The 72,089-nt window shown below is 34.8% G+C and overlaps 1 non-coding gene and 2 pseudogenes across 1 annotated transcript; 2 read left to right on the top strand and 1 right to left on the bottom strand.

The window, feature by feature from the left end:
* Nucleotides 1–888: 888 nt before the first annotated feature.
* Nucleotides 889–25,137, bottom strand: LOC119058413 (tubulin-folding cofactor B-like; annotated as a pseudogene).
* Nucleotides 25,138–39,951: 14,814 nt separating this feature from the next.
* Nucleotides 39,952–40,077, top strand: LOC119058415 (U6atac minor spliceosomal RNA). The gene has a single exon (XR_005084251.1). It is a non-coding gene; the product is annotated as a U6atac minor spliceosomal RNA (small nuclear RNA).
* Nucleotides 40,078–42,730: 2,653 nt separating this feature from the next.
* LOC119058412 (60S ribosomal protein L12-like) lies at nt 42,731–43,311 on the top strand (annotated as a pseudogene).
* Nucleotides 43,312–72,089: the final 28,778 nt, after the last annotated feature.

Consider the following 72,089-nt stretch of genomic DNA (forward strand, 5'->3'; position numbering starts at 1 on the left):
GAAATTACAGCTATAATAAATTCTGTTATAACATCATGATATCTTAAACTACAATAACCTACAAAAGGAGGAATCAAATTAATATCTTTTAACAGGGAATTATTCCTGTGTTGACTGGACTGATATTTAAATAAAAAATGTATGTGAATTGGGTGAAGGAAAATTGGTAAAATATAGTGTAATTAAAAAGGCCTTCTTGCAATGGCTCACGTGACTCAATGGATTGAGTGCTAGCCTGCAAAACCAAATGGTCGTTGGTTTGATTCCCAGTCAGGGCACATGCCTGGGTTGTGGGCCAGGTCTCCAGTAGGGGGGTAAGTGAGAGGCAAGCACACATTAATGTTTCTCTCCCTCTCTTTCTCCCTCCCTTCCTCTCTGTCTAAAAATAAGTAAATAAAATCTTAAAAAAAAATCCTTCTATACCACAGAAATAGAGTTTCTTTACATAGATTAAGCTAAAATTTATAGATTGATCACTAATATAATATTTTATATTGCTGTCTTTATCTTTTAAACTTTAATAACAAATTATACTTCTGATTTAGATATAAAATATAAATACTGGTACCAAAGTTTATAAATAGCAGAAGCAAAAGCAATGAACCACTGAAAGAGTAATTAGTAAAATTTTGTTGCGCACACACAAAAAAGATTGCTTCATAAACCAAGAACACACACAGCAAAATATTAAATGAGGCTCAGGGGTATATTTTTATAGAACAGCTTGAATAGTGAGAGAACTGTGATCGTTTATTCTTTATAGTGATTGGTTATAATATTACTTATAAAGGGGGTCTTTTGGGGGACTACTCAGCTTAGGTGAGAGTCAGGACCACATGGCTTTGGAAGTGCTCCCTTTTGCCACCTGGATGGTGCCGGGAGCCTGAATCACGGACTTCTACTTCCTTCCTGAGATGTAGTTCTCCAGACTGAGCAGCGGGAGAAGGAAGCACTGTGTGTTTTTGGCTTATTACAGTGGATATCAATCCAGGGGCAAGGCGTGAAATCTGTGAGTCCTCCATACATGACCATGCCCCAGTGCGGGGGCTGCCCAGGTGCCCGGACCTCACAGTGGCTCCCCACAGGGATGGCACTGGTATGTTCCTGCTCCTCCCTGAGGTGCTAGGTGGTCTCAGCCTCTCACTGGGCCTGCTCCTCTTTGTTGTCTTTGCCCAGCTTGCTACGCTTCAGGAAGGAGCGGACAGTCTTGCCTCTGGTCGTAGGCTTCTTGTGAGATCCTGTATTTCTCCACCATGGACACATCCTCATACTCCCCAAGGCAAGCACCCCTGTCTGTGGTCAGTGACATGCTGTGGCAGCTGTTATCTATGGGGCACAAGCCCAGTGGAGCATCCTCCTGACCCAGTTTGCAGCAGAACTTCTCATCAGCTCCATATAGCTCTAGTTCCACGCAAGACACAGGGCTGCCCACCTCCAGCTCTAGCTTGCACTTGAATTCAGGTATTGTGAGGCTGCGACAGTACCCCTTCTCAAAGCAAAAGTTATTAAGGGAGTTGCTGATGAAAACGGTCACTGTGGGTACAAATAACCCTGTCAGCTCCCTCTTGCCACTCCCTGCTGGGGTGCTGCCAGGTCAGGCGTCCGACAACCACCGCCATTGCCTCTGGGTTATCCTGCCTATAGCTTACTGTCCTCCTGCCTATGCCGATGCTCCTCAGCTTCGATGGCCCCACCCCTAGCCCCAGGCCCTGGGCCCTCCGGAGTCACCTAGTCTGGGTTTCACGGCCTTGGGAACTTACTCTTCATTCTTTCTAGTGCCTCTGAGTGCTTATTTAGCACTGAGAATAAAAGTGTGAATGAGAGAAAAAAATAATAGAGAATTGGTTAGTGGTTACCATGTATCAATTATGGAGGACAATTTAAGTTTTGCTTTCGATTTCTAGAGGGATAGCAAGAAGCGACCCAGACAATTTAGTCTCACTTGTCTTACCTGGTTTTATATGGTCAGGGAATTTTCATGGCTGCTATCAGTGTTTGATTTTAACAAATAAATTGTCTCCATGGAAATAAAGATATTAAATAATATAAATATCAATCTTTGTATTTAAGATAATTACTTAAACTTACTTTTAAATGCCTGGTTTATTCAATATCACTTTTAAAGGAATAAAACAATTAATCTATGTAATTTTTAATCACATAAATCAGTTATGTAATATATGACATAATGTAATATATTTTGTATGATTGTTTTTAATTACATTTATTATAAAATAAATAATTCATTATAGAAACAAATATTTTAAATGTAATATAATCATAATTTTATGTCAATATATATTATTCATCAGGAATGAAACTAATCATAAATACTCATAATTGGATTTTAGTCAATTAGAATTAAAATTTTTAGAAACAAATTTTTATTTTATAAAGAATCTGATCCTCATAAAAAAAGCATTTATCTTTTAAAAGGAATGTAAGACAATGACACGATTGTCCTCAGAAAATAGAATTTAATAACAGAAACACTTTTAAATAATTGAGATTATAAAAGACATTTAAAAATAAGATGCCTAAACAGAGTACATAACTAGAAACTATATTATACATTTAATTATTCTAAATTATTTATTTAACAAAAGTGTCAAAGTAGAGCAATTTGATAGCTCTACTTCACTAAAATCATTTTATGAATCTAATATGTGATTAAAACATAGAAGAAAAATATTATAATTGCTACAGGAGACGAAGCAGCTAAATATTCTGATCTTTTAAGGATCCTTGGGGGTAGAAAACCATCAGAGGCACCTAGAAAATGCAGTGTCAGTAAGACATAATAGAGTCCCCGGGGAATCTGAGATGACTGAAAAAAATTAGTAGGTAATAACAGTATAGAGTAATAATTAAAGACCAAGACAGTATCTTAAAAAGAGCATAATAATGCTTATAAGAAGAAGACATTAAAAGGATGGAACTATTTTTATTAATAGTTCCACGGGGAACTGTTAATTCCCCATGTGGCATGGAGAATGTAGCCCAGCCCCTGATTTGGAAAATCCAGTAAGAAGTGAGTGGGCACACAGAACCGAAACCCACGAATCGGTTCTCCTGGGGGGAATCAGGTCAGCATTGTAACTAGGCTGCTATAAGGCGTGCTTTTGCTAAAACTCCCTCACCCTGAACTGAGGTAGAAAATGTTTACTTCATATCTTTAAAGTAACTTCCTAAAATCTATGCTGAAACTCCCAAGGAGGAGTGTAACCGGTTCAACCACTTTTTCCTTTGCATTTGCAAATATCTTTTTTCTGTATAGTAATTAGCAACTTTCTCTCCTTTGTTATCTATAAAAGGTAACCACCTAAAGCCAACCTGTGCATAGTAAATAAGACCCATCCTCGATGTAATGTGCCCCAAAAAGCAATAAAAGCTTGTCCAGGCAGGGGTCGGGGCCCTCTCTCACTCAGAGAGTGGCCATGCCGTCCCTTTTTCTTCACAGGACTTCTGTAGTCTGTGTGAATTTGTTTGTCACATCCACAACACAGGGACCCCATGGGCTGGGGTCTGCATCTGTTTATTATTTTCTATAAATCAATATGCTTAATTGAAAAGAGACACTAACACCCAAATGTATAATTAAATTAAAAATAATTGAGCAATAGAGCCAACTTGCTACTACAGAAAGTACTCACAATTTATTTCATAAATGATTTTAAGGTCAAAGAGGTATTACACAGAGAAACTTTATACTGTCACAGCATTTATATATTTCCCTTTCCCAGGATATTCACAGAGCAACAAAATCCGATTTGGTTCCATTCATGCTTATGCTACTAATCTGCATTGCTCCTGGAAATAGTCTCTGGTATTCTTTGAGATTCATGGTCTTTTTTTTTATTATATGGAGTAAAATTTACACAGCAAGATCTGCAACTGCCTTTTATGAATCTAAAATTTTATGATATAACTTGTCATCAAACACCTTTATGTTTGACTTTGAAATATATTTATTAGAAAGTCTTACAATATAAACTTTTTCAAAACAAGTAGATTACTCTTGAAATACATATTAAATTTTAAGGAATATTATATCCAGATTTATTACTATTTGTCATAATAACAGAATACTGAAGACATCTGACAATTTAACAATTATAATTTAGTTGATTCTATTATGTAAATGTGGACCTTTAGTCTTTCATATAATTAAGAATAAGTGAAGTTAGAAATATTTATGTTACTAAATATCTGATTTACTTTGACCAAGCATACTCTAAATTTTAATAGTATTGTTTTAAAATATATGAACTCATTTTAAAACTAATAAATTGTTTTATTGTCACTTCTGTTAAAAAGCGTATAACTTTATATAAAATAGGAAGTTTGGGGGAAAGACTGTTTAAGTTTTGTTAAACATAGTATTTAGTAAAAGGTGGAAACTTCATAAATGCTGGTTCTACAAATACATGAAGAAAGGAACAAAGAAAGGAAGAGAGTGAAGGATGCAATGCATTACTAAATGAAACACAGTGGCGAGTTCCTTTGTTCGACTGAAAGTAAACTACATGCCTGTGTTACCCCTTTAGAAGGAAACCTAGGAAAGAAGTTCATATGTGCTATATATTAAAGATTTGTTGGTGAGATTTTACTATTCTTCTTTAATCTACTTGAGTAGAAAACACACAAATTTATTACCTGCTGGAGAGATGGCTCAAAATATACTTCATAAATAATAATTCTTTTCATTATGCTCAATTATATTATAATGAATATTGTGATTTTTCTTACTGTGGACTATGATAATAGACTACAATAAATAACTTTGCTCTGAATTTTCTTTAACTGGGTATATACACATAATCACCATACCCTGTTGCCCAGTTTCAAAATTTGAAAGAAATAAACTGATGTTTATAATACCAGATGATTTTTATTTAAGGATAATTTTGACTGAGTTCATTAATAAAGAAGTTGTGTTCTATTCTCCATACCAGGTATTGGAATTCTAAGTGACATAATGTGAGGAGGTAAAAAAAAAATTCTTCAAAAGAGTTGGTTTAGAGAAAGAATAGATTTAATGTAAATGGTTCACACATTGTAATAGACAAATGTGTCTGATGCATTTGAATACAAAAATTCTAAGAATGATATTAGAAGAGAAAAAAATAGAAAAAATGAATCCAAAGCAAGTTTCTGAAGGAAATAAGCCTTGCAAATAAATGCTATTTACTCGTAGTGTGTTTTTGCTCTTAGGATCAATACTTTTTCATTTGAATAGCTAATGCTGCAAAGGTAACAATTTGAGTGATGGGATATATATAAGCATTTTACTTGAAGAAAACTTACATTTCGGAAAATTTTTATTCAAATTTACACTGTTTTATTTATCATATCTAACTTATGAAATTAAAAACAGCCCTGGCCATGTAGCTGGGTTGGTTAAAGCATCATCCTGAAACGCCAAGTTTGTGGGTTCCATCAAAGGAACCTATGCTCCCCAATGTTCATAACAGCATGATTTACAATAGCCAAGTGCTGGGAAGCAACCTAGGCATCCATCGGTAAATGAGTGGATCAAAAACCTGTGGTACATTTACACAATGAAATGTTATTCAGCAAAGAAAGAAGGAGCTCCTACCCTTCACAACAGCATGGATGCATCTGGAGAGCCTTATGCTAAGTAAAATAAACCAGGCTGTGAAAGACAAATACTATACGATCTCACCTATAAGTGAAACCTTATCAACAAGGCAAACAAGCAGGCAAATTATAACCAGAGGCAGTGAAATTAAGAACAAACTGACAGTAACCAGAGGGGAGATGGGAGGAGATAATTAGGGGAAAAGGGGGAGGGGATTGTCAAAGGACATGTGTAAAGGACACATGGACAAAGCCAAAGGGGGATAGGATCGAGGGTGGGAGGCAGGGATGGCTGGGGTGGCGGGGAGTGATGGGAGGAAAATGGAGACAATTGTACTTGAACAATAATAAAAAATTGGTTAAAGAAACAAGAAGAGACCAATGAATTCATAAATAGGTGGAACAACACATCAACGTTTTTCTCTGTCTTGCTCTTTCATTCCCTTCCTTTTCTCTCTCAAATCAATCAATAAATTTAAAAAATATGTACTAAAATTTAGGTATACCCAGTAAAATAGAAGATTTAATAGAATCATCCTGAAGCAATTTCTGTTTAGGTTTTTTTTTGTATAGTTAAGGACCACCTTAATTAAAAGAGCTTGCAGTGAAAATATCTAATTACTTTTATATCAACTCAAAAATTCCAAAAGTGTTGTTAGTTCTGAGTATTTACACTCAGCAATGAAGCAATTCTGTGCTGTTAGAAAAATAATTTGAAACCAATAAATGCTTCCTTTGGTAAGAAATTAGTTCTAATATTTTCAGTTAATAGTGAGATATTTTCAGATTCAGGAGAAATGTAATTAATTGTCAGCATTTCTTTGTCAATACCTAGGGAGATAAGACAGATACATCCACGTCAGGAGAACAGACTGAAACTGAAGAATAACTGAAATTTCAAGCACAAAGACTTATCTTTAAGTGTGTTAGACAATAACACAGGGGAAATATATTAAGTTCAAGAGAAAGTGAACACCTTAAAAGGATATTAAACATATTAAACATGTTCTATCTCATTAATAAAATTGGCGATAAAGTGATCCTTTAATTACTGTAATTTATTATCTAAGAAACTGAGATATGTTTAATTTGTTAATTTACTAGTGGGGTTATTATAATACTTTGGATTGGATTTAAAAAGCAATACAAGAATCTGTGAACTACTAGGAGGGAAATGAAGACTGAGATTTTATTTAACCTTTTGATGCCTTAGGGCATCAAGACTTTAGTGCCTTAGGACAAACATTTCTTTTGCAGCATAATTCAAGTGATACAATGCCTGCCTTTACAGATAAAAGTAAACCTTCTATTACAGATATATATTATTTTTACAAATACATATTGCTTGTGCCAAATCCATGATGAAACAAGACATTTTAAAATGTATTATTATGCAAGTTAATATTATTTTCTAGATGCAATAAGTGCTAAAGAAATTGCTATTAATGACTATATATTTGGCAGCATTTTTTGTTGTTCTTGTTAGAAAGCAATCATTTTGCCACTCTTACTTATCAAATTCATATGTGTGTAGTTGTCCAAACCATATGGATTTAAAGAATGTCTGATTTTTCTCAGGTAACTTAATATAAGTGAGATAGTCACTTCCAGTAGATTTATTTAAAGAAATAAAGTATGTCCAAGTACTTCACCTGACACAGCTTTCAAAGGAAGTATCCACTCAATTAATATCTCAAGCTGTAGAATTTGCTCCATGGCATTTACATTCATATTAGCTAATTTCTTCTCAAATGCATTTTAAAAGGCTTATTTATTTGAGTCTATTCATTTCAAGGACACTGTATGTGAATGAGCTGATGATTTTACTGATACCCATAAGGACCAGTATATCAATAATTATCCAGAGTAATATGTTTAATTAAATTCTGTGAAAGCCTTTATGTTTTAAGTGTGAAAGAACAGTTTTGGTTTAATTGAGAGTAGCAGCTGATGAAAAACTGGCAGGATTAAGTCCCTTAATTGAACCACTTATGTGAAAATAATTACAATTAAAAGTCTTACTGACAGTAGCCGGAGGGGAGGGTGAGAGTGATAATGGGGGAAAGAAGGGGAAGGGTCTAGTCCAGGCACATGTATGAAGGACCCGTGGTAATAGACAACAGAACGGGGACTGACCAAGGAAGCGGGGGGGGGGGGGGGGGGGGTGTGGGGGGCAGGGAAGAACAAAGAGGGAAAATTGGGACAACTGTAATGGGACAATAATAAAATAAACTTTTTGAACAAAAAATTCAAAAGTCTTTTTTGAAAATGTATCTTTTACATCATAATCCACAAAGTAATAAGTTCTGTGAAAAAGATGAGTGCTGTATAATGTAGAATACTTTGAGACATTCATTATTTCTCAAACAAATATCCAGTGTTTTAACTTATTCAAAGTATTCTTTTATCAATTATAATTCTATTGCTTTTAATAGCTATTTATAGCTAGCACAAAATTATCTTTGTGAAAACCATGTTATACTTGCTTAATTTTTTTCACCATCCTGTACTTGATCAATCAATCAAACATGAAAATAAACACACATCTGATTTTTCATTCTTTAGAATTCTTTGAATCTTTTGTTAGGAAAAGTTCAATTGTAAAGGTCACCATTGAGGGAGATAAAGAAAAATTATACTCTATGTCTTTGCTCTTCACTGAAGCAAAAAAACAACTTTTATTTTGGGCCACATCACAAAAAACTGCCGGCTGAGAATTACTGTGTGCAGAAGAAAAATAAAAAATAAGAAATCCGTGATTTTAGCTCTGTGATTAACTATTTGCTTTTAAAAAAATTATTTAGTCAGAATGTGCCTCATCTCTATTTCAGAATATTCTATTTGTTCATATAATCAAGTGTAGGAATGCACATATGTGGACAAAGAGCTCTGGGCCAATCCTAATCAATGAAAGTTGTTATGTGTAAGAAGTGTGTGCGTGGGTGATGAGAGAGAGAGAGGGAGAGAGATTGAGAGAGAACAATGAGTTATCCTGCATAAAATGGTGGCAGGAGAAACAAATATTTTAAAGGATAACCAATTTGATTTATTCTGCTAACCTAAAATCTCAGTATTATTATTTCTTAAATTATCAGGATGTTTGTAAAATGTGGGGGAAGATCTAGTTAGTGGCAGTGTATAATAATCTCCGCTGTACTTCGTGACTTTGCAAGTGGAACTGCTGCCCCGAGTGAGAGAAAAACTGAATTCCAAATTCCAAAATGCTAATCTTTTGCAAAAAAAAAGTTTGATTGTAAGGTAGCCAAAGAGACAAAAGACAAAACTCAAATTAGTCTCCTTGAACAAAGGAGATGAGACAATTTTTAAAATATGAGGGTAAGAAGCAGTTATATACATATTCATATGTTTCTACTTGGAAAGGCTTTTATTGGACAATTTTGAAAATTAGCCATACAGAGTAAGCAATATGAGAAAAACAAAAGAAAGAGCAAAGGAATTCCAATGTGAGAAAGTTTGATTGGTCAGTTCCATATTTGTCCACATTTGGTTCATCCACCGGATAGTTCTTATTGAAAGACTCATATGCTCAGTGCTGTTTCTGTGATAATAGCTCAAGTTCTGCATTAGGAGTCAAACCAGTCTGATCTGTGAAAGACACAAAATTACTTTATTAGCACCCAGTTTTATACCTTGTCATCTTCCTCTTTGTGTTTATAGATAGTGTTAAGTAGAGAAATAACAAAGGGTCTAAATCCATTTTAGACCACAAGTATTTATGGTGAACAGCAATAGGCTATTTTCCTTGACAGCATTTCTGGATAAGCAGTCAATATTGACCAAGGAGTCTGTTTTAATGACAGACCCTGTTATATTCAGATAAAAAAATTTCCCTGGCTGATGTAGTTCAGTGGATTGAGCATGAGCCTATGAAGCAAAGGGTCGCCAGTTCGATTCCCAGTCAGGGCACATGCCTGGGTTGCAGGTCAGGTCCCCAGTAGGGGACACATGAGAGGCAACCACATACTAATGTTTCTCTCTCACTTTTCTCCTTCCCTTCCCCTCTCTCTAAAAATGAATAAATAAAATATTGAAAAAAGAAGTTATCTTGATCAGGGTATTGATTTAGAGTCATTGGGTCATGAAATACAGTTCAATAACAGAAAATCCTGAAGATAAAGAAATTTTGATGAATTTCAAAGAGTCCATTCAGGCTATTCTTTTGTTTTTACTTATGCTTAATTTTTTTAATTGTTGTTCAAGTACAGTTGTCTCCATTTCCCCCCCATCATTCCCCCCCACCCCACTCATCCCCACCTCCCACCCTTAATCCTACCCCACTTTGGCTTTGTCCATGTGTCCTTTGTACATGACATGTTCTTCCACAACCCTTCCCCCTTTTCCCCCATTATTCCCTCCAACCTCCCCTCTGCTTATTCTTACATACTGTTTTTTGAATAAGGTATATTGATTTTCTCTTATAACAAATAAAATTTTGATAAAAAATATAAGCATTCACTTAAACGATATATTGTTCAAATTGTTTGGAACATATATAAATAGAAAAATATCAATAAAAATAATCTGTAGAACATAAAATACCTCAAGAAAATGAGCCCAAGGCCTAATCCATTTCAGCACGGCATAACACATCTTTGATATTTATTTATTTATTAAAAAGAAGATTTTATTTATTTATTTTTGGAAAGGGGAAAGGGGGGAGTGAAACATCAGTGTGTGGTTGCCTCTCACGTAACCCCCACTGGGTACTTGGTCTGCAACCCAGGCATGTGCCCTGACTGGGAATTGAACTGGCAACTCTTTGATTCTCAGTCTGCTCTCAGTCCACTGAACTACACCAGCCAAAGCCACATCTTTGGTATTTAATGGAAATGAAACTCTATGCTCAAAAAGAAATACTTAAAATAAGGTAATTTTGATTCCTAAGGTGTTTTAAAAATAGTATTACTTTGATGAAAAAAATAATTACCAAATTTATAGATAAGTTTCTTCATAAAGTTTTGAAAGTTACTTCTGGTATTGAGGATGTTTGTTTTTTGTTTGACAATTACTTGAAGATATTTTAGGAATTAAATATATTTTTATCTAATATTTTCTCTACTTGACTTTAAAAAGTGATGTGGTATTGCATATATTAAAACAATTTCCTGTAAAAGATTAAAATAAAACTATTGATTTTTTCTTTCTTTCTTAGTTTTCAGTTGTTGAAAATAAGCACTTTATAATTCTACTGATTACTTACTGACAGTCAGCCAAAATATTAAAGCAACAGTTATTATGGACTTTGGAATTATAATTAAAGCAAACACTTTTAACCTTTTACTTTTATCCTCACCCAAGGACATGGTTATTGATTTTAGAGAGACAAGAAGGGAGGAAAAAGGAGAAAGAGAAACATCAGTTACCTCTTGAATGCACCCCCAGCGAGGACTAAACCCACATCCTAGGCATGTGCCCTGACCAGGAATAGAACTAGCTGTCTTTTGGTTTATGGAACAACACTCCAATGGAGACACACCAGCCACGGCTTGACAAATCTTAAACTGGGAACGAAAATACAGAACTAATACAAAATAATTGATCTAGCAATTATTTTCAGTGAACATAGAGGCTATCTTTGCTCTTCAAATTTAAGGAAAATTAGATAGCCTTGTTAGGAAAGATATGTATATGTAGTTAATGACCCTTGACTAAATATTTATTATATACTCATAATAAAATATTAGCTAAGACCTATTATTTCCCTATGCTGTGTGGCTATAACAGTGACATATAAAGTCCTTGTCATCACAGATATATGATTGTAATGAAGGAAGACTAGGATAAGCAAATAAGCAAATACATATGTAATATTAAGAAAGATAAGGGAATAAATTTATGAAAAATTATTTAAAAAATGGAGCACACGGACAAGAGAATTAAATTTTACATGCAGTTTCCAATGAAGGCCTCTTGAACTGATGAATATTTGAGCTAGATGGAGTCCCAAGGAAGCGAATGAGTGATAAGTCACTAGGTTACGTGTGCTCAGAGTATGCGAGGATAAAAGGAGCAGGAAATGACAAGAACAGAGGCAGAGTTCAGCTTGTTCTGGAAGAAATTGGGGTTAGAGATTGAGTTTGGGGCCAAATATTTGATAAGTTTAAGATATTAAAGTATGTTTTTAATGACCCTGTGATTTCATCAGCCTGATAATTTAAAATTCCTATTTAGATAGGTCAGATAGTGACGGACATCTAACAAATGTAGATTTTGTATCTGTACCCTTCATGGGCATTTCTTTTGCATGTTCGGCTTCTATGTGAGTCTCTGGCACAGAGTGGATGCTACAAGAACTGAACTTGTTAGTTATAAAATGACAAAGCCTGAGGTGTTCACACAGAAAACTATTATTTACTTACAAGCTTTAATATACTTTTCAATTTTTTTCCAACTAAAAAGAGTGAAATGGAGTGGTTTTCCTCAATTAGGTGTCTGATTTTCATGAGAAAGTAACTACAGAAATTTGCCTGCATATATTGAGAAGGTAATACAACTTGTGGCTAAAGTGAGACTCTTTCAATAAAAATTTCTATGATTAAGTAAGTAAAGTCTAAATATTCTCCTAACTTCAAAAACTAGCCACAATCTCCCAAAGTCCTGTGAGTGGAATATAAGAAAGATATAATATATGCAGATTTTGCACATTTTATGGTGCTACCAAAATTTCCAATAAACCCTAAAAACTGTGATCCAAAGATGCATGACTCTTAAAGATTATCATCCATCATTATAAATAATTATATATCAATTCCTAGAGCTGATTCCAGATCTACTGAATCAGAGCATCTAGGACTGAAACTAGAATTGTACTTTGTGAAGGTTTATTACTGATCTTATGGCTTTAGTAGTTGTTGCTCTGTTTTAAATTAATTTTAATTTTAAAATTATACCTGATATCAAATATTACATTGGTTTCAGGTGTACAGCATCATAGAAAGATATTTATATAATTTACAAACTGATCCATATGATAAGTTGAGTACCCACCTGGCACCATACATAGTTATGTACAATATTATCATCTATATTCCCTAGTTGTACTTTACATCCCTATAACAATTTTATAACTGCCAATTTAAACTTCTTTTTTTGAAAATATATTTTATTGATTATGTTATTACAGTTGTCCCATTTCTTGCCTTTATTCCCCTCTGTCTGCACACCCCCTCCCACCTGCATCCCCCCACCTTTTAGTTCATGTCCATGGGTTGTATATATAAGTTATTTGGCTTCTCCATTTCCTATACTATTCTTAACCTCCCCCTGTCTATTTTCTACCTACCATTTATACTACTTATTCCCTGTACCTTTTCCCCCATTCCCCCCTACCCTTTTCTGCTGATAACCCTCATGTGATCTCCATTTCTGTGATTCTGTTCCTGTTCTATTTGTTTGCTCAGTTTTTTTTTTAGATTCAATAGTTGATAGTTGTGAATTTGCTGTCATTTTACTGTTCATATTTTTTATCTTCTTCTTTTTCTTAGATAGTCCCTTTAACATCTCCTGCAATAAGGACTTGGTGATGATGAACTCCTTTAACTTGACCTTATCTGGGCAGCTCTTTCTCTGCCCTTCCATTCTAAATAATAGCTTTGCTGGATAGAATAATCTTGGATGGAGGTTCTGGTCTTCCACAACTTTGAATTCTTCTTTCCAGGCTCTTCTTGCCTGTAAAATCAGCTGATAGTTTTATGGGAACTCCTTTGTAGTTAACTGTCTCCTTTTCTCTTGTTGCTCTTAGGTTTCTTTCCTTATCTTTCCTCTTGGCTAATGTAATTATGATGTGCCTCACTGTGTGCTTCCTTGGGTCCAACTTCTTTGGGATTCTCTGATCTTCTTAGACTTTCCAGAAGTCTATTTCCTTTGCCAGATTAAGGAAGTTCTCCTTCATTATGTTTTCAAATAAGTTTTCAATTTCTTGCTTCTCTTCTTCTCCTTCCTATACCCCTAAGATCCAGATGTTGGAACGTTTAAAGTTTTCTTGGAGGTCCTAAGCCTCTCTTTATTTTCTTGAATTGTTGTTTTTTTCATTCTGTTCTGGTTGAATGTTTATTTCTTCCTTGTGTTCCAAGTTGTTGATTTGAGTCCTGGTTGCCTTCCTTTCACTGATGATTCCCTGTACATTTTCCTTTGTTTCACTTTTCATAGCCTTCACTTTTTCCTTTATTTTGTGACCATACACAACCATTTCTGTGAGCATCCCAGTGTCTTGAACTGTGCATCTGACAGGTTGGCTACCTCTTCATTACTAGTTGTATTTTTTCTGGAGCTTTGATCTGTTCTTTCATTTGGCCATATTTTTTTTTGTTCTTTCATTTTGCACCTGTTACATAGTAAGGAGTGTATCTTTAGGTATTTGCTAAGGCGGGCTACCCAATTGCTTTTGTGGTGCCGTATATGGGGAAGAGGTATGAGAGGGAACGATGCCACTTGTTCAGTCTGGCTGGCTTTCAATCACTTCCTCTGCTACCCACAAACAAATTGGGCCCTTCTCGTGCTGATTCCTGGGTCGGTGGGTTTGTGTATGTTCTAGGACCTGTGGGTCTCTCCAAAGGACTCTCCTGTAAGGCTGGGAGTTTCTCCAGCCACCTCAACCCCTATAGATTTTTTTCAGTCAGAGGTTTTGAGACTTTATTTCCCCACACTGGTTCCCTGGGTGGCACAGCTGTCTCATTTCCCAGTTGTTCCTCCCTATTTATCCCACACAAATTTGGAGCCATCTGTTCCTCCAGCCACAGCTTTGCTCACCTTGGTCCTCCAGTTACCGCCCTGCCACAAATCCTTTCCTCCTGGCTGCCCTACCAATTTGGATGAATATTTCTTCTTTAACACCGTGGTTGTCAGGTTTACATACAGTTTGATTTTATGTTAGTTCTGGTTGTTTCTTGTTTATTAAATTTGTTGTCCTTCTTTTTGTTGTGTGAGGAGGCACAGTGTATCTTAATGCCTTCAATTTTTTACCCTGCCTCCTTCAGTACCCCTCCCATTTGGCAGCTATCAGCTTGTTTTCTCTATCTCTGAGTCTGTTTCGGTTTTGTTCATTTATTTTATCTTTTACATGGCACATATAAGTAAAATTATATGGTATTTGTCTTTCTCTGTCTGACATCTTATTTACCATAATACGCTCTAGGTAAAAAAGTTAAGATTTCATTCTTTTTCTTTGCCGAGTAATATCCAGAGTTATATATGTGTACCACCTTTTTCTATCCAATCCTGTATTGATAGGCAGTTAGGTTGCTTCTGTACTGTGGCTATTGTAAATAATGTTGCATTTAACATGGGGATACATAAATCATTTTGAATTAGTGTTTTAATTTTTTGGATAGATACCCACAAGTGGGATTGGTGGGTTATATGGTAGTTCTATTTTTAATTCGGGGGGAAACTTCCATACTGTTTCTATAGAGGCTGTACCATTTTGCAATCTCACCAACATGGTGCCTTTGGTTTTTAAATTGGGGCATGCAAACTACATGCAAGGACACAATGCATTCCAATATGTATATATTCCATTAAGCTTCATATATGTGAAATGAATCTTGCTAAGCACTGGTGTACTGACATAAAACCTTGAAGAAGATATACATCATTTGGGTGTGTTAGTCAAAGTTGTCTGGACTTCACTAACATAGAGTCTCAAAATTGTTGTAGTTTAGTCAATTAAAATTTATTTTTCTCTCACATAGTATTTTAAATGGCTGTTCAGATCAGAGGAACATATATATCTCCTTCCCAGTCATTCAGGGACCCATAACTGGAGTTTTGTATCCCAGTTATGTGGAAAGGACAAGAAACATAGAAACATATGTATCAGAGGTATTAATAAGCCAGGTCCAAAACTGGTAAGTAGTAGTTTTGCTCATTTCCTAATGAAGATGATTTGTTTACCTGCTCATACCTAATTATAAGGAAGCATGGTAGAGGTAATCTCACTAAAAGCTCAGAAAAAGGAAGGTTAGATTTCATTGGGTAGCTGGTAGTTTTGACAACACTGTTTTAACATACAGTTTAATGATGAGTACTGGTCACTAACACAAGAAATAATGATTTAAAAATCCTTTCAAAATCAATGCCTGCTTCTGCATTATGAGATGGCTACAGAGGGAAGAATGTATGTATAGTATCAATTTACTGGGGCATGGTCTTGCATGGCAAGCAAAAATTTAAGCTAGGTGGGATGGAATAATTTGAAACAAAATGTGAGGTACATTGTTGTACTTTTTTTTAGTTGTTTGGAGAGGGGCAATTTTTGTGAGATATATCACTTGATAAAAAGGAGAAAACATTCACTTGAGGTAGGTTAGATTCCTTACCAGAAATAGTGATTCTGATATTCAAGTTTTAGGGTTTTTGTTGTTTTTAATTGTGTGCCATTATGTCTCTAAGATAGCTATATATTCTGTTATGGGAAACAATCTTTGTTTCTTGTCCCTTAATGAATGAACAAGTAGAAATACTAAGTTAGTATGTTGGAGAGAAGTAGACAAAGGAGAGTTGAAACAAAGTAGTGTTTTTGATCAAATGAAAATAGGAAAAGAGCATAAGTAATCATTAGCTCTCTAGTTCTATGTGTCTGCTTTTGTTTTATTTGTTTATATTATTTTTTGTTTCCACAGATACATGAAATCATATGCTATTTGTCTGTCTTTGCCTGACTTATTGTACTTAGCATAACCTCTAGATCCATCCATGTTGTTGTCATAGATGGTAAAATTTCATTCTTTTTATGGGTAATTCATCCAGTCATCTTTATCCAGTCTCCTACTGACACACACTTAGGTTGCTTCCATATTTTGGCTATTGTAAATAATGCTGCAATGAACATCTTTTTGAATTAGTGTTTTTGATTTCTCTGGATAAATACTGAGAAGTGAAATTGCTGAGTCATGAGGTAGTTGTAGTTTGAATTTTTTGAGAAACTTCTGTACTGTTTTACATAGTTGCTGAATGGGAGGGGGACTAGGGGTTGGGTGAAGATAATAGGTACAATTGTTAGGTGCAAACTAGACACAAAGATGTAATGTACAGCATGAGGAATATAGTCAATAATATTGTAACGTGTGGGTGGTGCCAGGTGAATACTAGACTTATCAAGGGGAATTACTTAGTAAATTATGTAAATGCCTAGCCACAATACAAAATAAAACTAATACAAAATAATACTGAAGGTCAACTGTGACTGAAAAATAAATAAATAAAGATTTTAAAATTTATTTAAAAAAGAAGTTATCATCAGCAAGCAATCTTAGGAAAAGCACTAGCTTTTCAATAATTATGGGGGAATAAATGTTGTGTTTTTAAAAGTTTTTTTAGTATTAAAAGAAGACTACCTCCTAGTAGAAAGTTTATAAGGTATCCAATATGCTTTCAAGTACAATTCAGTGGGATAGGTTATATGAAAATGGGGTTCTAATGAAGGCAAATACAAGGATTACTTCATCTAGATGAGGATATGGAAGGTTATTTCAAGAAATGACCTCTTAGATGAGATATGGCAGATGAGTAGAAGTTATCCATGAAAGAAGTAAATGAAAGTGTTTCAGAAAAAGAGAATAGTATGCATAAATAGTTCAGGTAGCCCAGGTCTAGAAAAAGCATGTAGTATTACAGATATTAAATTTGTATATTTATATTATTTATATTTATATTTATATTTATATTTATATTTATATTTATATTTATATTTATATTTATATTTATATTTATATTTATATTTATATTTATATTTATATTATTTGACTGGGGATAGGGAAGACAAATGTACTTATAATGGAAGAAATAGACAGGAGTAAGATGTAATAAAAAGAGAGAGCTAGGCAGAAGGTAAATTAAACTAGGCTTTGTGGGCTATGAAATTTAATAGCAGCAATTACTGAATGCCAACTACATTGGGAGTATTACAGGATCAGTTTTGTCCCAATCTATTGAATAATCTAATTATAGTTTGTTAGAGTAAAACAAGACTGGTAAAATGACATAAGATTTCTAAAAATAAAAGTATATGAAAAAGTTAGAGTAAATTTGAAGGAGGGCCTATTGTGTAAGAAGCAAAGGTAAAGTCAACAGAAATGACATAAGCTTCTAATAAATATGATACACAAAGGTAATATAGAAGATAAACTTCTTTCTTCTCTTTTTCTATTCATTGTTCTTTTCTTCTCTCACTTAATTGTTCTCTCCTTTTTTTTCATTAGAATGGAAAAACTAGTAGAAAAATGTTATTCTTAAACTAAGAAAAAATAAACTCTGGGTGACAAAAGTGAAGAAATATATCAACATTGGAGTGGAAAATAGGGTCAAAATGCTTGTAAATGCGACAGAACTTGGTAAAACTCCTCATGTCTGGAAGTTAGAACTTAGCCCTTGTACTAGAAAGCATATTATGATAACAGTTTCTTTCTTGTAAGGAGCCAGACTAGGCAAGATAAATTAAGCAAGAGGTCTCGAAATTGTCTACTGTTTGAGATATAGAAACAAGACAAACTTTATCTCCTATTCCAGGAGGCAACAAGGAAATTGGCTATCCATCTTGGCTGTGAGGAGTATAATAATAGCCTCTAATAAATCATAATCATAGAATTACATGGCAAATAAGTATGAGGTTGCACTACAATGATGTGTTTGGACATAATTGAAATATCAACATGAAAACTTTTTTGGCAAGAGTAAAACCATAAGTTTTGAAGAGGGAAAACCTCAAAACAACATTATAACAGCACACTCAGCTTCTAGGTCACATGCTTTCTCAAGGATAACATCTACTGAAAATATACTCAAATTAGGAATTACTATAAACCGTGTGTATAAATAAAGCACCTTGAAGGATAAGTAACAAGAAAAAAATAAATGGGACAATATGCAGTTCAGTAAACAGAAGATAATAATAATCAAAAGGATATTTCATAATGAGACTGAACAAAATCATCATAAATATAAGCAATAAATGTAAAATATGAGACAATAATGATATTAAAAAGTTACAGACACATTAAAATAATAAAAATTGTAATTGTGGAATTAAAAGTGTAATTGCTAAATATAATCTCACTACATGAATAGGAAAGTAAAATAGACTACATGGAAAAAGAACTGGTCATTTTTACTAGATATGTTAAAAAAGAAAATTTAGATTAAACATAGAAAACTATGTTACATAGATTTAAAATGGGGATGATAGTATGAGGAAGTCTAAGATAAATCTATCATATGCTAAGCATATGAGTAATATCAAAATAAAAGCTCTTGGTTTATGTATTCACTCTTCAACTTGTATACCTGTGAGAACTGAAATATAAAAGAGGCAGAAGTGAATTGTTTGCATAGATAAAACATTGTTCCAGGTTTAAGGCATTTGTGTATACAACTACAACATGGAATCAAGCACTTTACCTGTGGTAGGGCCATGAGACAAGATGAAATAACTGCCATTGAGACAGCATGGATAGATCTGGAGAATATCATGCTAAGTAAAATGAGTCAAACTGAAAAAGTCAAGAGTCATATGAGTTCACTCATAGGTAGGATATAAAACTGGGAACAACAAATAAACAAACAAGACAGACAAACACAAACTCCTAGACACAAACAATATGGAGTTTACCAAAGGGAAAAGGAGATGGAGAGGTACAAAAAGAGAAAAGGAATCAAATGTATGATGACTGAATATTTGACTTTGGGTGGTTAACAGATAATGCAACATACAGGTAATGTACTATAGAATTGTATATGTGAAACCTATTTAATTTTTTAACAATGTCACACCAGGAAATTCAATATTTTTTAAATAAAAGAGTTTCAGAAATTAGGCAAGAGACAACTTGAAGTAACACATTTGAAGAAACTTCTGTACCTCCAATATAATTAAAGTGTTGTAAAATAGTAATAATATTGATACACGTGCAGCCAAGGGGGGGCCCTCCCCCCCAAAAAAAAAAGATTTGTAATGGTGTCCAGAATTCAAAGTGTATAGGAATATTGGAGAGACATATAAGATGTCCTCACACACCCCACCCAGGGGGAAGGAACAAGTAGAACCAGGGCCATTGAGAGCTGTTTTGCATAGCAAGTTTTGCAACTAACCTCTGGAATGGTCATTTAACATATCTATAACCTTTAACTGGTTTCATAGATATGTTAAATAGCCGTGGCCATGCTTTGAGCCAGGAAGAAGGAGGGGTAGCTTCTACCCAGGATGTAACTAGGGGCTGCGCCCCTGAGTCAGAGAACACCTGTGTGAGAGCTTGGAAAAGATGGGCTCCAGGACATAAGGGGATAACTGCCCAGGTGAAAGAGAAAACCATGCAGCTTTGCCAGAATGGAGAGCCCTGCAGCCAGGTGAAGAAGAAAGCCACATGCTTTTGGTGGAGTGCGAACCCCTGCAGCTTTGGTAGAAGAGGCCCACGCAGCTTCAGGGTGCCCCCTTTGGCCGTGTGGCCTGGAAAGCAGGAGAGACATTGACTGGAACTGGGTACAAAGAACTCTTGCCAGTGGGCCATGAGAGGGTACCACAGTACTTTGGATTAACTAGAGAGAGATCCTGCCTGCACAGTGACACAGCTGACGATTCCAGCAGCCTGAAACACAGACGTGTGCTCTTTTCCTGATTTACGGTACCAGGAGTTGGGACAATGGGAGAAGAAAGAGCTGTGTGGGTGTAGGTATATACCCTAAAGGACTTTGATATTTTAGTGGAAGCATTAAGCCTGAATAACATTAAATAAACATTTTGTTTCCTTTTCACAAATCTCTGGCACTGAGAGATATCTTTCCAATTGGCAGCGGACAGAAGAGCCCAGTAGATATTAGTATTATGTCCTTGGGAGGGGCTCCTGTTCTGTAGCAGTTTTTAGCATCCCTAGGTGGGCCAAGTATTGCCCCCTCCTTGGACCTCTTGTTCGCTAACAATTTATTTGTCATTACATCTCCTGTTGATAATGATTATCTACATAAAGATCTTATTTCTGGAAGTTTAATCTGGGTCAAAATCTAAAAACTTATTTTTGAACACATGAATTTTCTTTAATGTACCATAAGATTTAAACTATGCAGAAACATTTTTTTAATTATTATAGAATTTTTAGCACTAGATTTACTATAAAGTATGTATTTTTGAAATGCAAAAGTATGAATTAATGTAAAACTCTTCACTTATAGGTAAATGAGTATAAACTATTAATAACGTCTAAAGAAATTTAGAGATATATTAATTTTGAAATAAGGACTCATTAAAATTCTTAGTAATTTCCACAAGTCATGAGAAAACTATATTTATTTAATTATGATAAGTAACAATGATATAGATATATACATATATGTATATTTGGTATGTATGTGATATGTATTTGGTGTATATATGATATACATAATGTATATTTATATATGAAAAGCAGCAATAACTATACCAAAATGATAGAATATGTAACCTTTTTTGAAAAATGTATATATAAACTACCAAGGGGAAAATGACCAAAATCAGATATTGCTAATGTATTTTATTCTGTAAAATACCTCTTTATTAATTTTTCTAAACCTATTGTATTATTGATAACAACTGTGTTAATAAAGATACTATCTAGTACAGAATTATCTTGTTAGGAATATTCAGTTATATAAGATTTACACAGAATCTCATAACAAGCTGGTGAATGAGTATTTTCTTAATTGTTGGTAAATAAAATAATTGTAAGAGATAACTTCCTATTTTGTTAAATATGCATTTATTGGGAAAAATAAAATTCCTTAAGTAATTCCAAGTCATTTGGCTTATGTGTTAAGCATTCCCAAGAAATTCTGAGGAGCAAACTGAGGCAGGATCAGGAAGGGGAAATAAAGTAAAAAAAATTAATGACATGAAGCAAAATGGGGGCTAAAGGTTAGGTTTCCTCTCTATAACCCCAGAAAGCTTCCGTAATATTTCTGCAACTTACACTTAGATTTAAAAAATTGGGACTTAGATAAAAAGAGACTTTATTCAAATGCACTTAAATTATTTAAGTCTAATCTTAAACCAAGAACAAAGGTCTTCCCAGTGGCTGCTTTACTCGTGCTAGTGATATGGGAAGCTTTGAAGAACCTTTGTTTACCCAAACCCCAAGCACCCTAGGAAGAGCAATAGGGCCATTTGGGAAAGCAAACAGCAGGATATTCACAAGGGCTAGGACTAGCACTCCCGTGTTTAGAACTAATTTCCGCATTTAGCCTTTGTACTCTGCTTCTGCCCTAGAACTAACTTCCGAATTCCGCTTCTGTATCTCGCTTTGCCATGTAGACAGGAAGACCCCATAGACTATATAAACTCCAAGAAGCCTTTGTTCGGGGCTCAGAATTTGGAGACTGACTCCTATGGGCTCATACACATTAATAAACCTTGTACTCCAGAATCCCTCGGTGTCTGGTTGCTTCATTTTCCTGTAACACTAGGATCTTCTGCATTTTAATTCAGCTCAAGCATTTCATGAATGAACTCTCTGCAGTAACAAATGCTTTTTCTTTCTGCCAGCTGTGACAACCTACTGGCTTCTTTTTTATAAAAATGGTTTAAGTCTGAAATAAAACATACAATTAGAAGTTCATATGCACACAGTATTGTAAAAGAGGAGGGAGATGTTGGGGTGAGAACTCTCTGACTATGATCTACAAGATCTAGAAAATTAGGCAGAAAGTCACTTTTTATTTAACAATATCTGGTGAGAGTAATTTTTTTTAATTTTGGAAACAAAACTATGCCTTAGTTTCTCAGTAGGATTAGTTTGGCCTAAGGTAGACATAGGTAATAGGCTATAGAACTACAGCATTAAGTGGCCTGAGAATATAACATAGGAGATTTTTAGAAATTACACACAGGCCTATAAAATTTCCATGGTGTATATAAACTCTGTTAAAATTAATCTCTACTTCCCACCACCACACATTTACTTGTTGTTTTACAAAATTCTCCTGACTCAGCATTCTGAGATCTAATTTGTCATGTCTTTTCTTTCACCCAGCATATAAATAAGCATATAAATAAACTTAAGTTCTGAGCTATCTTGGTTTGATAGGGATACGGTTATTTTAGCAGCATAACACAAATAGCTAAATTTTAATCTTCCATCAGAGACAAATTCGTAAATAGTGATCTGAAATTAAAAAGTGAAAACAAAACAACATGGCACACTATTTAGAGACATGAAATTAAACACCAAAAGGAATACAAAACAAAACAAAAAGCTGATAAAATGTAGAATGGGTTGAGTTGAAGGAACAGGTATTACATTGGCTGTAACAGATGTAAGAGACCATTCTGCTTGGCATGGGCTCAGCCCTCAGGGGCAAACATTTACTGCAAAGTAACTTCCTAAAATCCATGCTACCTTCCAAGGAGGGTGTAACTAGTTCAATCACTTTTGCCTTTGCATTTGCTAATATCCTTCTTCTGTGATGTGATTAGCGGCATTGGCTCCTTCGTTTTCTATAAAAGGTAACCACCTAAAGGGGCCCTGTGCATAGTAAATGAGGACCATCATAGAATGTGACAAGAAACCCAATAAAAGTCTGGTAATAGCAGAGGCCATGGCTTTTGCTCCCCTTGAGAGAAAAAGCCATGCTGTCCCTTTTCCTCCACCAGACTCGGTAGTCCGAGTGAATGTCTCATTTCATCCATAATGACGCAGAGGCTGTGGGCCGGTGTCCGCATCAACACCAGAAAAAGGTATGACAGTGGCTGCTATTTTAGCTTTTTATTTTATTTTTTAAATATATGAACATATATTTTCTAAAAATATACAAATTGAATGAATTTAAGAGCAAGTTAACTCTAAAATTTTTTCCCTATAAGTTCTTAAGAATCAGTTGATTGTTTTCTTGGTGCCTTTTTAACCACATATCTTAAGTTGTCCTCTGACAAGTAATGGGTGGGGAGTGTGAGGAAAAAGTGCATGACAGAATGAGCTGTTAAATCTCAAATAAAATTCTCATGGGGCTTTATTTTAGTTGAGATATTCCTTGCTTAGGCATTTAAAAAAAGTCTCTAGGTTTATAGATTTTTTTAACCTTCAAAATGGAAATAGCAGTGGAAGTGTACTTTGCAAGGGTGTTAAGAGAATAAATTATTAGAGATAAACTTAACACTCAATATTTTTACACATTTGTACTTCCCTTGATACTCTCCAGATTTCGATTCTTGATTTTAAGAGCTTCAAATTTCACAGAAATGGCATCCAAGGGAAAGGAGTAAAAAGGAGGTGGGAAGTTTATGTCAAAACCAGTGTTAATATTAAACTAAGAACATATTTAGGTCTTCCCAGTGATTGTTTTGCTTATGACAAGATCCTCTCCATTTTAACTGAGCTCAAGCTTTTCACGATCAAACTCTCTGCAGTAGCAAATGCTTTCTCTTTCTACCAGCTGTGGCTACCCACCGACTTTTACTTTACAAAAATGGTTTAAAGCTGAAATAAAACATACAATTAGAAGTTCATATACACCTAGTATTTTAGTTCACTGTATGGACTTTCCACAAAATTACACACTAAATGGTATCTTTACTAGGTTCAAGACAATATAAATTATAGGGATTGGTTAATTACCAATAGTGGTAATAAATTAGCTGTATATACTGCTTTCTTTGCAGATTTTCGTATAATTCATAACTAGTAAAACCTGAAAATATTTTATACTTCACACTATTGTAAATACTGCTGATTTCCCCCCTAACTGTTCCATTTTGCAAGGAATAGGCAATACACAAAACAAACATAAATCCAATTTATTTTTATCAGAGCTTTGACTTCTAGAGTTGTTTTAGTTAACTTTATGTCAGGATTTTCATTATAGAATCCTCTCTCAGGTATTTGCTATTTGGTCATAACATTCATTTGGAGAAAAATGGTTTTAAATTAAATGTGCTTCATAATATAGATAAGTTTCAGTGATTCTACTGTTATTCACACTGAATATTTCCATGAACTTCCTCAGGAAATGTATAAATTACCTCCAGAGGAAAAAATGTATTACATTTAATGGTAATCTCAATTTTGGGCTCTGATTTAAGAGAAAATGAAGTAAAAATACCCTAAATATTCACTAAAATAATGTCGCAATATAATATATATGCTGTTAACTCTTTTAAACCAATAGAGCACCAGAAAATTAGAAATAGATTTAAATAAATTTTAATATATGCTTAGATTAGAGGGACTGTTGACTTTTGGAAACTCAAATGCCTTTTTGGTTGACTCTCTTCAGACTAATGTTACTAAATGAAATGGCACATTTTCCAAATCCCAGTCAGCTTTGCCTCATCTGGTAAGAGTGACTTTACTAGGAAAAAGAACATCCTGAACATACCTGCCATGAATGAACTTCTTCCAGCTTGATTGCTGGCCCTAGAGGACACTGCTGAGAACCATGCCTGTGTTTCAGAAAAGCTTATCAATGTGGTCAGCTTATTCTTGTCCGTCATGTGTAAAAGTGATCCCCAAAAATACCTAAAACAACTAGACTTGCATTGTCTACTTACCCGTGACTGGCCATGGTAACATTAATGTTGTCTAAACCCCATTGAGAAGGTTGCTTCATCAAAATTTATACAGCAGCTTTGGGCAGCTGGGGGTTTGATCCGTACCTGTCATGAACCCAAATAAAATGGAAATGTTTGTATTTGCCACTCACACCCATGCAATACGAAGCTAAACACTCTTTAAGAAAATTGTGCTCTTTAATGAATCTTAATTATTTGAGTAAGTTCATTCCTGACTGTAACATTTTAATAGTGGAATTGCTACTTATTCAAATATTTTTTTCTGCCAAGCTCCAGCTTGTTGTCTCCTTTTCCACTACTTAACACAATGAAATCTGATCTTCCATCCGAGGATTTACCATGTCCTCTCTCACAGAGGTTTGGGAGGCAGACGAACTCAAAGAAGAGGGACATTGTTAGCCATATTTTCATGTCAAAGAATGGAAAGCATCAGCATTTGGGTTAACAGAAAATTAAAATCCACCATGACCTTACATTTAATTTCAAATCTACCCATGTGATTCAGCCTTGTGAACACATTTGGAACTATAAGCATTGTCAAGTTAGTCATAGTTAACCATGATGTTACTAATATATTTTTACTAATAATTTGAACAGGTTTTAATACTATCAATAAACCTGTATAAAACTACTTTTATAATTCCTTATCAAATAATAAAAATACTAGAAAATCAATAATTTTGAAAAATCTCATAATGTTAAGCAATTCTTCAGGGAAAAAAAGCAGGCCATGAAACTGAATTTTTGATCTTTACTCGTAATGTCTCAAGAAGAATATTTTTACCATAATTCACAAGAATTTATTATTTTGAGAGATACAGCATATAGGCAATGAATTGCTCTTATATATCTACATTAACCATTTTTATTCATATGCTGGTTCATTACACTTTTGATTTCCACTGAACATTTTGGGTGATTTTATGAAAAAATACATTCTTACAAGGGAAATTCTTAATATGATTTAGCAAAAAGTAATATTTGAGCAATTATGTTACAATAATCTTAGTTAATTCACAGCATAACTTGTCATAAGCAAAACATATTAAAAAGTTAATCAAATCACTATATCTATAAATATGGCAATAAAACAAAAATTGTCCCTATTTATTAACTAAAGTTATCTGATATGAGAAATAAGGAGGTGAGGACAATGATCAAAGAACCATGAAAATATCAGCACCCAAAAGCAATTTTCCCTTTAGGTTATAAACCTCTTTTTCTTGCTTAATAGTTTAAAAAACTATATTTTATATATTTTGTAGAGCTTGGTGAGCAGCTCATAAGTCCATGTCCCCAGAGTGATTAACCAATCAGGCTCAACACCCTCATCCCTTCACTTCTATTCTATCAAAGCTGAAAAGCAACAGAAAGATCCCGGGAGAACAGCCCCAGTAATGAAAGCCAGCCTAGTTGTTTAGCTGGAAGGGATCCCAAAGGGCCTTGTGCAGAATATTTCATACAATAATATGCTTTCACCATCCATAGACAACTTTTTTTTATTAGGCCATTTTTGTGTCTTTGCTTCGTGTTGGCATAAACATCATTAGAATGAGCTGAGCCACCAACGCCGCTGTAGAGAAAACTGCACACCGTGGGAATTAAAACCCTGAATGTGTATTATTCTACTGTATTTGGTTATTGTTTCTAATTCCTGAGTTTTTAATGATTCATCATCAATGTGATTTTTCACTTTTCAAAAATAAGATCTTATTATTCTATGTTTGGAATATAGAAATTATTCAATATTCACATATTAAAGTGATAAGAAATTATGATGCCTAAAAGTATTTGCCATAAATTACCATAAATGTATTTCTCAAACAGAAAGGTCATTACTTTTTCCTTTTGGGGATAAATTTATGACTATAAAGACAGAGCATTTTAGTGAGATTAAGGTTTAGGTTTCCCATCAACAAAATTGTTAAATAATTTTGGAAAAAATAAATTAAGCTGTCTGTCTTCAGTTTCCCTATTTTCTATGCTTTGAGCTATATTTGCTATCTTTCATAATATACTTATAATTTAATGTGATATTAGTTCAATTACTACAAAAACTTAAACTTTGCCCCAATAAGTTATTATCAGACTGTTTCCAGCCACTGTGTCTTCTACCAAAAGAGTCTGCCCTGGCTGGTGTAGCTCAGTGGATTGGACCAGTGAAGCAAAGGGTCGCCGGTTCAATTCCCAGTCAGGGCACATGCCTGGGTTGCAGGCCAGGTCCCCAGTGGGGGACACAAGAAAGGCAACCACACATTGATGTTTCTCTCCCATGCTTTCTTTTTCCCTTCCCCTCTCTCTAAAATTAAACAAATAAAAATTTTTAAAAAGAATCCTCTGTAAACAACACAAGCAATGCTATTGTTCACTCAACAAATACTAAATGCTGCATCCATCTTTGCTTCTTGTTCAACAAAATAAATAAAATAAAGCTGTATTTTTAAGTCTTTTTTACATTGCAATTTTTTTAAATTTTAAAGTAACATGATTGGGTAGAAAAACTGAATTCTAGACCCAGTCCACCATTTTTTAAATCAACATGATTTTTGCCAAATTGTTTAGGTTTGAAGTTATTTTTTTTTACTGGTCAAGTACAGTTTATTGTTCAAGTGCAATTGTCTCCATTTTTACCCCACCATGCCTCCCCACCACACCCATCTCCATCTAGCCACCCTCAAACCTACCCCCTCATGTGACACTGAGTAATTCATATTTTAGGGCACTTTTACACATGGAAATTCAACTAAAATTCCATATAACTAAAAACGCAGAGATTTAACAAATCCGTGCTCTTTTGTATTGATCCCTTCCAAGAAGAATAGCTAATGCATCAAGATGCAAAAATTAGATTATTGTTTTATAAGTGCTAGCAGGTGTTTTGGTTTATTTGGAGTGTGTGTGACTTCTAGCAGAAATGTTCTTTAGTTTCTACATTTCCTTTACTCTTCAGTTTATAATTTATAAGGAATCAAGGCAACCACAAGTAATTTTTTAGTTTCTATTAAAGTACACTTCTGTTAAGTGGTTATTTTAGTGTCAAATGTAAAGGGTCTGAGCTTTCACCTTCCTCTCAAGCTAGCAAGTGAGCCGGCCACCATTCAAAGATGCTGGCAGAATCTGCAAGACTCCTGAGGAAGAAACATAGGACAAATTATTACTCACAACAATAATAGTAGCTAATATATGATCTTTTTCAGTGTTTCCTGGTCCTCAGTTCCCACAAGGACATCCAACAAGGACCCCTGAACATGTTCACATGCAGTGGGTTGTGTCAGAGGAGAGGAACTCTAAACTTAGAGAAACCCCATCTTAAAAAGGGCTTCAAACAAATGTACTCAAACATCTGCCTAGAAAGAAGCATCATCTTTATTATACTACTCAAGAAACTAATCTACTCTCCACCTTGAAGGGATACATTTCTCCCTCTTCCAAGGCCATTTCTCTATTAACATCTTGAAAGTATAGTCTGGGATAAAAGGCAGCCAATGTCACTGCTCACACAACACAGATGTATGTAAGAAACCCATAGAGAATTATCTTATGACAATAAATTATAGTTTAATGAATGTTTCATACTAAACACATCCATGTAACGGACAGACCCAGAAAACTATCACCTGCATCTGTGAAACCCATTTCATTTTCACCCCTACCCACCCACTCCTCCTCCAAGGGTAAACACTACCTTGAAATTTAACAACATAAATTACTTTTGCCTTAAAAAAAACTAAATAGAAAAAATATACTTTCAAAGTGCATTCTTTTGTGTCTAGCTTTATTCATTCAGATTATACTCATGAGATTAATTCACACTGCTGTTTGTAGTTATGAATTTTGATTTTCACTGCTGTACAAATTTTACCAGTTATAACCCTTCTAACTTTCAATGTATATATGTAGTTTCTAATTTTGGCAATTATGTGCATACACATAGTTTTATAGTATTTAGTGGTCTTTTTGGCTTTTGACAATCCATTCTCTTGTCAATACATAATAAAAAATATTCTTGGTTTTAAGAAAGAAAAAATACATGGACACTGACTTTTCTTTCAAGAATAACCAACATGTAATGTAAAATTATCTTTATTTTTCAAATTTAGCAGGTCTTGGGGTCCAGATTATTATTTTGGCGTATCGTTAACTACCAGCCAAAATACTATTTTGGCCGATAGTTTAGTTTGACAATCATATTCTAGGATGATTCTTTCATTTGAACCAAATGTAAAAGTGTTAAGAGAGAGAGTGCTTTCTGCCTACTCTACATGTTAAAACTGTGTGACTCAAATATTTGCCACAATACAATGTCAATAATGCCCATACTGCACCCTTGAAAAGATTCATAATGGCAAGAGATGTTTATTAATATAAATGGTAAAATCCTTAGATTTAAATTACAAGAACAGAATCAAAACTCTCATGGGAACATTGGACATAAGTTGTAATATGCCTTCAATGTACAATTTTCAGTATTTATTAAAATGCATTTTATAAAACCCTTATGTTCTAAAGTTTGGTGTTTGTTTTCATGATAGAGACAAATGTAATGTATATAGTAAGACATAGGATGAGGTAAACTCTATCAAAGATCATACAAATTGTTAAAGAAGATTAGTTTAAATAATGCCTTAGATACAGTTATTTAATCATTATTCTTTGTTTTAAATCATTTTTTCATTTATTTAAATTTTTGTTTATGCTATTTATGCTATTACAGTTGTCCCCACCTTTCTCCCCTTTGCCAACTTCCACCCAGCCACTGCACCCTCCTCAGGTCATCACCACGTCATTGTCCAAGTCCATGGGTCATGGCTAAGCCCTGCACCTTCTTCCATCCAGTCCCCGACTTCTCCTATTCCCCTAGACAGCTGTCAATCTGGTCCATGTATCTATGCCTCTAGTGCATTGTTGGTGGGAATGCAGGCTGGTACAGCTACTGAGGAAAACCATGTGGAAGATCCTCAAAAATTAAAAAATGGAGCTGCCTTTTGACCCAGCAATCCCACTTCTGGGAATATATCCTAAAAATCCCCAAACTTCAATTCAAAAGAATATATTCACCTCTATACAACAGTGTTAATCACAGTAGCCGAGAATTGGAAGCAGCGTAAGTGCTCATTGGTAGGTGAGTGGATCAAAAAAGCTGTGGTACATTTGCACAAAGGAATATTATGCATCAGTAAGAAGGGAAATATTACCTTTTGCAACAGCATAGATGGAACTGAAGAATATTACGCTAAGTAAAATAAGCCAGTCAGTAAAAGACAAATACTGTATCATCTCACTGATATGTGGAATCTTTGTTTTAAATCTTTCATTCATCTTATAATACAGACCAGAATATTCACAAAAACTAATTAATAAAATTGGTTCATATGCCTTTCTTTCAAAATATCCGGTGCTTTTTTTAAGGAGGACTTCATTAAATGGTAAAAGCGATTATCTTTAATGTTACCTTAAATTTCCAAGTGCTTTGGTTTGTAACAAATGCCAGGTCTTGTTGATAGGTGCTCCCAATGAGTACTAATGCATGCATTTTTTGCATTTATAAGTATTGGCTCTTCCTGGAGTTCTTGTCCTATGTACCACAATGGGGAAATCTCTTTTTCTAGCTACCTTGAACTTCTTATTGACCTGGTCTGTTGTGTTTATACTAATCTGTGTGTATTCTCTTTCTGTCTTGGCCTACAATTAGATCAATTTACATTACAGTCTTTTCCATGACATTAAATATGTTAATTTGACAGCACTATTTTTTATTTTTATATTTCATTTTTAGCCATGTAAAATATATATGCTGGTATTTCCCCTCATGTCATTTTGTACCAGATGACGGGGGGCAGTTGGCACCCAGAAGAGGAAACCCTGTTTTATTCAGGGCAGTGGTATGTTCTGAGCAGAAGGAAACCAGAAACACAACAATGAACAAAAACACAGTCTCATATACTCACTTGTACCCACTGATGCTGTGCTCCACATAAGAGGTTGAGAGAAGTTACAGGGGAAAGAGATGACCAGCTTGCACTCCTTACCCTTTGTCTTTTGCTATCTCCTCCACCCTTGCTTTGATGCCCACCTGGAATTCCATGTGGAAAAATTATAACTCTGGGTAGAAGTAAGAATTATTTTGAACACATATGTTGCTTATATTATGTAAAATTGAATAAAGAGCACTTTAACAAACTGCTTCTAAACAGTCACATCATTAGTAATGTTAAATTGCAGAAATTGCTAAACTCAAAAGTAGAAAAAGTCTAAATTCATGAATTCTAAATATTAGTCCAAAAGTGACTCAATTGTTAATATGTATTAATGAGAAATAATTATTTAAGAGGACAACTTGACACAATTATTTGAAGAAATATGTTGAGGTAAATATTATCTCAAATGTAATTCATATAAGAAAAAGGTTAATTTAGAATGATTGGTTCAGGTAGAATGTTTTTATACAGGAATTATTACAGTAGAGATTTATTGCACATTGACCAGTTTTTTCTTAGCATGGATGCTAAATTTTACTTGAATTTCATTCAGTGCAAACAAATGTTTGCCTCTGACATTTTCTATTCTACATTTCATTTCAGGAACTTAGTAGAACCAGCCATATTATATTTCTTTTCTATGAAACATATATAAATCTTCTTCATCTTGCCAATCTCAAAAAAGTCCTCTGTTGTGGTACTTATTTATATTTTAAACACGTCAGTTTATTTAATAGTATGGTAACTAGCTCAGAGAAGTTAAATAGTTGATGTAAATCTTAGTTCTCCTGTTACTACTCTGATGAAACCTTCTCTAATCCTCCTAGGTATTATATTTTCACATGGCTCTGTTTTCCTAGTCTGCTCTACATTTGTCTAGAAGGCAATGTGTCACACTGGATTATATCTACTGTTATATTTATGCTCCTTTACCCCGTAGGCCCTTGAAATCTTAAAAAGGAGATGTCCTAAGGGAAAAACACTTAATTCCTCAATAAAAAGGGCAGCAAACACTGAACTCTCAATGATATGTCTGAACACCCATTGCAACTGTGGTGAAAGAGCAAAATAAACAAATAAAACAAACAAAAACACTACATCTGGGTAAAAGAAGGAAAATTTACTGCACTCAGGCAACTGGAGAACTAATGCTAGGAGAGGCTCAAGAAAACTGAAATAGCCCAACACCAAAGGTACAGGAATACAGGCAATGCTTCCATAAGCACAAGAGACAATACATCCCCATTTCCCCAACAAAAATAGATAACGATGATTATATGAGTTTGCTAGGGCTACCATAACAAAATACCTCAGACTGTGTGGATTAACCAACAAAAATTCATTTTGTCAGAGTTCTGGAGATCAGAAGTCCAAGATCAAGATCAAAGTTTGAATTATCTTTTTGCTGTGTACTCACATGGACTATTTCTTTGTGTGTACACGTTCCTGGTATCTGTTCATGAGTAAAAACGTTCTCTTTTTATAAGGCCACAAGTCAGATTGCCCTGGGCCCACCCTGAGCACCTCATTTTAATTTAATCAGGACTTTAAAGGCCATCTCTCCCAACAGAGTCACATTCTGAGGTAGTGGGAGTTAGAACTTCAACACGTGAATTTGGGGGGGCACACATTTAATGAGTAGGATTGAATAACAATAAAGTTTTCTACAACCAGAGGAGGAACAGGATGGTAGAGAGAGAACTTCTGTGATATTCAGGCACATAAGAAAAGTCTAAACCTAAGAGTGGAACAGGGACATTGAAAAAATTTCCCTAATAAGCCAGCACCCACACAAAGGAAAAGGTAACATTACAGAAATCTGAAATGAATGGTAAAACATAACCACAAGCTCAACACCCAAATCCACATATATCATATATCCTATGATAGGATATATGATACATCATATATCCTAACCTTTTCCCATATACTTGAAAGTTTTGGGGAAAAAGAGGCATGTAAATATTATTTACCACAGTCTTCATTTTCTTACACTGTTTTGCAAAATCAGACAATAAAGACAAGACAGGTTGCATGAACACACACATACACATTGCAAAGACAGATATTTTAAAAAACTAGATATTTAAAATAATCAAATGCACTAGAATTGGAGATGACCCAGATGTTGTGACTATTGGGGAAAGTAAAGTGACTATGACAAATGGGACTTAAGGGATTAAAATAATTGGAAGTATGTTCTCATAGTAACAGAGTTAACTTAGAATCAATTACAAAATCAATATTGGGAAATTAAACTTGCAAGTAACTTGTCATAAAGGGTGAAGTCACAACAGATCAAAATTCATTTAGTGCAACTAAAACAGTGCTCACAGAAATTAATATTAACCCCCCAAAAAGTACAATAAGGAAAATGAAGTTTACAGCAGATGACAATGACATTGAAACCAGAAAAACAGCAAATAAATAAATGGAAGTTGGTTTTTTGAAACAACAACAATACATTTGACAGACCTTTAGCCAGTCAGTGAAAGATAAAGACAGTAGACGCAATTACCAAAACCAGAACAGAACAGAAAGGACATGGATACAAAACCTAACAAAATAATGATTAGGATATATTAAATAAAATTTTGTGCCAATAAATTTGACAAATTACCATATTTTTCTGTGTATAATATGCTCCCACGCACAATGTGCACCCACATTTTTGGCCCAAACACTCAGGAAAAAAATCTTTCATTTTATTTTTTAATTCTATTATTTATTTACTTATTTATATTCAGATATTTGTTTTTGTATTATAAAGACATTTTAGCATTCATTTTTGAACATATTATGGTATAAGACATTTCTTACAACAAATAATTACAAAACACAAGAACAGATATAAGGTATTTCAGTTACTACCCATGTAGAATGTACACCCTTATTTTTCCCTAAAAAAAATTGGGCAAAATAGTGCACTCTATACATGGAAACATACAGTAAATAAAACGGAGACTTTTTGTGGAAGATGAACCTACCTAAACTTAGTTGAGAAATGGCTTTGTCACATCCTGGGTCTCACATTTCGAGTCAGTTGCGGCTGGCTGGGAAGGTTCTGCTTCCTTGCTCACACATGTTGCTGTTCGCAGGATTCAGTTCCTGCGGACTGTTGAATTGAGGCCTCGGTTTCTCATGAGCACTTGTCTGGAGGACTCCACAGGCGTCTTGCCCTTTGAGCCACTTCATAAATCTTTTCACAACATGACATCTTATTCATCAGATCAAGCCAGAGAGAGAGAGAGAGAGTATAAAACACACAAAGCTTGCAAGACCAAGTCACGGTCTGTTATAACCTAATGTTAGAAGTGACATCCTATTACCTTTGCCAGACTCTCTTGATTAGAAGCAAGTCACTAGATTCAGTACCCAATCAGGGGAAGAGGATCACACACCGCCATGGATACCAGGAGGTGCAGAATCACTGAAATTCAGCTTTGAAAGTGGTTTACTGCAGAAATAAGTTTCATTCTATAAAAAGCTTTTAGAAAATAGACGAATGGGGAAGATTTCTCAACATTTAAAAAGCTAGGGTTATTATCATGTCAATAAAAGACAGATATTTAAAAAAATAGTACAAAACCTAAACCTAAACTAAAGACTAATAGGCCTCATATAAACATAATATTCTTCAGTAACATAAAGCAACTCAAATTTGCCAGCATTTAAAAGGATCAAGAACAATTAGCACTTAATTTGGGATTCTAAGACATGTTCTAAATTCAAAAGTGATTAATGAGATACATTAAAACACTAAAGAAATTTTATATGATAATTTTAATAGATATATAAAGCATTTGACAACATTTGATATCTATTCATAATCTTTTAAAGACAGCAATTTAAGAATAGAAAGGGAATAACTATTTCTGATAATGGAAACATGTGAAAATAATATATGTTTATGATAACTTTGGTGGTAAAAAACACAATCCACACACATAAAATAATAAACTGAATTTTATCAAAATTCAAATTTTCTGGTCTTCAAAGAATCTGTTGGAGAAAAATAAAACCTAAAGAACTCATGGATGTGGACAATATGGCAATTGAATGAAGAGAGGTGGGTGGAGGGAGGTGGAAGATGGTATAAAGGAGATAAATGGTAATAAAAATACAATAAAAATAAACTATTTAAAATACTGTTTATCAGTAGATGAGTGGATGAAACATCTATGGGACATTTACCCAATGGATACTAGTGGACCATAAAAAATGAGAAAGTTTTACCCTTTGCAACAGTATGGATTGACCTGGAGAACATTATGCCAAGTGGAATAAGCCAGTCGGAGAAAGACAAATACCATATGGTTTCACTTATTTGTAGAATCTAACGAACAAACAACTAACAAGGAGAATGGGGACAGACTCATAGATGGAGAGCAGAATGACAGGTAGTGGAGGTGGGAGGTGAAGGGGTGGAGGGATTGAGCAAAATGAAAAAAGAATTTGGACATGGACAACATTGTGGTGATTGCAGGGAGGAGGGGGATAGAAGGGGACTAAATGATAATAGAAAAATATGATAAACTAAATTTAAAGGAGAATATATGTATATATACAGTCACACAATAGAACACATTTAAAAATGTATACCTGATAAAATACCTGAGGTTGGTGCTGTTTGACTTATACACTGGTGAAACTATTATTAAAAAATATATAAAAATATCCAACCTCACAAGGACTTGCAGATTATGGCTACTGGAAATTGAAAGTTTCTGTTCACAATTATGAGTTACAATGACATTGATCTAAGACGTGTGTGTCCATTCTTCTCTGTACTACTTTTAAATATGAAAAATGTCCAGACACCTAAAAGAAGTATCTGAAGCAAAGAAAAACTTATGTGGCAATGATGTTTGATAGACTGTCTTTTATAAGATACTCAGAAATACTAGGTTGATTATATGTGTAACCCAAAATATGCTAAATATTATTCTTTGCTTTAGGATCTAGATTTTTAGTGCTTAAACTGTCATCTCATATCTGCTAAATATTTCTGTATTCTTAAGGAATTATATATAAATAGAATTAGATAGGTAACTCCCTGATTTTTATCTCTTCTCAAATTTACTTATTTTGTTACACATGAGCATCTCTACCCACTTAGCATTTTCCCTTGATCCTATCTCTTAGTAATATTGGTCAGAGGTGCCAGGTATGTGGAGTTGAGATTTAATAATAATAATAAATGAATCTATAGCATCAATATAAAAAGATAATTTTTATTGAATGTATTGGGGTAACATTGGTAAATAAAATTATATAAATTTCATGTGTAAAACTCTATGAGTATAATACAGCATTTGTGTATTGTATTGTGTGCTCACCACCCCAGGCAAGTGTCCTTCCACTGCCATTTATTCCTTCTTTACCCTCTCCTACCTGCCCCCAACTCCCTTCCCTCTGATAATCACCATACAGTTGCCTGTGCCTGTTTTTTTCTTAATCCCTTCACCATTTTTACCCAGTCCCCCAACCCCTCTCCCTATAACAGAAGATAATTTTTAATTGAATATTAAATGTACTATTATTTTTTAATCTTCTTGATTTTAGAGCGAGAGGTAGAAAAAGATAGAGGAGAGCAAAACATTGATGTGAGAGAGAAATATCTAACAGTTGCCTCTCACAGATGCCCCAACTGGGCCTGACCTAACAGCCCAGGTATGTGTGCTGACCAGGGATAAAACCCACCACCTTTCAGCAGAAAACAATACGCTCCAACCAACTGAGCCATCCAGCCGGGGCAAGGTCTCTTTTCTTAACAGTTTACCTGCATCTACCATGGGATTATCCAGATTCCTGCTTTATCCATTGCTTTCATTTCTTTTCCTCCCTCTTTTTTCTTTTTCCACATTTTTGTTTGCCTGCCCTCCTCTGCTTTCCTCCTCCTCCTCTCCCTTCTCCCTTCTGCCCTGTGCTTCCTGCTTCCTCTCCCTTTCTTCCCCCCTTCCCCCTCTTCTTCCTTCTTCTCCTCCTTCTTCCTTTTTTCCTACTTCTTCCTCCTCTTCCTCTCCCTCTTAGATAGTGACTTTCACAACATTTTGCTATTCTTTAACATCGAAATCATGTAAATTCATGGCCTCTGCACTTAGTGTTCCCTCTGCTTAGGTTACTACTTCCCATGAACTGAATGGCTCAATCTGTATTAGTTTTTGGGTCTTTATGTAAATGAAATTTTTATTAGCAACCTATCCTAATCACCATTTTAAATTGTATCTATCCATTATAATTGTTTATTTTTCCCATAGTACTTATTACGTAGCACATTACTATTTTACTTATCTTGTCTATTTCCTCTAGTTACCCTATAGTAAATGATAAGTTCCAAGTTATTTACTGATTTCTATTGTTGGTTAGGTGCTTTTCTACTTTATGCTAGTTGAAGGCAGAAATGAAATATTGTTCACTACAACCACAAATTTAGTCTTTTAAATGTAACAAATATTTATTTCATGTTGTTTCCCCATATTAACTTTCTAAAACAATCAATGTTGAGAGGTAATAAACATGAAAAATTGTTTAAACTTTTTCTGTCTTCAACATTGATCAGTATTAGGCATATGGAAAATAACTCTTCATCAAGGAGTTTTGGGGTCTAATACAAATGGTCAGTTATTCTAACTATGTGTTTGAATCTTTCTCAATTTGCAGGGGTGGCAGTTTTGAGGGTCACTGGTGTGGGCTGAAGCTAAAACAGGAAAGTTTTGAAGATTCACAACGAATGGGAACAAGTCTATAAGCCACAAATGGGAGTGTAACTGAGTCTCCAAACCTAGGACAAGCAGGAAATATTAAAAGAATAACCTGTTAAAAGACAGAAATTTCATTTCATTTAAAAATACCCCTTATACATTAAAAGTTTCTAAACACATTTGTTGAATTTATAAGTTTGGAATCAGACCTAGCAGGACCAATTGTGAACAAAAATCAATGACCTTAGAAGAATATATATTTGGAACACATTTGGATTAAGACTCATTTGTAATTATTCCCATTAAATGATACAAGGAAGGATTAGTTACTCAAATTCCAAAGATGACACTTTTTTTTTTTTAAATAGACTGGATGATCCTTGTCATGAGATGTTACCCATTCATTTTCTTGGAACTTGAGACTGCACTGTCTAACCTCAGCACTGTGCATTTCTACTAGGCTATGTTTGGTCAGTTTAGTTCAGCTAATCAATAAACAGGAGTAGGAAATTTTATTTCAATTCTGAACTTTAATGATCAAGTACAAAATATTGCTTTCTCTCTTTTGTGAATTTACATTGTGTTCACAGATAATAATCAAATCCACATAGAAGTGTTAACAATAAAGCAAAGAAAAATATATTGTATACATTTTTTTTGCTTTTGCCCCTCCCCCACAGACCTGTATACATTTGAATGAGTTAATACAAATATAATTGTAGAACAGTTAAATTCTCTGCTGCTGTTTCACATTCCTAATATTTGGTACTGATAATATTTTAAATGAATTTAAAAGCAAGCACATTACATAATGTTAAATGTTAATATATTGATATGATTTTATATATTCTTTTGAGTAAGTGATGGAATGTAATCTGCATAATTCACACTCTGCAATTCTTCAACATCATGTCATTTTCCCTTTGCAGTCTCAATCTCAAACGCTGTAGCTCTTAGAAAAAGTGAACAGATGGCAATTTACTGCTTTAAGAATGTGTTTAATTTAGTTTGGTATGACTTACAGGTTAGGTGTTTTCTAATAAATTCTCTTTCCAATTCTCATTATACAATCAAGCTAATGGAGCTGAAATGATGGTTAATTTGGTCTTGGCCCAGTGAAACATAGCAGGATTTAAGCAATTTTTTAAACCACTTTTTCTAAGAGTGAATTAGATTGTTCTATTATAGGAGGCCTGAATTTTATATGCAATACATATTATCTCTTTCAATGGTCTTGAACAAATTTTAAATTAATCCACTTAACAAATAATTATTTAAGTGCTTAGTAGTCGTCATTCACAGTGGAGGAATGTGACTGGTACCTAAGATACAATTCACCCTTTCATGGTACTTCTCTTCCCCAGGGAAAATGATCAATGAATCATCATACAAAACAGATGATTGTAAATAATATTTGATAAGCATTTAACTCTATTCATCTCCTAATTCCTTCCTGAAAGAAACCTTAAAGACTTTTGAGTACTAGATTAATTCTTGAAGAAAAACTCTAAAACAGACACTAGAGTACTTCAGGGAGATGGTCTTTGGGGTAACTTGAAATAGATTTTAACACATTTTATAGTTTCTCTTCCAGCTTTACTGAGGTGTAATTTATAAATAAAAATTATGTATATTTGAAGTATAGAGTGTGATAATGTAATATATATACGTTGTGAAATGATCATCACAATCAAGTTAATTAACATGTTCATCTCATATAGTTACCTTTTTAAATGAAATTAGATAACTTAAGAACTAGTCTCTTAATAAATTTGAAGTATACAATAAAGAGTTATTAACAATATAATCACCATCCTATATATTAGACTTCCAGAACATATTAATCTTTTAACTGAATGTTTGTACTATAAGACAGACATCTCCCCAACCCCCACCAATTCACCTTACAGCCACCATTCTATTCAACAGTTCTATGAATTTGACTTTTTTAGATTTATCTTGTAAAGAAGTTTATACAGTATAACATTTTCCCCTTGTTGTTTTTCCTTAAAATCTTTTCAAAGATTAATGGGTTTCCCCCATAATCATTTAGTACTCAATATAAAATGATATATAAGAGATAAAGAAAGAACTAATAACAGTTTTACTAAAACTTATGATTCTTGTGTTATATGAAAGGAGACAAGGTTAGCATTCCCCTTGAAAAGGATGCAAGAGTCTCTTGGGCCTAACAACACACGTGTGGTTAAAGCATTGCCACCCGCTTCCTCGTAGCTAATCATGGCTTTTAAAAAAGAAGGAACTCTCACCTTTTGCAATATTGTGAATGATCCTGGAGATTATGCTAATTGAAATAAGCCACTTGGTGAAAGGCAAATACTGTATGATCTCACTTATATGTAGAATCTAATGAACAAAATAAACTGATGAATAAAATAGAGCTATGGGTACATGGGACAGACTGATAGCTGTCAGTTGGGAGAAGGCTGGATGAAAGAAGGTGAAGGGGTTAGTCAAAGAACAGATATGTAAAATCCATGGACACAGACAACCGTGTGGTGATGGCCAGAGGGAAGGGGGGAGAGGGTTGGTGGAGGTGGCAAAAGGGCACAAAATGGGGACAAAAAGAGACTTTGCTTTGAGGCAATGGGCACATGATGCAGTGAGCAGATGATGTTTTATTGAGTCATACACTTGAAACATGTATAAAACGATGTCATCCCAATAAGTTTAATTTTAAAAAGTGAAAAGAACCTTATAATTCATCCTTGAATGTTGTATTTAATGTTTCTTACAAAACATATGTGATTCCTTCTGTAAAGTGCACTGTATTAGCTGCTTCAGTTTACAGGTTTGAACAGAAGAATCACTTTGTCTCTCTTTATGGAGCTTAATTAAATGAAAGAAAATAGAGCATTATAGACACTACATGTGTTTTAAGTGTACAAATTAGAAAGAAGTGAAAATCATAGGCATGTGCAACATGCAAAGTTAACTATACCTAGGAAATACTTTAAGGAAAAGTGACCTTTTAGTGAAGATGAAAATGATGACCAAGGAAAGGAAAAAATTAAATAAGGTGTATGGAAATAATGATTTGGCCCAAGAAGAATCTAGAGTAGAAAAAGATAAAAGATAAGAAAATAGATAAAGACCATCATAGCTGACATACAAGTATGAACTGAAAATCTGTGAGATAAGAAGAGTCAAATTATACTGCCTTGTGGGCATTTTATAAATTTTGCCTAATAAAAACAAGTTGACATGGGGTGGTTTCAAACTAAAAAATAACTTAATCATATCTTTAATTTAATGAAATTTGCTGATAGCTTTGTGGAGAAAACATACAAGGGGGACGATATTAGAGGGGGGAGTATTTGAGGATTTGGCATGAATGCAGACCCATCACTGGCAGAAGACATAAAATGCGCTAAGAAAACAACACTGGATTTATTGAAAAGAACATGAGGAGAAAAAGGGTCAAATAAAACTCATAGATTTTTGACTTGAGCAACCAGATGACTTACCTCAGAGATTTCTGAAGGAGAATAAGATTGGTATATTGAAGTAAATGATAAACTATGTTTTGGATGTTCTGAATAGTATGTGCCTGAGACACAGCAAATGCAGATATTACCCAGACAGTTTTACGAAGAGGTCAGTCAGCAGTGACTTTCTACATGAGATGGGACAACTGACCATCAGACTGTGTGTGGTCATGGAAGTCATAAGACTGGCTGAAGTATCAAAGTTAGAGACAAATGTCTCTGCTGAAAATATCAGAGACACAAGCTAAAGATCAACATTTTAGAGTTTTCTTTACTCTGTGAGATTGTATGAAGAGGGAAATTCTTTCCTCTACCCAGTTTAGGCCTAGGCAGGATTCTGTAACAACTGACAGAAATTCAAGAGAAAAGCATATTAATTTACACTTTATGTGACCTGGAGGCCCTCAAAAAGAAGTAAAGACCCAAAGGAGTGATAAAATCTAAATGTTTTTATACCAGATTGAACAAAGAGAGTCAATTTTAGAAAAGTAACTAAAATATAGGGAGGCTAAAATAGATATAATTATTTTAATAAAGCTGTGTATGTAGAACCCTCCCTCTTAATTTTCTATCCTTGATGAAAATAATTATTTTCTTTACCCTGGTATAGGAAGACATCATTCACATGAGATTTTTATCCCCCTTTTTAGGTAGAAAAGGGGAAATCAGAACATTCTTCTGAAAAATTTTGTTATTTGCAGAAGTGTTCTATTTTATTAATTGATATCAAGATGTTGAGGATTGTAAATCTACTCTTTAGAAATTAAACCATGAAGGGGGAGAAAGAAAGAAGGAGACAAAATAAGGCACACTCAAAAGGTGGAAAAATGTTGGGCAGGTCAGTGGGATTATATTCTGGTCCATACCTTGATATGTTGATATGTCTAATATTTATTTCAAGTGTCTCTAAACTTTAGTGAGTCCCTTTAATGTCTGTGAATTTGATTTTTATTCTATGTAAATATTGAAAAGAATAGTGTCTTCTTAAAAGGTATTCGGAGAAGTAAATAAAATAGGAAACATAAATATTTTCTACTGAAATTAGGGTAGACCTTGACCTGAGAAAAAAGACAGAAAAAAATATGATGCCAGAGAGGCTGACCTAGTGAGGCCTTCTTGACACAGGGGAAATTGTGTTTTGTTTTGTTCTTAATTAAATTTATTGAGATGATGTTGGTTAATGATATTATATAGGTTTCAAGTGTACGGTTTCATGATATATCATATGCATTTTGCATTGTGTATCCAACACTTAAAGTCAAATATTCTTCCATCACCCTGTATTTGACCATCTGTGTCTATGGGTTTTTCATTGTTTGTTTTTATTATTTGTTTATTTATTGTTTTCAGCTTTATATTCCACCTGTGAGTGAAAATATATGGTTCTTGCTTTCAGCTGGGAGGAGACAAAGGTGCAATTTTCATCGATGGCCCAGAATCTAGGTTCATCCGATACCAGCTGCCTCCACCATGCCACCAAAGTTCAACCCCAAGGAGATCAAAGTCATTTATTTGACGTGCACTGGCAGGGAAGTCAGTGCCACGTCCACTCTGGCCCCCAAGATTGTTCCCCTGGGCCTGTCTTCAAAAAAAGTTGGTGATGGCATCAGCAAAACAACCGGTGACTGGAAGGGTCTGAGGATCACAGTGAAACTGACCATTCAGAACAAACAGGCCGAGACTGAGGTAGTGCTTTCTGCCTCTTCCCTGATCATCAAAGCCCTCAAAGAACCACCACGAGGAAGAAAGAACCAAAAAAAACCCCAAAACATTAAGCACAGTGGAAATATCAGTTTTGATGAGATCATCAACATTGCCTGACAGATGCAGCACTGATCTTTAGCTAGAGAACTCTCTGGAACCATTAAACAGATTCCGGGGACAGCCCAGTCTGTGGGCTGCAATGTCATGGCCACCACCCCCATGGCATCATAGATGACATCAACAGCACTGCAGTGGAAGGCCTGGCTAGTTAAGAACTACAAAGGAAAACATTTCAATGAAAAGCCACTTAACAACCAAAGAGGAAAGAAAAGAAAACATATGGTTCTTAGCTTTTTCTGTCTGACTGATTTCATTTAGCATAATATTCCCAAGATCCAACCATGTTGCTGCAAATGGCAATATATCAGCTTTTCTTATGGCTAAGTTATGGGGTTTTTTGTTTGTTTTGTTTTAGAAAGAAGCCAGACCGCAAATGGAAACTGGAGTTGAGAAAGCCCAGAATGCATTAATGACACCACTTTAATTATTTTATTTCATTTTATTTGTTCATTTATTTCTTTTTCTAAGTATTTTATTTTTTAAATTATATTTTATTGATTATGCTATTACAGTTGTCCTAAATTTCTCCCTCTCCCCCCACTCAGCACCCCCCACTCACTCAGGTAATCCCCCCACTACTGTTCATGTCCTTTGGTCATGAATATAATTTCTTTGGCTACTCCATTTTCTATACTGTACTTTACATCCCTATGGCCATTCTGTAACCACTTTTTTGTACTTTGTAATGCTCTCACCCATCCCCCACACCCCCATTCCCTCTGGACACCATCAAAATGCTTTCTGTATCCATGATTCTGTCTCTGCTCTTTTTGTTCCTGAGTTTGTTTTTTAGATTCATTTGCTGATAGATATGTATTTTTTGGCATTTTATTCATAGTTTTTATCTTCTTTTCTTAAATAAGTCCCTTTAAATAACATTTCATGTAACAGTTTAGTGATAATGAACTCCTTCAGTTTGTTCTTATCTTGGAAGCTATTTATTTGACCTTTAATTCTAGATTATCGCTTTGGTGGGTAGAACAATCTTGGCTAGAAGTGCTCGCTTTCCATGACTTTGAACATTTCTTGTCAATCCCTTCTGGCCTACAAAATTTCTTTTGGGAAATCAGCTGACAGTCTTATGGGACCTCCTCTTTAAATAACCAACTGTTTTTCTCTGGCTGCTTTTAAGATTCTCTCTTTATTTTTAACCTTTGGCATTTCAATTATGTGTCTTGCAGTGGGCCTCTTTGGAGCCATCTTGTTGAAGACTCTGTGCTTCTTGGACTTTTGTCTATTTCTTTCACCAAATTAAAGACGTTTCCTTTCACTACTTTTTTCAAATAGATTCCCAATTTCTTGCCATTTCTATTCCCCTTCTGGTACCCCTATTGTGCCAGTGTTGGACCTCTTGAAGTTGTCTCAGAAGCTGCTTACACTATCCTCACGTTTTTGGATTTGTTTTTCTTCTTGTCATTTGGATTGGTTGGTTTTTGTTTCCTTCTAGTCCACATTATTGATCTGATTCTTGACTTCATCCACTCTACTGTTGTTTTCCTATAAATTGTTCATGTTATCAATTAGCGTATCTTTCATTTCTGGTTGGATTTTTTTATGTTGTGGAAGTCCTCACTAAGCTCCTTGAGCATCCTTATAGCCAGTGTTCTGAACTCCACATCTGATAGAGTGCTTATCTTCATTTTGTCTGGAGTTTTTATCAGTTTCTTCATCTGGGCCATGTTTCTTTGTGTCTGCATTTTGGTAGCCCCCCTGTGTTTGTTTCTGTGTTCTAGGTAGAGCTTCTTTGACTCTGTGTATTGGGAGTGTGGCCTAATGTAGTTGGTGTCCGGTTGGGTCCAGTGGCATAGCCTCCCTTACCACCCAAACTGGGTACCCAAGGTGGGCCTTTTCTGTAGGCTGAGTACACTGTCTTCTTGTAGTTGAGTCTTGGTTGCTATTGGCACAGCAATAGGAGGGATTTATCTAGGCTGGTCAGCTGCAAGATTTGGCTATAATCACTGACCACCAACCTCCACCCTCTGTGGAGGATCAGCTATGCAGGGGCAGGGCAGTGATGCTCTCATGTGATCTATAGGTATCTACTGGGTGTGCTGGCCCTGGAGTTTCCCGGGCGTTGCAGGCCATGGTCAGCCCCCACCTGAGTTTTGCCTGGGGCAACCCTGCCTGAGCTATAAAGCAATCTGAGATAACTGCTACTTGTGCTGGGCTTGGAGGTTCCTAGGAAGCCAAGCATGAATATAGGCTGGCTGCTTCTAGTTCCTGGTCTGGGGTTCACTGAGGCCAGCTGTTACTTGTTTGATAGGATTTAGGAAGTTGTCAAGGATGAACCAAGACCAGTCATTCATAGAGGAAAAGCAACTTAAATGGGCCCCTTAACTATGCCCCTTAACTATGTTCTCCAAACTGTAAACACAGCAAGCAAAATGCTCAAAATTATCTCTCTTAAATTAGAACAATGATTTCTAGGGAACAGGATTATGGGCAATTCTCTTTATTGTGAAATTTAAAGTGAAGGATAAATCTGCAGTATCATTCACACTTATAATATATATTAGAGTTTTTTCTCCTCTGCTATGTTTGAAAAAATATCCCTTTTTTTTAAAACTACTTAATTAGCAAACACTACCATGCATCAACACAATCCAAGTAAAGATTTATGTATTTTGTCTTTCTAGACTCAGGTAGTCATTATTATAAATTGAAGTGGGTTATCATTCTTAAAGCAAGATAAGGAATTTCATGTAATTACTCTAGTTCATTTAGCTGCACTTGGGAAAGTAACTGAAGATATATGAAATAAGACTACTATTTAGAGGAGTTAGTACTAAACTCTTACAACATCTGCCAATTAAGCATTTAATATTGATTAAGATTTTTATAGGACTAAGTAAGTATGCTTTGCATAGCTAGTTTGAAGCTATTTGCTATCATCGACACATTTAAGGTCAAGAATTGCAGCTGTGATGCTACTGATTTCTTCATGACTTTAGCAAAATAGTGTGAAATGGCCCAATAAACATACAGAATTTCTTTCAGTATAGTTATAGCTGTGCCAAGCTGGATGTAAATTTATATCTGAGAATCTTGATTGGCTTCTTCTGCACTACAGAATGAAAGCATAATGGGGATATAAAATCAGTGTGTTGATCAGTAAGCATTTTGCAGAACTAGGAATTCCAATAAAGTGAAGCATTGAGGCTAAAAGACAAACTATTTGCAATATTAACATGAACATGTGCCTATGGCTTAAATTTTAGAGCTATTTCCTTTTAAGACAATAAGAGTATGAAAAATTATCACATCAGAACCTCTATCATGTACCATTAAAAAGCCAATGAGATCTATATTTTAAATTAATATGACGGTCTTCAAAGAACTGCAGAAAGTGAAATATCACTAACAATTTAATAAAAGGTTTGTATTAATTCATATTTTAAAAAGATTAAGGAGCAATTAGAGTCAGTAACAGATATTACAAGGGAAGTAGGAGAGTACTTTTGTGATATAAAACATATTCTAATTTAATTTTATTATCTGTGAGAACGAATAATATTTCCAAGAGATAACATCTTATGCCTAAATGTATGGAGTTGTGACTCTATTTTTATCATATTCAATTTATGAAGACATAAAAACTGTGATGTAAAAACTCTGTCATTCTGAACAAAATATACATTAGGTAAATAAAGCAACGAAAGGTAATCATAATCAAATAGCAATCTTTTCATTTAGGAAAAAAACATACTTTTTTGTCTTAAATTTATGCCTACTCATTTGTTTACTTTCTATAATCAAACTATATACCTAGAGGACAAGTTATAACACTCAAATGTTGAGACTTACTTTAGCTCATGGTTAAATCCTATTTTGTTGAAATATATGACACGCCCTCACAGTGCCTCAAAATCCCATATATCTAATTTCTAAGAACATTTTTCTAACCTCATCTACACATGTGGTATAGAAAAAGTTATAATCTATGAAGTTTTTTTTTTTACTTTTATAATAGCAGGGTCCTATGACTTAAAAAACACTGCTTAATGATAACATTAAGCAGGATGCTCACCCATGCTCTGTAAATTTATAACCAAGATGATATGAATGGGTAATATTTTTCAATTTTTTAGTAGATTTAACTGCTTATTTATTTAATTTTTAAATATATTGTATTGGTTATGCTATTAAAGTGGTCCCATTTCCTCCCCTTCATTCCCCTGCACCTTGCACACCACCTCCCACACATATCACACCTTTAGTTCACGACCATGGGTCATACATATAAGTTCCTTGGCTTCTCCATTTCCCATACTGTTCTTAACCTCCCCCTGTCTATTTTGTACCTACCATTTATGCTACTTATTCCTGTACACTTCCCCCCTCCCCCCCACCCCACTGATAACCTTCCATGTGATCTCCCTTTCGGTGATTCTCTTCCTGTTTTGTTTGCTTCATTTGTTTTTGTTGATTCTTTTTTAGGTTAGGTTGTTAATAGTCGAGTTTTTATCATTTTACTATTCATATTTTTGATTTTCTTCTTTTTCTTATATAGTCCCTTTAACATTTCATATAATAAGATCTTGGTGATGGGGAACTCCTTTAACTTGACCTTATCTGGGAAGTGCTTTATCTGTCTTTCTATCTCAAATAGTAGCTTTGTTGGATAGAGTAATCTTGGATGTAGGTCCTTGCCTTTCATCACTTTGAATACTTCTTTCTAGCCCCTTCTTGCCTGCAAGGTTTCATTTAAAAAAATTAGCTCACAGTCCTATGGGAACTCCTTTGTAGGTAACGCTCCTTTTCTCCTGTTGCTCTTAAAATTCTCTCCATATCTTTCAGATCTTGGGTAGTATAATATGATGTGCTTTGGTGTGTGCTTCCTTGGTTCCAACTTCTTTGGATTCTTTGAGCTTCCTGGACTTCCTGGACTTATTATTTGTTCAAATAAGTTTTCAGTATCTTCCTCTTCCTCTTCTCCTTCTGGCACCTCTATGATTCAGATGTTAGAACATTTAAAGTTTTCCCCAAGGTTCCTAAGCCTCTCTTCATTTTCTTGAATTGCTGTTTCTTCATTCTGTACAGGTTGAATGTTTATGTCTTCCTTCTTGTCCAAACTGTTGATTTGAGCCCCAGTTTTTTCCTGTCACTGTTGGTTTCCTGAACATTTTACTTTGTTTCACTTTTCATGGACTTCACTCTTTCCTCTATTTTGTGACCATATTCAACCATTTCTGTGAACATCCTGATTACAAAGCAGATTGAAGAAAACTCCATAGTCACCTTCATGAAAATTTTTTGTAAAACATATTACAAAGGGAGATAACATAAGTACTTGTTCTGCTCTCATTATTGAAGGGTCACATTTTTTTTTATCTTTTTCTTAATCAATTTAATGTAGTCACATGCACTAAATTATCAATGTAGAATTCATAAAATGGGGATAAGTATTAAATAAAATAGAATAATTGTTGGCTAATAATCACATCTCTTTAAGATGAATTATATTTTTCCCCCCAAAAATGTTATCATACATGTACTTGCAATACATTATGGGAACAATTCATCAAATCTATTGAAAATTGGGAGCAAAATCAGTTCTTTAATACCCAGTTGACTTTAGACCAACTGACTGTATCAATAGAACTTTCTTCAGTGGTATAAATGTTCTTTAACTTCATGGTCCAAAATAATAACCTTTAACCAAATATAGCTAACTGAATACTTAAAATAATGTTATTAAGTAATTGAAATTATATTTTATTTAACTTTAATTAATTACAATTTAAATAGTTACATTTAGCTACTGGCTATGCTATTAGACAGTGGACAGTGTGGCTAGAGGCCACTTAGGCAAGTGTATTTGTTTTTAATTTACCATGACCCAAGGTAAATAAGGATGTGCATACATTCATAATCTCTGGATCTATCTAATCTTTCTATGAATTCAAATGCATAGAAAAATTTACTTTGGTAAAAACAGTTCTGATACATAACTTTTATTATGGTATGCATTCTGCTGCTTCTTAGTTTTTACTCTACTTCTCCTGCTTCACAGGAACACCCAGATTTCCCTCATACAAAAATTTGGCTCATGCGTTCCTTTTATCAGACACAGTAGATCTAAAATGTGCTCACCACAGAAAAGAAATGGTCATTATGTGACATAATGGAGGTGTTTATTAATGCTCTGTTAGTAATCATTTTGCAGTATATAAATAAGTGTATCAAGTCAACACAGTACATACCTTAAACTTACACAGTGTTAAATGTCAGTTTATCTCAATAAAACTGGTAGGGGGGAATGGATGTTATTTACACCTATCAACACATGGCTTCCCGTTTAGAATTTGGTATGTAGCTTCTATTCTTCCTCAGAGAAGACTTTCCTGGGTATCTTTGCTGAAACACATACATGCATACACACACTCACACACACATGCAACTCTAGCCCTTATTTCCCACTTCCCTGCTTTATTTGTGTCATAACAGTGGTGAGTACATTTGTCTAGTTTGGCTGTTTATATGTTTATTATCTTTCTTGACAATCAAGCAAGATCTATTAAAGAACATGTTGTTATTCACTACCATAATTTCCAGGATTCATATGGTAAAGTCATATTTGCTAAATGAATAAATAAGCTAATTATTTAATTAAATATTTAGTCAATTCTGTGAGTTATTTGAGTAAATACCTTGATATTTTACTATAGAGACCAAAAAGCAAAGAGATTTGGCTAAAGAACATGAACACAATTGAAATTTCTTAAGCAAAAATGTAGATAGACCCTGTGCAAGAAATATAAAACTAAGCAAAAATTAGAGCTTTTTGTTTCAAAAAACATTTAAAGTGTCCAAAACGCATCTCATAATTCTTAACTACTCTTTAATATTACTGTTAATACTAAAATATAGTCATTATTTCATATAATATATACTTTCTACATATTTGCAACATGCTCTGTAAATATTATTATATCTTTGCTCTGCTTGGATCCATACTATCCATTTAAAAGGCAGAATGTAGCTCTGGCTGGTGTAGATCAGTGGACTGAGCGCGGGCCTGCAAACCAGACTATCGTGGTTCCACTCCTAGTCAGGACACATACTGGGGTTGCAGGCCTGTTCCCTGCAGGCCAGTTCCCAGCAAGGGACGCACAAAAGGCAACCATACATTGATATTTCTCTCCTTCTCTCCATCCCGTCCCCTCTGAAGATAAATAAATAAATAAATCTTTAAAAAAGGATAATTTTTTTAAAAAAGAAAGAAAAAAAGAGAGAGGACCCAAATAAACACAATCAGAAATGAAAGAGTAGAGATTACAACTGACACCACAGAAATACAAAGGATTCTAAGACATTACTATGAAGAACTATATGCAAGAAATTCCAAAACCTAGGTGAAATGGACAAATTTCTAGAAAAATATAATCTCCTAAAACTCAATGAAGAAGAAGCAGAAAGCCTGAACAGACCAATAACAGCAGAAGAAATTGAAGCAGTAATAAAAAAACTCCAGGAGCACAAAAGCCCTGGACCAGATGGTTTCACAGGAAAATTCTACAAAGCATTTAAGGAAGAGCTAACTTTTATCCTTCACAGACTATTCCAATAAATCTAAAATGATGGAAGACTCCCTATGAAGTCTTCCAACAGCTATGAAGCCAGCATTATTCTAATCCCAAAACCAGATAAAGACACAACAAAGAAAGAAAACTTCAGGCCAATATCTCTGATGAACACAGATGCTAAAATCCTCAACAAAAATATTGGCAAATTGCATTAAACAACAATACATTAGAAACATTACACACCATGACCAAGTGGGATTCATCCCAGGGATGCAAGGATGGTTCAACATTCGCAAATCAGTAAATGTAATTCATCACATAAACAAAAGCAAAGACAAAACCACATGATCGTATCAATAGACTCGGAAAAAGCTTTTGATATGGTACAACACCCATTTATGATAAAAACACTCAGCAAAGTGGGAATAGAGGGAGCATTCCTCAATATAATAAAGGCCATATATGAGAGACCTACAGCCAATATTATACTCAATGGGAAAAAACTAAAAGCTTTTCCACTAAGATCAGGAACAAGACAAGGATGTCCACTTTCACCACTTCTATTCAATATAGTTTTGGAAGTTTTGGCCACAGCGATTAGGTAAGAAAAGGAAATAAAAGGCATCCAAATCGGAAAGGAGGAAAAAAAACTGTCACTGTTTGCAGATGACATGATAGTGTACATGGAAAATTCTATAGACTCTATCAAAATACTGCTTGAACTAATTAATGAATTTGGCAAAACAGCAGGATACAAAGTCAATATCCAGAAATCAAAGGCATTTTTGTATACTAACAATGAATCAGCAGAAGCAGAAATCAAGAAAAAAATCCCATCGGATATAGCAAAAACAAAAATAAAATATCTGGGAATAAACCTAACCAAGGAGGTAAAAGACCTATATTCAGAAAACTACACAGCACTGAAGAAAGAAATCAGGGAAGACACAAACAAATGGAAACATATACCTTGTTCATGGATTAGAAAAATTAACATCATCAAAATGTCCATACTACCCAAAGCAATATACAGATTCAATGCAATACCTATTAAAGTACCAATGGCATATTTCACAGACATAGAACAAACACTTCGAAAATTTATATGGAACCATAAATGAGCCTGAATAGCAGCTGCTCTTTTGAGAAAGAAGAACAAAGTAGGAGGGATCACAATACCTGATATCAAACTGTATTACAAGGCCACTGTAATCAGAACAGCCTGGTACTGGCATAAAAACAGGCACATAGACCAATGGAACAGAACAGAGAGCCCAGAAATCAATCCAACTCTCTACAGTCAATTAATATTTGAAAAAGGGGGCAGTATCATAAAATGGACTAAAAATAGCCTCTTCAACAAATGGTGTTGGGAGAACTGAACAGCTATGTGCAAAAACCATACACCAAAATAAATTCAAGGTGGATAAAAGACCTAAATATAAGCTGTGACACCATTAAAGTCCTAGAAGAGAACATCGGCAGGAAAATCTCAGATATTTCACGCAGCAACATTTTTACTGCTATGTCCCCTGGAGCAAGGAATATAAAGGAAAGAATAAACAAATGGGATCTCATCAAAATAAAAAGCTTCTGCATGGCTAAAGAAAACAGTATTACATTAAAAAGACAACCAACTGTATGGGAAAATATATTTGCCAATGATACCTCAGACAAAGGTTTAATCTCCAAAATATAAAAAGAACTTACACGTCTCCACTCTAAGAAGACATCTAACCCAATTAAAAAATGGGAAAAGGACTTGAGCAGACACTTCTCCAGGAAGGACATACAGAATATCCAGAGACACATGAAGAGATGCTCAATATCGTTAGCTGTCAGAGAGATGCAAATTAAAACCACAATGAGATACCACTTTACACCAGTCAGGATGGCTATCATAAATAAAGCAACAAACAACAAATGTTGGAGAGGGTGTGGAGAAAAGGGGTCCTTAGTTCACTGTTAGTGGGATTGTAGACTGGTACAGCCATTATGGAAAACAGTATGGAATTTTCTCAGAAAAATAAAAATCGACCTGCCTTTTGACCCAGCAATTCCACTGCTAAGATTAGAACCTAAGAATCCTAAAACATCAATATCAAAGAACCTATGCACCACAATGTTCATAGCAGCACAATTTACAATAGCCAAGAGTTGGAAGCAACCTAGGTGCCCATTATTAAATGAATGGATCAAAAAATGGTGGTACATATACACCATGGAATTCTATGCAGCAGAGAGAAAGAAGGAGCTACTACCTTTTGCAACAACATGGATGGAACTGGAAAGCATTATGCTGAGTGAAATAGGCCAGGTGTTGAAAGACAAATACCATATGATCTCACCTTTAACAGGAAGCTAAACAACAAAACAAACAAGCAAGCAGAATAAAAACAAAGACACTGAAATAGAGAACAAGGGGACAGTGACCAGGGGGAGAGGGAAGGGAATTTAGGGGGAAAAAGGGGGAGGGATTTGGAGGAACAAATGTGAAGGACACAGGGACGAGAGCTGGGGGGGATGGAGATGGGAGGGAAGTGGGGAACACAGGATGGAGGGGCTGGGATGGGAGAAATAGACAAAAACTGTACTTAAAAAATAACTAAATAAAAAATATTTCAAAAAAATAAAAATAAATAAATAAAAGGCAGAACGTTAAGGTAAACATATAAGTTCTGGTCTAATGACTACTTCAGAAATACTAGAATCACAGTGAAAAACATAGGAAGTAACTCTAGGTTCTTCACCAAATATGTTATATTTCATAAAATTTATTTTCTCACCCTCTGGCTTACTAAATACTACTTTAGTTCCTAGCCAGTGCTGTATGTAATAAAAATGAGTATCAAGAGAATATTTCTTTGCCATTTCAACATGTTTTTTTCTATATGGAAAAAAAGAAAGATTAAACATCAAGTTGTTTCAATCACAATATTAGGTTTGGGTGTATGTATATTACTTGGTTTGATAATGGAAAAAGAGACTTCAAAAATCCTTCAACTATTTTAAACATGTTCCAAAAGTATACAACCCCTGATTTTCCAGGCTTCAAGCAAGCTCTTGAAGCAGAAACACCATGGAAATAATAGTGATTTAAACGGATCATGATATATTTGCCTCTATACAACCCATATTTATCTGAATGGTTGTTAAAGTTGTCAACCACAGCCAGAGCCTAACCGTCAAAGAGTGTTTGCCTCTTTACAGAGAGATGATTCCAATAAATCATATAAATATAATAATGCAGTTTTAATGGAAGGTGAAATTGGTACAAAATTTGAACTGTCACTATTGTTCACTACCATTCTTGTCTTAAAAAACAGTCCCTTCTGGCAAACCATAAGTAATACACAGTGAGGGCAGTAAAAAGAGCCTTGAAATATTTATGTACCTCTTCACTTATTTATACACAATAACTTAATGAGTTGATAATAATAAAAAATTAAACAAAGGCTAATTTGTAAACTCTCTTACTCTAATGACATCCAATAATTTTGCATTTTCATAACATGGAAAATTCATTTTAAAATGTCACTTCACAAAATATGTCATCAAAGAGAAAATTTTTTTAAATGTATAATATGAAGTAAATAGACCTGCAATTAAACTTTTGGAGTCTGTGGTTGTACTTCTAAACCAAATTATTATGTAATTTTAGACTAGAAACCTAAACTTCTTAAAACTTAGTTACTTTTATAAATAAGTGTTTTACAAAAGCATATCATATAATTTTTTTAAATCAGCTTATTTAATTTCATTAAAATCAATAAATTTCTAAGTAATATAATATTATTTTTTAAAGTTTTAAGAAGGAAGAACTTTTAAATTGCATAATAATTATTTTGGTACTTCAAATGTTCAGGCCACTAAGAGCTTGAAATGGTCTGAGAGATAAAACTATAGATCATATAGGTAGTGTTTAAAAAATTAAAAACCCCAAATAAAGCAAGTGACAGCAACTAATATTAATTAAATACTTACTATAATCCAGGCATTGTGCTAATGATATTAGGTAGATTTTTAAAAAACGGTGATTATGTGCTAGATGTTATAACCCCATTATAATAACAATCCAACTATGATTGAACAATTTAAGTGCTTACCTAAGAATACATGTCCTGCAGAATATTTAATTAAGCTTTTTCTGTCAATATATATAATCTATGCTTTAGATCAATATGCAACTTTCATTTGCCTCGCTTCTCCTTATTCCATGCCAATGATTGTCCCTATGACTTTCTTTTTCCTAAAAGTCCAGTTCTGATAAGTAATATTTATTAACATTTACTTTGGACTAAAATTCATTATGTAATTCTGTTACTTTAGCTTTGAGAAGCATTTTTCTCTTATTTATAACCATATTTATTACCTTTAATTATTTCTAAAAGTTTAGAATGTAATTGGCTATGAGTAAAAGAAAAATCATATATAACAGTGCCATAAATAGTATAGAAATTTATTATTATTGTATTTTAATCTTGTAAATCAACCTGGAGGCAAACAGCCCATGTTAGCATGATATCTCTAATTGTAGGGCAATTCTCAAGGAACCATAGTTTACTGCTCCATCACACCTAAAATGTGGTTGTAAACAATAAAACCCAAGATTTTGCACCAGTTTTACAGGTAGCAGAATAAAGAGACAAAGAAGGAAGGGAAAAAATTCTCTCTTAAGGAGGTAGCTGACAGAAGTCACTGTGGTTTACATAACTTTGGTTATAAGTTAACCAAAGTTAAGTCCAGCTGTACTTACAAGGAAATTTGATAAATGTACAGTACCAACTGCACCATTTTTATAGGGGCTGGAGCATCCTCGAAATTTGGTAGGTATTCACAGGCAAGGGTAGGGGTTATGTGTCCTTGAACCAGCCCCACAGATACCAAGAGACAACTGTAGTTATTTGGGGACATCCATATGTCTTGGTATCTTGGTGACAGCACTTTAGGAAGAATGAAAGAATGTTAATCTTTTATTTATTTTTACATTTTTACGGAGAGGGGAAGAGAGGGAAGCGGGAGAGGGAGGAGAAAGGGAGAGAAAAACATTGATGTGTGGCTGCCTTTTGTGTGCCCCCTACTAGGAATCTGGGCTACAATCCAAGCATGTGCCTTGACTGGGAATTGAACTGGTGATCCTTTGGTTTGCAAGTCAGCACTATCCACTGAGCCAGACCAGCCAGGGGTCTCTGTTGCATCTTAAAACATACCTTAAATAGAGGGTGATGGAGGTAATTAATTACAAGCTAGATTTAAAATAATTAGTTTTAAAAGTCACCCTTGTTATTTTATAACAGTTTTGTAGGTAGCAGTTATGATGTACTACTAAATATATATTACATATAAAATAAAATTCAACCATTTCAAGTATGCAATTCCATAGTGATGTTTTTATACATTAACACTCAGTTATTACACTGAGTGATGTAACCATCTCCACCACTCATTTTTAGAGCATTTTCTTCTCTTCAGTAAATTCCTTCATGCCTATTTACAGCTAATCCGCACTCCTACCTCAATTCTAGGCCACCATTAACCTCCTTTGTCTCAGTGAACTTTACTCTTCTGAGCATTGCATGTAAATGGAATCATAAAATATGTAGGTTTTTTTGTTCTGGCTTTTTTCACTTAGCATAAGGTTTTTGAGAATGAGTACAATTTTTGCAGCTGAATAGTGTTCCATTGAATGGATATAACCTATTCTGTTAATGAAGATTGTGAAAACATATGCAATTGTGTACATGTTTGATATATGTAATATATATAATACATATAATATATAATATGTGTTATATATATGATTGCATGCATACATATACAGTTATATTTTATTATTCATGTTGGTTTTGTTTAAAAAAATCTCCATGAACATAAAATTAGTGAATGATGAACTACTCTTTCTAACGGGATGATAACATACATATATATCTCACGTGCATCATAACCTTTAATTCTAAAACGAAGTCCTCCTTGTGAATTCTGTGTTTTGTTGTTTGGTTTTACAAAAGAGACAAGAAAGTTCAGGACCATTGAGTGACTTGCCTAAGACCAGCCCATTGACAGACATCTGTGTTAAGACTGACAGTTCTTCAAATGGCTGTAGAACCAGAGAATCTTGCCCTCCATTGCATAGCTGCCTATTACCTCTATTTCCTGATCGTCTCAGCATAGAATTGAAACAAGATGCAGAAGCATCAGTTTGTTTGACTGGGCTGGGAATTTACACATTCAGCAACTCTAAATGCTTGCTACTCTGCAAAATAAATATTTTATATACAAATGTGCACATGCATAACTCATATACAGTCAATCCTCATTATTAATGGATTCCATATTTGAGGGTTAGGCTACTCATTCACGTTTATTTGTAGACCCCGGATCCCAAATCAATAGTCAGGGCACTTTTGCAGTCACTTGTAGACATGATCAGAACTGTGGAAACATTTGAGTATCCAGCCAGGCAGACTCCCACCTAAGGCTGAACAAGGCTGCATGCTGCCTTCTTGCTTCAGCTTTCATACTGAAAATATGTGTCCTTTTCAAAGTCTATTTTGGGCCACAACTATCACATATTTGATGGTGATTTAACTGTTTCAAATGGACAGCAATCACAGTACTGTATCACTGTGCAACATTTTTAAGGACCAGAAAGCTGTGAGGTACCTTATAGAGAAAATATCTGCATTAGATAAGCTTCTTTTGGGTGTGTATTACAATGCTGTTGTCTGTGAGTGCAGTGCTAATGAATCAGTGATATGGTATTTCCAGAAAGAAAAAGAAGACATTCACTGAGCTCTGTGTGAGGCCACTATGGGAAGTGCTAAAGTAACAGCTACAGTGAAATAGGAAATGGTGGCAAAGATGGAACAGTGGCTAAATTTGAGAAATCATTAGATGATGACCCATAAACAGTGTAGTGGACCACATTGTTACGAGGATGAAAACTCATGCGTGGTGACTGTATTCACCTGGTGAATGGGCTGAACAGGATGGTGAGCAAGAAATTCTCATTCACTGTTTGTGGGAAGGCAAAAAGATATAGCCACTTTGGAAGACAGTTTGACAGTTTCTTAAAAAGATGAATATAGATTTACCTCATCATCCAGCAATCATACTTCAAGGTATTTATCAAACTGATTTAAAACTATGTCCACATGAAAAACTACACATAAATGTTTGTAGCAACTTTATACATAATTGTCATAAATTAAATGTGTCTTATGTCCTCCAGTAAGTAAATCAGTTTATTAAAAAATTATATGAGATATTTACAATAGAATTATATTCAGAAATAAAAATAATTAGCTATCAAGCTACTAAAAGATATGGATGAATGTTAATGCATATTAGTAAGTAAAAGAAGTTAATGTGGAAAGAGTATGTACTGAATAATTCCAATTATATTCCATTCTGAAATATGTGGAAACTATACAGGCAGTAAAAAGGTCAGTGTGTCAAAGGTGTTAGTGGGGAGGCAGAAGAGTTGAATAGGGAGAGCAAAGGGCATTTTTCAGAGAGGTTAAACTATGCTCTGGGATAAGTAATTGTAGATATATAACACATGGCTTTGCCAAAAACCAACAAAAGTTAATAAAGTTAATAAAAAATGTAGACGTTTCATTTAGAATTTGGAGGAATGTGGCAAAATATGCTTAACAACCTAATTGTCTTAGTTTGTTCAGGCTGCTATAACAAAATAGCACAGACCGCATGGCTTATAAACAGCAGAGATGTACTGCTCACAGTTCTGGAGACTGGAAATCTGAGATTAGCCATCATGGATGAGTGAGGGCTCTTTTCTGGGTTGTAGACTTCTGGTATCTTCACATAGTGGAAGGATCTAGGGGGAGCTCTGTGGGATCTACTTTATGAGAATGTTACTTCTATTTATGAAGGCTCCTTCCAAATGGTATCATCACTTTCCCAAGGCCCCACCTCCTGATACTACTGTGCTTGGTGATTAGGATTTCAGTAAACAAAAAGTTCACTCAGACCACAGCTAAGTGAACAACTATGTACATCAATGGCATCTTTTGAATTGAAAGCATTAGAGAAAACTCTGAAACATCACATTAGCCAGGTAATCAATGTCAATATCAACAGTGGTAAGTCTAGCTGATGGTATGCACCCTTGCTATGACACGATAAAAATGACATCTCACTTGTGTGCCCTTACTTTCAAAAACAAGTAACACCAGTATAAGTACGAAGAAAACATCAGACAAGCCCCAAATCCTACAGAACACCCAATAAATTAATTAAACAAAGAGTCCATTATACTGAATTGGCTTGTAATGTTTTGGTGGCCAATGTAAACAAACTAAAACTTAAGGCTATAAGTGCCTCAGGCTTAAGAAATCAATACCTAATGATAACCAATCACAACCAACTAGGCTTTAAACTATAGGAAGTCAATGAAGTAATTTCCTTTCCTTGCTTCCACAATTCTATGTTTTTCCCTATCCCTGGTCAACAGAGCACCCCTAACGACCTCTAGTGTAGCACTGCCTGATTCTAATCAATTTCTGCTCAAATTAATTCTTAAGACATTTAACATGCCTCAGTTCTTTTCTGAACACACTTAGCAGCATACTTCAATGACAATCATCAGAAACAAGGGAAGTTGGCAAAACCAGCACAGCAGAGCGATGCCCAAGGGCTCATGCAACTAAGTGTGCTGCTTAGGTGGCCTGAGTGGGTCCCTGAAGCAGGAAAAACAAAGGTATAATAGCTAGAAACTAACATTAGTTTATTAATTTTAATACATAATTAAAAATAGTTGCAGAGTATATGGGGAATCTCCATACTAAATTTACAAGTTTTTTTAAATTTAGTTTAATTGTTGTTCAAGTAGTTTTTTGTTTTTTACTTTCAAATTTGTAAGTTTTATGTAAATCTAAAACTGTTCTAAAAGATTAAAAATGTGGCAAATATTATTCTAAGCAAAACAATTTATTTGAAACTCTTCTTTACAATTAGCAATAAAATATTGCCTATTACTAATACTTCTGCTTTTATTTGGATGTAGGTAGCACAATTAGACGCAAAATCAAATGAAAATATGTAACGCTGTTATGGTAAACCACTGTGGAGTTCTGTTGCTTGCCTCCCATAAATGCCAGAGGCAGAGCTTTGGTAAGAAGGAAAGGAGGTATTTACTTAAAACTACACAATTTTGGAATAAGGGGCTTTTGCCTCAAAGCCCATTCCCTTTAAAACACCCAAAGGCAAGCAACCCCATACACCCTTTGTCAGCTCAGTTCAAGACTACACGTGGGATTCCTTCTCCCATTTAAACATATCCTCCCTGGGGAAATACAGGTGGCTTAGCTGGCTCCCAGTCACAGTTTGGATCCGAGGGTCTTTTGGAGCTTCTGCGCACCAGGATCCTACTGGCAGCATTCTGCCCTTCCCTCTGGTAGCTGCCGGCCAGCCCAGCACTTGTGCCTCATCGCTCCAGCTGCCTGCTCACTCGTATGTCCATGCACCTGGCCGAGCAGGGCCATGCTGCACAGCACTGGTCACCAGGACTGCGGCCTCCTCTTGGACAAGGTGGGGCACAGGCTTGGCCCCTGCCTCACAGTCTGCAGTGCCCACTCGTCAGGAAATGCTCAGCCTCCCCATCCCTGACCTGACTAGCCAGGGAGAGGAAATGAAAGCCAGTTTTCCTGTGTGCTCTGTTTTTACAGTCCCAGCCCCAAATCCTGCATTTCAGAAGCATGTGAGAGACGGTTTTTTTTCCACTTTCCAAGCATCGTGAGGATGAGTTCGGCCACCCCCAGTCGACCTATCCAAACCCCACCCCCGTTACAACATCTGAATATGAAAAATAGCACTATTATATGCACGTACTCGGGCTGCTAAAATTTAAAATAAACAAACAGAGCAGCAATTAGAACTTTTAAGTGAATTTGAAAAGGTAGTTGGTTAATCGTCAGAGAGAAGAGACAACCTTTGAAATAGGAGACAGTTATCTGCAAGTCATACATATGTTTAGAAGTTAATACCCAGGATATAAATAACTCTGAGAACTCCCAAAAACAAAGAAAAACAAACAAGCAACCGTTTTTTAGAGACAAAGGCTTGAATAGGCCTTTGCAAGAAAGGTTTTGCACTTCTGCAGGAAAGATAAACAAAGGGTCAGCATGCATGTGGAAAGGTACTTAATATCATTAATTACCAGGAAAATGTAAATCAAAATCACAATGACTTGCCACCTTATATATATTAGGGTGACTATCATTAAAAATAGACTAACACAATTACCATACAATTAAGAGGCAATTAGAAATTCACAGGCTGAAACTAATACAAATTTCTTGTGATAAAACTATTAAAGTCTTTTAAAAGGCGCCTAAATATGTGGAGGAATTAAATATAGATGCATCCTAGAAAATTAATTTTCAATGAAAAATGTAACTTCTAACATTCTATATACAGTGATACCCTCTATCTGGAATTTTTAAACATGCATTTATGAATAATATGTTAGTAAAATGGTTTTTCAAAAGAAAAGCCATTCTGCATTGTGCATAAATGCACAATGAAGGCTGACATTTGTCTCTGGTTTAGAGGGAGGAGAGGTGAAGAGGTGGAGGAGAATATAAGCAGATGCAAAGTACTGGTGACACTCTGCTTTTCACATTGAAGGGTGGGTTCATGACTATCTATTCTAAGTAAAGGAATAAAATGAAATGACATGAAAGAAAGAAAACCAAACCTATTTGTCACAATATATGACTTTATAGCAGTCACATTTTAATTTTCAACTAAAAAATTGGACTTGTGAATTTAAAGTTTTCTTATAAGTATAAATCCTATATTTAATATTTAGGTAGAAAAGCTAAAACATAACTGAACTGCATATTCGGAGGGGGAAATTTTATAGCATTTTATCTTTCTGTGATTCTTTTTTTTTCTTTTTTTAAAAAGATTTTACTTATTTATCTTTAGAGAGGAAGGGAAGGAGAGAAGGAGAGAAACATCAATGTGCGGTTGCCTCTCGTGAGTCCCCTGCTGGGACCTGGCCTGCAACCCAGGCATGTGCCCTGACTGGGAATCGAACCGCAATTGTGTGGTATACAGGCCCGCACTCAATCCACTGAGCTATGTCAGCCAGGGCTTTCTGTGATTCTTCTGTTGTATTATTATGTGGCTACAAGCATCTAATGAGTGTGTGGGAGGTTACTCCTTCATTTTACACATCATGGGATCAGCCCTTATAAGGTCCTGCTTTAGCTGACTTTACGAGCAATTGCTTAAATATCATCTTTCTTGGCACATGACCAGTCAGTAGGGAGTACATCAAATTTCACATTACTACTATCGCTATAGTTGTATTCTGAATTTTATGCTCTCATACATCATATTGAGTATGATCATTTCATATACATTTGATCTAGAAGTAAGTTAAGAATAGTGGTGTTTAAGATGATATAGTACAGTATATAGACAGAAACACCTTAAATAAGGGCCAACTGATCATTTTTAAATTGGCATTTGAGTTTCTAAAAAGGCTGTTAAGTTAAATAACAAATTTATTCAGCTCTAATTAATATTTGATTGGTTTCCTGAGATAATTGCCCTCTATCAGGGTCATAGCATTAACATGAAAATTAGTCATTATCTTCTCCATGAGAATTGGCAAGAAATCTCTATTGAAGTTTTGGAAGGAGCTTCAAAATGAAATAACTTCGCAGACTATTGGCATTGTATAATGACTTAAAAATACCTCTTTAAACCTGCTTTATGTATTAATTCAGTGATCACAGTTTTATGTTCATAAGAGATGTTTTTAAAAACAAAGAGATAATATACCTCTGTACATATTTTTCCACAATGGTATTATAATATAAGAACATAAGAAAATAAATAGAGCATTATTTCTGTTGATATATTCACTGTACAATATTAGTCGTTCACAATTTCCAGTTTGTGATAAAGTTCAGTAAAATGTTTTTGAAAAAGCAATTTTAAAAATTAACCAAGGCATACACTTTTAAACTGTCATTTTTGCAGTCATGATTGTATAATTTATTGTCCAACACAAAATAAAAGAGGGGATTATTAATTATTATGTCAGGAAAACCTTATAAACTAGAATTGAATGGAGCATGTCCATACTAACTTGATTTTTTAAATAAAAAAAGAAGAAAAAGAGGAAAGGAGTGAAAAAAGAAAAGCAAACTACTTTTTGGAAATTTAATTAAGAGGTAAATGATTAACTAAGAGGGAAAGCAGTGAAGTTTCACTTTAACAATGAAAGAGAATGTTTCTTTTTCAACTCAAACATGTAAACAATTATTTTTTTTCTATTTTGTTTTTAAGTTTATATTTATTTTTAATTAATTTTTTTACTGTTGTTCAAGCACAATTGTCTCCACTTTTCCCCAAACACCCTCCCCTGCTCCACCATCCCCACCTCATGCCCTCATTCCTACCCTCCTTTGACTTTGTCCATCAGTACTTTATATACGTTCCTTGATGACCCCTCCCCTTCTTTCTTCGGTTATCCCTGCGCCCCTTCCCTCTGACTACTGTCAGTTTGTTCTTTATTTCAGTGCCTCTGGTTCTATTTTACTTGCTTGTTTGTTTTGTGGATTAAGTTCCACTTATAGATGAGATCATATGATTCATTAGAAAGTGAATGGTTTGACATCAATGGGATGTCAAAACGTGTACTCGCTGAATCCCAGTATTTTAATGAATTTACAAAGTTTTTTTTTAAAGCATTTGAAATATATACTTAAAGAACTTAATTTTTTTAATCTCAGAGCAAATTGTTAATATATGCAATGTCACACTTCATAGAAACTAGTCCTTCACAAGTGATTAGAAGATTAATGCAAATATACTCAAGATGAGTTACTTAATAACACATGACCTCTTTTAGCTGATTATTTAATGATATGTAGGAGGGACTGATGCTTCTCCATGGCTCTCTAAAACGGGAAGTTATTTTTGGTTTGATGTTTTTACATCTATTTACTACTGAACTAATTTGATAGGCTTTGTATTTAAGGTGGTAGTTTCATAAAATGAATATTTTTATTTTATTTTATTTTTTTAAGATTTTATTTATTTATTTTTAGAGAGGAAGGGAAGGAGAGAAAGAGAGAAGTATCAATGTATGGTTGCCTCTCATGAGTCCCCTGCTGGGAACTGGCCTGCAACCCAAGTACATGCCCTGACTGAGAATCAAACCGCGATCGTGTGGTTCGCAGGCCCACGCTCAATCCACTGAGCTACACCAGCCAGGAAAATGAATATTTTTATAACACCTTAATCTAAAAATTAAAATTAACAACCTATGAAAGATTCTACCGAGATTTAAAATAGTAAAACCAATTAGTTGTGATTAATATGGATATGGATATATACATTTGTTTTATGTATATAAAACAAATAGCATTTGTTTTATATACATAAGTATGTATATATATATATATATATACACACGTGTGTATGTATAAACAAATGCTATTTAACATGTCCAAGTAAGATATCCAGAACTTTGAAAATTTATAAGATAAAGTATTTCAAATACTTTTTGGTATTTAAAAATTTAAATTAATACCTGAGTTTAAAAATATTTACATGTGAAAATACAAACTCTTTATAAATCCTTAACAGGTACCTTCCTAAAGAAGGAAAATAGATGGCAAATAAAGTTATGGAAACACGTTCTATATCATAAGTCATCAGGGAACTGTGAATTAAAACAACAGTGAGATACCACTACACACTTCAGGGCGACCCAAATCCAAAACAATGACAGCGCCAAATGCTGGCAAGGATGTGGACCTACAGGAACTCACATTCATTGCTACTGGTAATGTAAAATGACACTTCTACTTGGGTAGACAGTTTAGTGGTTTCCTACGAACCTCAAAATACTCTTACCATATGATTCCGCAATTGTGCTCCTTAGTATTTACCCAAAGAAGTTGAAAACTTATGTTCACACCAGAAACTACGCATGGATGTTTAAACAGCTTTAATCATAATTGCAAAAACATGGAAGTAACCAACATATCCTTTAGCAGGAGAATGAATATAAAATAACTATGGTACATCTGAAAAATGGATTATAATTCAATGCCCAAATGAAATAAACTATCAAGCTTTGAAAAGACATGGAGGAAACTCAAGTGCATATTACAAAGTGAAAGAAGCCAATCTGAAAAGGCTAAATACAATATGGTTCCTACTGCACAACTTCTGGAAAGGTAAAATTATAGATAGTTAAAAGATCAGTGGTTACCAGGGGTTGGGTGATGGAAGGATAAAGAGGTGAAGTACAGGGATATTAGGGCAGTAAAAATATTGTTCAATACTATAATGATGGATATATATCATCATACATTTTTTTCAAAACTTGTAGAATAAACAACACCAAGATTAAACTCTATGGTGACCATAAACTATGGGAGATTATGCTGTGTTACGTAGTTTCATCAATTGTAACAAATGCACAATTCTAGTGAAGGAGGTTGATAATGGGAGAGGCTATGCATGTGTTGGAGCAGGAGACATATGGGAAATCTTTGTATTTTCCTCTCAGGGTTTTTTTTGTGTGTGTGACCTGAGTAGTGATCTAAATATTGAAGTATTAAAAATAGAAAAGCCCTGGATGGTGTGGCTCAGTTAGATTGAGTGTCAGCCTGTGAACCAAAGAGTCGCCAATTTGATTCCCAGTGAAGGCACATGTCTGGGTTGTGGGCCAGGTCCCCAGTAGGGGGAACATGAGAGGTAACCACACATTGACGTTTCTTTCCCTCTCTTTCTTCCTTCCACTCTCTCTAACAGTAAGTAAGTAAGTAAGTAAGTAAGTAAGTAAATAAATAAATCAATCTATCTTTAAAAATAAAAAAGAATGTTTAAATTAGCATTTCAATATTTATTTACCATTGAATTGATCAATGAATTTCATGATATGCAAATGCTGCTGACCCATATTATTTTATGAAATCCCTAGATTTGCATTACTTCTCAGGAGAGCATATTATATCTTATTATATAAAATTTTGTTAGAGCACATTATCAAAGATTAAGAGTACAATTTCATTTAAATACCAGAGATTTTGAGTGTAGATCCCCTGACGAATTTTGTGAAAGACATGGTCTTTCCAAATTACACTACTACGGCTCAATATAAGTTTTTGTCTTAAGCTTCAAATTAAACTTTGTTACTAAGTTTATTCAAAGGTAAACAAATCCTTACCCTTGCAGAGTTTTGCTTGCTTCTATGCTTTTGTTTTTAGGTCCCTTGGTCTCTGCTTTCATGCTTTAATCAGTCATTAATTCTCATCTGTCTTTTCCAGCTCCCCATTATCCATTTAAATTTTTCATGTGCTTTCATTTCTTCCCAAGAATTCCCAAGGCTGTGCTGTTCATGGAGAGCAAGCTATGGGGAAGAGGTAAAAGTACAAACTCCAATGCAGTACAGTATTATTCACAAGTGGTATGTCAATAAAATGAAAAGTTTAGTCACCTATAGTAAACTGGAATATCAGCATTTGAAATTAAAAAAATGCTCTGCTACTTCCAAGGCCTTCAATTTTTACTAATGCTGCAGAATAAAAAATAAATAAAATTTCATAGAATAATCTGGTTAATTGTTGCTGAAGCCATAATCACACAATTTCAAAGTTTTGAGTCAACAAAAGAAGGAATGAATGTTTGTTTATTGATATAGAAAAAAATGAATAAATATTTACTTTATTATAGACAATATCTCAATAAAATAGATTCATTGGGTCATATAAAAATATTTCTTTAAAAAAATATTTTATTTATTTATTTTCAGAGGGGAAGGGAAGGAGAGAGAGAGAAAGAGATATCAATGTGTGGTTGCCACTCGTGCATCCCCTGCTGGGAACTGGCCTGCAACCCAGGCATGTGCCCTGACTGGGAATCAAACATCAATCCTTTGGTTCATAGGCCTGAGCTCAATCCACTAAGCTAAAACAGCCAGGACAAAATATTTCTTAATTTTATTTATGTAATGAATTTAAGTATAAAAGTAATTCTTCATATGTGAAAGTAATTGTAATAAGCAAATTGAATACAGGTTAGCTCCGTATGTTCTCTAACATTTTTTTGTTTTACCATTTGCCCTATTTAAACCTTCCTAGTTTTCTTCAACATCTGAATATAATGTCATTTATAATAATAAGTGATCATAACATTGAAGTGTTTTATTCAAAACATAAAGAAAATATATCTGACATAAGGCATATCATCTTTCACAGGTTATCGGGAATGCAACTGCAAGAGGTTCCATTCAAAGATGGTTTTATGCCTGCTTATGAGTACTACTGAATATGGACAAAAGCAAAAAAAAAAAACCAACACAAAATTATTCTACAGAAACCAGGAGCATGCATGGAAATCTCAAGAGAGATACTGCCCACAAAGATGAAGTCACAAAAAAAATACATAAAAAAAGAGAAAATTCTGGTGACTATGTCAGTCTACAAGACTCAATAAATAGAAGTTTTTACATGTAAAAAACTATAGATATATTTACTTTGCATTTTAAAAGTGTGTAATTGAGTTTCACTTTGCATAAATAAAATTAAATCCAGAAGGAAGGTCTGGAGGAGTAAGAAAACAGAAATAAAAATACCCATTGGTAAGTAATAATTAACTATAAAAATAATGGTAATAGGAAAAGGAGCATATACAAACTCTCTGTATTTTCCCTTCAATTTTGCTGTGAACCTAAGACTGCTCAACCCTCCCTTTCTCCTTCCCTTCCACTCTAAAGATAAATAAAAAAAAAATAAATAAAATAAAAATAAAGTCTATTAATAAATTATTAAAGAATAAAGTTTTAATGTATTTTTACTGAATGCTATGCATATAAATTATTTTTCAAGTTTTTGAGATCACCCTAAAAATGATCTATTACTAACTGCTCTTATAAATAGTCCAAATCAATAGACTTGTTTTGCATATTAATTTATGTATAGAAAGCTTAGCAGACTGAATAATGAAGAGCATTACAAGAATATTACAGCATGATTGAGGTTTTATTATAGGACTAGAAGGTAGTTTTAACAGTAGAAAATCTAGAAACTTGGGATCCAAGATGGCAGCACAGTAGGTGGAAAGTATATACCTCCTCCCAGGACCAAAATGGAATTACAATGAAATATAGAAAAAGCAACCTGAATAACCAACAGAAGATTAGCTAAACAGAAGCTTTATATCCAAGAATTGACAGAAAAAGCCACATTGAGACTGGTAGGAAGGGTAGAGATGTGAGACAGGTTGGCCCCACTTATGTGACCAGCAGCTGAAATTTGAGAAAGATATCTTAGCTGTGGAGAATTTCCCCTGAGGAGGTGAGGGTCTCAACGTCAAACTGGGCTCTCCAGTCCAGTACACCAGAGACAGAAAAAGGTACCAACGTAACATATGGCTGTGAGAATCAGCAGGGATTCTCTCTACCTAAGAGGGAAAAAATTCTGCTAGGGACACAGGCACTCTCTTAAAAAACCGAGATAAAATTTTGTTCCCAGCCACTCACCCTAGGCTCCAGCAGAGGAAGGGCAGAGTGGACTAGAATCTGTGAGGAAAGATGGGGATTTTTGCCTTTGGGGAGAGAGCTGGGGCACAGCTGCCAGGATTCTGGTGCTGAGTCTCTCTCCAATACTGTAGAGGTCATCTTTCTTGTGTGAACCACTCACCTCCATTGGCATCAGCTTTGGGGAAAGCAATAGCTCTGTTCTCTGTATACCCTATCTGCAGAGCTCATACTCTGCTAAGGAGTCCACTGACTGGGCTGGGAGTTACAGATCCAAAGAAACTCAGGAGTCAGTGACTGAGTTGTGTGGCTTTGACATGAGAACCATTTCCCCCAATTCTCTATGAACCTTACTGGCAGTTCACCTTCATGGGTGATTTCAAGCCCTGCCATCTGGGCTCCTGGTTACCACACTGCTGATATCAGGCACCCTTCCCTGCTGAGCTCTGGTTCCCCAGGGGGTCTGGGCAGAATCCAAGTGAGATTGCCCTGGCCAGGTGGCTCAGTTGATTGGTATATCAACCCCTACCATATAGGATGTGGATTCAATCCATGGTCAGGGCAGATACCAAGGTTGTAAGTTAAATCCCCCATCAGAGTTCATTTGGGATGCAAAGAATAGATGTTTCTCTCTTACATTGATGCTTCCCCCTCTCCCATCTCTTTCTTTCTTTCTTTCTTTCTTTCTTTCTTTCTTTCTTTCTTTCTTTCTTTCTTTCTTTCTTTCTTTCTTTCTTTCTTTCTTTCTCTCTCTTTCTATCACCCCCTTTCTCACTCTCTAAAATCAATAAAAAATATCCTCAGGAGAAAAGTTTTAAAAATTTTGAGAGAGATTGAATATGTGGCTCTGGCAAAGGGGTATCCTATCCTTAACATCCCCCAAGCCTGACCAGGGCTTCTCTCCTCATAGAAGACCCATTAACCCTACCATCACAACTCCTGAGGCCCCAGCTTGTTGAACCCAGTTCCCAGTAGAATGTGGAACAGACCGTATTGTATGGCTCTTACTGAGGCACCATTTTACCTCAAATTGGCCAACCAGGGCAGAATCTTCCTTTCACAAAATCTGGGTTGGTTTGGGCATATTAAACATTGCTGGCCTTATCCTGACCACTCCTTGAAACTCCATTCCACTACAAAATTCTGCTGGAACCAAGCATGGACATAGTTACATTGGGTGTACCCTGGGACATTCGTCAAGTAACCTCAGTCCCAGCACTGTCACTGGGTTTGAACCTGTATCAGTCTGGTGAATACCAGTTACCCCTACACACACAAAAGGGCCAGCAATGCTGCTACAATCTGTGGAATGATTTGTATTTTAATTAGGTTGCCTGGGGCCAGTCACAGCAGCATCCGACACTGGTATGCATCAGAGTCCCTCCAACAAGGACACAATACAGACACTCTCAATGGCCAGTGTCAAGTAACATCAAAACAGGATCCAATTAGCTTAGCAAATAATGTATGCAACAAATCCAAAGGGTGATCTTGCCAGGCCCCAGACCCTGGTGAGGTGAATTTCCTTTTGTGTGGTGAGCTCCTGTCCAGAAGTTTGTACACTTTGCTTGGGGTTGATTCTCACAGTCAGCCAGGCTTAGAATCAACATAAATAGGCAAATAGCAATCAATACTCAGTTACAACAGAAGGACTCAACCCACATAAGGAACATTCCTATAGCATCCAACTCTGGAGATCAAGGAGTCTGAGCTACTGATTCCCACAGAACACTTACTATATGAGGACCCCCTACCAAGACTGGGAGACATAGCAGGTCTACTTAATACATAAAACAACCATAAATAGGCAGTCAAAAATGGCAGTTAAAGGAAGATACAACAAATGAACGAACAGGAGGAATCTCCATAAAAAGAGCTAACTAGAAAAGAATCAGGCAATTTGCTAGATGTAGAGTTCAGAAAATACTTTTAAGGAAGTACAAGGAACACAGTAAGAACTTCAACCTCATGAAAATGTACATTAGAATCCATGAGAAATAACCAGACAGAAATGAAGAATACAATACCTGAAATGAAGACTACATTAGAAAAAATAAATAGTAATAGGTTGAATTACTCAATGGATTGAATCAATTAATTTGAAGACAAGGTAGCAGAAAACACCTAATCAGAGCAGGAAAAACTAAAAAAATAAATAAATAAAGGCTAGTTTAAGGGATATAAAGGACAACAAGAAGTGTAACAACATTCTAATCGGAGGAGTTCCAGAAGGAGAAGAGAGACAATAAGAGATTGAGAACCCATTTGAAGAAATAATGACCCCAAACTTCCATTACTTGGTGAAGAAAATACACACGGAAGTTCAGGAAGTGCCGAGAGTCCCAAACAAGATGAACCCAAAGGGGCCCATACCAAGACACATCATAATTAAAATGGCAAAAGCTAAATACAAAGAAAGAGCCTTAAAAGCAGCAAGAGAAAACAGATACCTACAAGGGAGCCCCCATAAAACTGTTGGTTGATTTCTCAACAAAAATTTTGCAGGCAAGATTGGCATGGAATATTCAAAGCGATGGAAAGCAAAGACCTATACAAAGACATCTTATTCCAGCAAAATGATTGCTTAAAACTGAAGGAGAAAAAAGCAAGCAAAATATAACCAGAGACATTAAAATTAAGAACAATCTGACAGTAACCAAAGGGGAGGTGGGAGGGGACAATGCGGGGGAAGGGTTTTCATGAACAACTATAAAGGACACATGAACAAAATTAAGGGTGAGGGTGAAAGCAAGGGACGGAAGTGGGTTTGGCTGGGGTGGGCAGCAGTGGTAGGGGGAAAATGCAGACAACTGTAATTGAGCAACAGTAAACTAATTTTTTTAAATAAATAAAAACAAACAAAAACTGAAGGAGAAATAAAAGGTATCTAAAACAAGAAAAAGTGAAAGAAATCCATCACCACCAAAAACCAGTATTACAAAAAAACATTAAAGGTTTCTTTTTTCTTTTTTAGAGAATCTTTTAAAAAAGATTTTTATTTATTTATTTTTAGACAGAGGATGAGGGAGGGAGAAAGAGAGGAAGAGAAATGTCAATGGTCAATGTGTGATTGGCTCTCACATAGCCCCCATTTGGGACCCAGCCTGCAACCCAGGCATGTGCCCTGACTAGGAATTGAACTGGCAACTCTTTGGTTCACAGCCTGTACTCAATCTACTGAGCTACACCAGCCAGGGCAAAGCTTTCTTATAGAAGAAAGGAGGAGGAGGAGGGCCAGGAGGAGAGAGGTATGGGAAAAACGAGACAACAAAGAAAAATAGTTAAAAGATTGAAATGGCAAATACATTTTGCACAAAGTGACCTATTAAAAATCACTTTACATGTCAATGGCTCAAATGCTCCATCCAAAAGACATAGGGTAGTTGACTGGATATGAAAACAAGACCCGTATATATGCTGTCTTCAAGAGAGCCAACTCAGAAATAGATACACATAGACTAAGAAGAAAAAAGATGAACAAGATATTTCATGCAAGTAGAAAGAAGAAAGCCAGGGTAGTAATACTTATATCAGACAAAATCTGTAGTAAGAGACAAGTTATACTACATACTGATGAAGGAAACAATTCAACAGTAGGATACAAGCCTTGTAAACATTTATACACCCAGCACATGAATACGTAAATATATCCATCAAATATTGATGGGTATAAAGAGATTGACAATCATACAGACATAGAAAAGAATTTTGACACCCCATTGATATTGATAGATATATCTTCCAGATAGAAAATCAGCAAGAAAACAGTGGCCTTAAATGACACACTAGATAAGATAGATTTAATTGATATCTTTAGAGCATTTCACCCCAAAGCAGTAGAATATACATTGTTTTCAAGTGCACATAAAAA

Source organism: Artibeus jamaicensis, unplaced genomic scaffold (assembly GCF_021234435.1).
Source record: "Artibeus jamaicensis isolate MK-2021 breed Jamaican fruit bat unplaced genomic scaffold, CSHL_Jam_final scaffold_286, whole genome shotgun sequence".
Taxonomy (NCBI): Eukaryota; Metazoa; Chordata; class Mammalia; order Chiroptera; family Phyllostomidae; genus Artibeus; species Artibeus jamaicensis.